General features: G+C 48.2%; 3 protein-coding genes, 1 long non-coding RNA gene and 3 pseudogenes across 4 annotated transcripts; 3 read left to right on the top strand and 4 right to left on the bottom strand.

The window, feature by feature from the left end:
• Positions 1–30,436: 30,436 nt before the first annotated feature.
• LOC136520180 (uncharacterized) lies at positions 30,437–31,004 on the top strand. Its single transcript, XM_066513619.1, has one exon. It carries the CDS (start codon positions 30,539–30,541, stop codon positions 30,869–30,871), a length of 333 nt encoding a protein of 110 aa, XP_066369716.1. The 5' UTR covers positions 30,437–30,538; the 3' UTR covers positions 30,872–31,004.
• Positions 31,005–33,440: 2,436 nt separating this feature from the next.
• Positions 33,441–34,923, bottom strand: LOC136523350 (UDP-glucosyltransferase 29-like; annotated as a pseudogene).
• A 6,191-nt stretch (positions 34,924–41,114) lies between these two features.
• LOC136520391 (uncharacterized) lies at positions 41,115–47,194 on the top strand. The gene is made up of 2 exons (XM_066513893.1): positions 41,115–41,537; positions 47,129–47,194. The coding sequence occupies exon 1, from the start codon at positions 41,167–41,169 to the stop codon at positions 41,500–41,502; it is 336 nt and encodes a 111-aa protein (XP_066369990.1). The 5' UTR covers positions 41,115–41,166; the 3' UTR covers positions 41,503–41,537; positions 47,129–47,194.
• On the bottom strand, positions 42,995–44,803 carry LOC136523348 (uncharacterized; annotated as a pseudogene).
• Positions 47,195–60,670: 13,476 nt separating the features above from the next.
• LOC136521509 (uncharacterized) lies at positions 60,671–61,706 on the bottom strand. The gene is made up of 3 exons (XR_010775567.1): positions 61,580–61,706; positions 60,835–60,906; positions 60,671–60,743 (listed from the first exon to the last, which is right to left on the bottom strand). It is a non-coding gene; the product is annotated as an uncharacterized lncRNA (long non-coding RNA).
• Positions 61,707–62,683: 977 nt separating this feature from the next.
• On the top strand, positions 62,684–63,203 carry LOC136520197 (uncharacterized). The gene has a single exon (XM_066513647.1). It carries the CDS (start codon positions 62,786–62,788, stop codon positions 63,116–63,118), a length of 333 nt encoding a protein of 110 aa, XP_066369744.1. The 5' UTR covers positions 62,684–62,785; the 3' UTR covers positions 63,119–63,203.
• A 2,240-nt stretch (positions 63,204–65,443) lies between these two features.
• On the bottom strand, positions 65,444–67,441 carry LOC136523347 (UDP-glucosyltransferase 29-like; annotated as a pseudogene).
• Positions 67,442–71,904: the final 4,463 nt, after the last annotated feature.

Raw genomic sequence — 71,904 nt, 5'->3', positions numbered from 1 at the left:
ATTTCGCTTGTTTCTCTTGGTGGTTGCCACCACCTAGATGGTTGGAGCAACGGTGGAGGATCGACATGAGTTGGTGATTGTTCGTGGCCACCTTCGGTGATTGTGAGGGGAGTTGTACCTTCCCCGGCGGAGAGCCGAAAGGTAACTCTAGTAAATTGCTCGTGTCATTGAGTTACCTTACTTGTGGATCAGTTCTTGCGATGTCCTATCATGTGGACAAGGTTTGTGAAACACCTCTTAGTCGCTGAACCACCAAGTGTTGGTCGACACAACAGGGACGTAGCGTGTTGGCAAGCACGTGAACCTTGGGAGAAAATCAATTGTCTCTTGTCTTTGGCATTCTCCTGGTGATTGGCTATATATTCATCTTGTGATTGGTTCATCCCCTACACGGCAGTATAATCACCCTACTCACTTATTTACATTCTTGCAAACTAGTTGATACAAGCTCTTTAGTGTTATTAGAATTGAGAGCTTGCTTTATTATTTACATTCATCTAGTTGAGCTCTTTAGAGTAGCAAGGTTGAGAGCTCTTAGTGAGTAGTTACATAGCAAGTTTGGGTGCCTAAGTAATCATTGCAACTAGAATTGTTGGATAGGTGGCTTGCAACCCTTGTAGAGCTAGAGCAAGTTTGCAATACGCTATTTGTCATACTAATCAAATTGCTCTAGTTGATTTGTAGATTTTTTAAATAGGCTATTCACCCCCCTCTAGCCATATTAGGACCTTTCAGCACTGGCATGAAGCAGGTCGAGAGGTGCTTGGGGGTGTGTAGCTTGGGTGGTAGGTTCGACAGCGCTAGGAGGTGGAGCTCCATGAAGCAGATCCGCGAAGTCTGGTGCCGCGCGATCGCCGACAGGTTCACGAGCGTGGAGACGAGGTGCACGGTCACGTCGATGTTATCGCCGGCGGCATGGTGGTCCACGGATGTGAGGTGCCTAGCCAGCTCGAGGTACGGGGTGATTTGGTTGTCCACGAGCCATGGGAACATGACCACGCTCAGCTGCTCGCACTCCACCTATGCCATGGCGGTCGATGGATGGATGCAGCCGTGTGATCGCCGAGTGTCGACGAAATATGGTCGGCAGTCTACCTAGGGTTATGCCCAAGGTAGTAGATTGTTGGCAGACAGATGCGTAAGCTACAAACAAGATGGTGATGCAAGACAGACACGAGGTTTTATCCAGGTTCGGCCGCCGTGAAGGTGTAATACCTACGTCCTGCGTCTGATTGTATTGCTGTATGTCAATGAGAGATATTTTTTAGAGGGGTCCCCTGCCCGCCTTATATAGTCCAGGGGATAGGGTTACAGATCTGGAAACTAATCCTAGCCAGTTACAATTGCCATAGGTGGCCGGATAAGGATTCATATTCTAACCGACCAAAATCTTGATTGACCTCCAAATCTGCCTTGATTCCTTGCGTGGGATTCCGAACAGATTGCCCGGGCCACGCGTCATCTTCTAGTGGGCCAGACCCCCTGATCCGGGCCGGTCCATGCCTAGCCGTAAGGGTATAGGGGTTAATACCCCCACAGCTAGTCCCCGAGCACTATGTATTATGCTGCGACACGCCGTTCAATCTCCTTCAACTAATGCGATCCGTCTTCATGTCATCTCCAACTGGTTGAAACATTGACCAATTGAATGTGCCAGCATTATGGTCAGAACAGAGAGCAGTAGACCACGATTATAGCCGAAGATTCCAGTTGTTCGAAGAATGCATGGTGCTCTAAAGAAAAAAGAAAAAGATTTCTTTCCTTATCAAGTGTGCCCACTTGTATTTCTGAAAAGAAATGTAAGTGACCCTTGGACAATAGTAGTTCTGGCAAACAGTCAGAACGTAGGGGTCGATAAAATAAGCACATTCACCGCAAGGTGAAGTGTGCCCACTTAGTCCCCGAGTCTGGTAGTAGGTGACATAGGCACGTGGTGCTAGGGTCCAAAAAAGAATTCCCACTGAAGTTGAGAATCCAATCGTCGTACAAGCAATACGAGATGCACTAGCAGGTGCATCGTACCGATGTAGTTTTCGAGCTTGCTAGAAGGTGAGGTATCAGTCTTGTAGCAAGGTCTAAATAAATGCCTCTTGACTGTATGCGAATACAAATCACATGTAGCCAAGGAGAGCGGTCTCCGAGCAATGTTCGGAGAGTGGTCGGGGCAGTCCCCGAGCATGAGAGTGATCGGAACAGTCCCTGAGCACGATAGTGGACTGGACAGTCCTCGGGCACGATGGTGGTCTGGACAGTCCCCGAGCACGATGGTGGTCTAGACAGTCCCTAAGCACGATGGTGGTCTGGACAGTCCCCAAGCATGAGAAGTGCGTCGAAAAACCATATGCTAGTTGTACCATATATATTTTTTTACTTGCTCTGTCAAGTCCAATCTGACATGTCTGGTCAAAAAAGTAGACGGGTATAGCACATCATACTGCCTTCTTGTCTTTTCAAGCAAACTATTGTGTAGCACCTGTAAGTAGGTGCATCAGCGTGGGCCCTCTCACACTGGTAACAAAGAGGCGCATACACTGGCAATGAAGAGGCGCATATATTGGCATAGATCTTGAGGTTGTGAAAACAACCGTCTGCGGCGCATGCGCACGTCTCCCAAGAATCTTAGGCAGACGAAATGGCGTAACTCTTGGGTTAAATATAGTGTAGGATAGGTAAGTTACTTTTTACTGAACCCCATTGCCATTCATAGCCGCGGCCATCTTCTTCCTCTCGCCAACCCTAAGACCTCCGAAATCACCACCAATCAATCCTCTGCCCTTTCATCGTTCATCAGCAAGGCCAGATTCATGGTGAAAAGTGACACGTAGAAGAAAGCAGGGGTCATGCCGAAGGAGTGGTGGAAATCGAGAAGCAACGAGCAGACCATTGAAGACCTCGTTGCCATGGGAGTACTCCACAACAAGGAGCTCGTAGGATGGCGTGCGCCGGAGGGCGAGGGGTACCCCGATCCATAACCAGGTGAGATCATGGTGTTCGAAGACTTCGTTAAGCGAGGATTTGGGGTTTCGGTACATCCTTTTCTTTAGGGGCTCTGCCTTTACTACGAGATTGGGATTTGCAATCTGCATCCCAACTCAATCCTCCTTGTCGCCACTTTCATTCATCTTTGCAAAGCATATGGCGGCTTCTAGCCCCATTTCGATTTTTTCTGCCATCTTTTCTGTCTACGGAAGAAAGGAAGCGGCGGCTCAAAGATAGCCGGAGGTGTGTACCTCAACCTCCGTGATGGGATGAAGGCCTAGTACCTGCACTGCCCATGGAACACATCACTTGATGACTGGTACAAGAAATGGTTCTACATCCACGAAGAGCCGAACATGATCACACTATGCGACGTGGGGTTCATTCCGGAGAAGAGGACAAGCTAGTCGGAGAAGCCCGAGCACCTGGAATAGATTCCAGAAATATTTGGGATGATCCCGTGGAAGAAACTGGATGGTCCGAGCGTGGTCGGGAGCTTCATCAGCCGACAGATCTAGCCCTGCCAGAGGAGGGTACATCCTGGCTACGAGTACTAAGGTAGTGCGGACCCGACGAGGATGAGGCAGGGGGCGCTTGACAAAAACGAAGTCAGAGCCAGAATTGGAGAGCTATTTAACTTAGCTGATCCAAATTATGTCAGATTAAGCGACATCGAGCACGCTTTCAAGCTCGCCCGACCTCCCCCAAAGGTAACTCATCTTGCCTTGTACCCGTAGTCTTATATTGTGGTAGAAACTTACTATGTTCACTCCCATTTGTTTCTCAGATTAATGGTCAGGATAGAGCGACAGTGTTTGTGTCGCCACCCCTAGAGTAGATTGGCCGCAAGTTGCTGACCCAACCACCCAGACCAGCGTCGAGGTCGAGGACATCGACTGGGCCATGCTCGAAGTTGGAGAGGAGGCAGCGGCCAAAGCTGCTGGTAAGCGGCCGGCGGCCAGCAAGCGTCGTCATGCGATCTTTACTTTGTTGGACGATGACACAGAGGAGGGAGAGGATGTAGACATCTTTCGACTCGTCCCTCAAAAGAGGAGGAGGCAACTAGAGTCGATGGAGCAAGGTGGCTCCTCTATGCCGATGGGACCTACATTGCTGACCACTGCAGTGCGAAGGACAAGAGGCGGAGGGGTCAAGCACCAAGGCCCAGCGACAGTGCTGGATGTAGAGGGAGACAAGGTGTCACCCGCACAGCACGTGGAGCAAGCACGGCTGAAGAGACACGCGTTCGCCACATCATTCCATGCTTCCAACATGTAAGTATTTGTAACCTTGATATAAGCTAGCAATTTGTATTGAATATGGTTGCCTTCTGAACTTATCTCGGATGTACTAGTTCGACGTTCACCGAAAGTCCAGACCAGCTGGCCGGAAGTTTCATGGCTCCACCAATAAGTTCAGAACAGACTGCCCAGCAACCGGTCACCGAGGAAGCCATAGCAAAAGATCCGTCGTTACCTCAGCAAGGGAGCAATCAGACAACAATCCTCGAGTAGGTGGTCGTTGGACTAACTGAGCCGGGCATGAGTGCTCTGAGCACTCGACCTGCTAAGGGCAATACTTCAGCGTCGAGGGTGACGGAGCAGACCGAGGAGCAACAACCAAAGGTGAGGGAACAACCCACATTCACCGATGCTGAAGCCCATGGGAAGGCTTTGGTGATCGCAGAAGCTGCTGACGCCGGACCAGCACCGAGACCCGAAGATGAGCCCAAAGAGGAGGAAGTGGAGGAGGTCCTGGGCCGTCCACAAGACAAGCGACAACATGTGTATGTGTCGCGTTGGTGGAATGACCAATGGGTTGTTCATGAGGAAATCCCAGAGGTCGAAGAGACCAAGAAAGTTGAACGGGTGATGAAACGGTTGGTGACGGAGGTCTAGGTATGCTTTGCTTGACCACCTGATCTTGTTGTCTAGTCAAGCTTTCCTACTTAGCCATCTATACACAGGACTTAATGAAGACCGCAAGGTACCACAAGAAATGCTTTGACCAGATCAAGGGGATCACTACAAGCAACAAAGAGCTGATGGCGGAGGTGGAACGCCTGTGCCACCGACTTGAAGCCGCCAACCATGAAAAGATGGAGCAAGAGTCCCAGAACCAGAACCTGGTCATCCAGCTCAGTAATAAAGAGCAGGAAAGAGCAAGTAAGTAGCCACTTTATCACAATGAATGCTGACAAGTGTTGTTGCATTGTTGGTAGTAACAGTTGTAGTGCAGGCTTAGAAGCCGAAGTGGTCCATCTCTGAGAGGAGAACAGTCATGCGGTCGTGGAGTGTGATCGCCTAAAAGAGGACAACAGAAAACTAACGCATGACCAATCGTAGCTCCAGGACCACATGACCAAGATGATAGAGGAACTGAAAAGTAAGTTTTCCAAAACCCCTTTGCTCACTTTTGTTGTCCGCCTTATCTTGTTGTGGTATGACGTATTAATAGCTTGTGCAGTTTGTAGTTTTAAAAGTCAATGCCAAGAAGCATCTGGAGGCCGTGATAAAAGATCGTGACGGCTAGAAGGTGTAGTGCCAAGAGATCACCAAGGCTCAGGAGACCTAGAAAAACTGGTGCCAGGAGGTGGCAATGGGCATTTTGCCGGTCCTTAACCTCATCGATCCAGCGCTTACAGAGGATGTGCCAAGGACGCCACAGCTAGGACTGATCGATAGATGCCAAAAGGCATGGGGATGGTTCTAGGAGTTTGTGAAGGAGGCGGGTGAGTACACAGGCACACATGTGCTAAGCATGGTATGTGCTCACTACCTCTTGATCGATCTCAAGCGCCTGGAGGCTGGATACCCGAAGGAGGTAGATCTAGACAAGGCTGAGGAGCTATGGATGACCCAACTGGACTTGTCGGCGAAAATAATTAGCGACATTAACCTATGTGGAGGCGGGACAACAACTGTATAGGGAACACCATCAACAAGTCAGCTAGAAGCACCATCATTTTTAAGCCAACCGGGTAAGCCTGCGGTCTCGACCAGCCAGGCCTCGGCGGGGCCATCTTCTTCAGCTCAATCAATGCTAGAGTCCCTGAGACCCTTGCACGATGTTAGGCCCAGCGAGCAGCAGGTGTCGTGTGCCCTGACCAGCCAATAGTATAGGCTATAGCTGTAGAAGAAGATGTAGTTGTGTTATTGTAAACTTGGACCTTTTCAGGCAAGCTTGTAATAACGTAACTGTATATCAGCATAAGCTTGTTTGTTTTGTAGAAAACGTATTTAAGCTTGAATCTCGTGTTGGTGTAACTAAGTGAGAACATGTTAGCGTTCTGTTTAGTTGTACCAGTTTAGTCGACACATCATCCCGAAAGGTTTGTATGGCCCTAGCTTGTCTTGTGGTCAGAGTGTGAGGAGCGTAGCTTGTGCACACGTAGACACACACAAGTCAAACCAGAGGGGACCTGCCGATCACCCGTAGCGTAGAGAGCAGATCTCATGCACGTGTTGGGAGGAACCGGAGATAGGGCCTGCTCCGAAAACCTGAGAAGGAATGGTGGTCGGTTTTAACTTGTTGAGTTAGAATAACAATAAACTTCGAAGTGACACATTAGAGTGGTCGAAGAAATCATAATAGCTTTATTGAATTAAATCGAAAGTACAAGAGGAGTACATATCTTAGTAGTTAAGCATAGAAACGCCTAAGCTTGTCGATATGCCATGAATTGGGTACATTTGTACCATCTAGGTGAGCTAACCTGTAAGACGTTGGTCGTGTAACCTCCTTGATCATGAAGGGCCCTTCCCATGGAGTTGCGAGTTTGTGGACACCAGCCTGATTCATCTTCCACTTCAGGACCAGGTCCCCAACCACGAAGAACTGCTCCTTGATGTTCTTGTTGTAGTACTTCATTGGCCTTATCTTCATCGAAGTTCTCTACCCATGCTGATTTGAAGGCTATATCTGCTGGGAGCACTGCCTCAGCGCCATAAACTATAAAGTATGGTGATATGCCAGTATTGCGACTAGGCTAGGTTCTGAGACCCCGGACCATGGCTGGTAACTCTTTAAGCCATCTTCTGGGAGCTTTGTCATTTTCTTTGTACATCCTCTTCTTAAGTGCATCCAAGATTATACCATTTTCCTGCTCGACCTGTCCATTAGCTCTAGGGTGCGCCACCGAGACGTATTTTACTACTATGCTCCTTTCATCGCAGAAGTCCCAAAAAGCATTCCTGGTGAACTGAGTACCCAGATCAGTGATGATGCTGCTGGGTATGCCGAAGCGGTGGATGACCTGGTCGATGAACGTGACAGCCTTTTCTGAAGATGCCTAGACCAGGGGCATGTACTTTATCCACTTGGAAAATTTGTCAATCAGCACAAAGACGCATGTAAATTTCCCACGGGCCGGTTTGAAAGGCCCGATCATATCCAGTCCCCAGCATGCAAAGGGCCAAGAGGCTGGTATTGTCTGGATCTCATGTGCTGATACATGGATTCTCTTGGTGAAGAACTGACAACCTTCACAATGGCGGACTAGCTTCTCTGCATCAGCTACGGCTGACGGCCAATAGAACCCTACTCGGAAAGCCTTACCAACCAGTGTTCTCAAGGCCGCATGGTTGCCATAGGAGCTAGAGTAGATTTGGTCTAGGAGATGTTCGCCATCCTCCTGGGTTATACACTTCATCAGGATTTCCTCCTTCGCGTTCTTGCGCCACAATTTGCCATCGACGAGCAGATACTGCTTACTGCGACGCATTAGGCATTTGTTTTCTGTCTGACTAGTGTAACCACTACCATCTGTTAGGTACTTGATGAAAGGTACTCTCCAGTCAGGCTCCTTAGTGGTCGGAGGTGGCTCGGTGGTATTTGACGCCAAAACCGTAGCCACCAATAGCTGGTCTGGAAGCTTGTCGACCACGGGATCTTCCTCTTCGATGGAAGGCGTGAGCAGGTCTTGAACAAATACGCCATGTGGGACTTTGGCTCGGGATGATCCTAACTTTGACAGCGCATTTGCTGCTTGATTTTTGTCCTGGACCACATGTGTGTACTCGATGCCATAGAACTTGCCTTCTAGCTTTCTGATCGATTTGCAGTATGCATCCATTTTTTCGCTGGTTGTATCCCAGTCCTTGTTGAGTTGGTTGATGACTAGAGTCGAGTCTCCGTAGACATAGAGATGTTTGACACCGAGCTCGACCGCAATGCGTAGACCATGTTGGCATGCTTCGTACTCGGCGGCGTTATTAGATGCCGGGAAATAAATCCTGAGGACGTATCGGAGCTGCTTCTTGGATGGTGACACAAAGAGGACTCCTGCTCCTGCACCGTCGATGTTGAGAGAGCCGTTGAAGTACATCTTCCAATACTCGTCGGGTCCCTGAGAGGTAGGTGTGCTTAAGTCTGTCCACTCGATGATGAAATCGATAAGTGCCTAAGACTTGATTGTAGTACGTCTTACAAATTCCAAGGAGAAAGGGCATAGCTCCATTGCCCATTTAACGATGCGCCCATTCGCATCCTTGTTGCGAACGATGTCTCCCAGAGGGTACTCGGTCATGACCACCACATGATACCGTCGAAGTAATGTTTCAACTTTTGGGATGTTATCAGTATGGCGTAGATCAGTTTCTGAATCTGTGGGTACCTGGTCTTGGATTCATTGAGTACCTCACTGATGAAATAGATTGGTCGCTGTACCTTATAGACGTGGTCGGGCTTGTCGTGCTCGATCACCATGGCAGTGGAGGCCACTCGATTAGTTGCCGCAATGTAAAGCAGGAGGGTTTCGTCTTCTCTGGGAGCAGTGAGGACCGGAGGTGATTGTCGGGTACCTTAGAATGGGGTACCCCAAGCAAAACATCAAATGGGTCGCTAGAGTCCCATCTAAAAAAATAAAATAAAAGCTAGAAGGTAAGTCATGGGGCCCTCACCCGCCGCGACCGAGCCCACTGGGTCCTCCCCCTCCTCGCCTCGAGCCTCGAGCAGGAGGTCTCGGCATCCTGACGCAAACTCCGCTTCGTGCGAGGCTCCCCAGGGAAGGCCTCGGTAGGGTACGTCGTCTCCGTCTCGCCCGAGGCTCTTCACGGAAGGCCTCGGCAGGAGGCGCGTTCTCCATATCGCGCGAGGCCTCTCGCCCGAGGCCTCAGCAAGGAGCCTGATCTCTATCTCGCACGAGGCCTCTCGCCCAAGGCCGGCTCGTCCGCGGTCCATCGCCCCCCGCCTCGGTCGACCCTCCCGACAGCGTGTCATGTCTCATTAATGCTTCAACCACTCCCGCAATCTTAGCCGGACGGTGGCTCAACATCATAGGATGGCCGACACGACCCGAGGTCGCATCAGCGCCATACTGGCCGGGACAGGGCACGGCGGGGATTACCGGCCACTGTGTCCTACCGCTGTGTCCACGATCAACGCCATACCAACTGGGATAGGATACGACGAGGATTACCGACCACTGTGTCCCAACGCTGTACCCATGACCAGCCGCCCGCTCGAGGCCTCAGCACTATACACCAGGGCCTCGGCGATCTTGGGGTTCGTGCCTGCCGAGACCCCCCCCACTGCAGTGCAAGCCTCGGCACCGACCAAGTCTCGGCCTCGCGCACAGTCTGTCCATAGTGGCTTGCACGTTCGCCGCTACGTCCACTCTGAGGCATTCCCGGGGCTCCCACGACGCACAGGATATGATGGGACGACCACACCGCCCCAGTACTCCAAGGATGGACCACTCCGATGACCACGCTACCATAGGGACAGGCCACAGGGTTCGGACATGCTGCCCCTGTTGGCATGACGCCGCATAGTAATACATGTACTGTCCTTGTCCTCCCTTCAACTATAAAAGGAGAAGACTTGGGCCACTTAGAGGGGAGGAGACCTGGTAACACACACACACACGCGCACATCCCAGCCGCTTGGGAGCAACATCTCAGACGGCCCACATGACACCTTACCGAGACCCGGGACTAGTTCCCTCTCTCCCTTAGCTTGTAACCCCCTACTACGAGCACTTCGGTGCAAGGAATACAAGTTCGATCTCTCAGACTGGATGTAGGGCACCGATTGCCCGAACCAGTATAAATCTTGTGTCTCTTTGCATCACCATCCGGAATCGGGAGCACGCAGAACAAATTCACTAGTCGGTTGAGGACCCCCCGATCAGAAACACCGACAGTTGGTGCGCCAGGTAGGGGCACGTCTGTGTGTCAGTTTCGTCATCCCAGCAGGTGCTGAATGGCAGACCCCGTACGATCATTGTGTCTTGGCACCATGGTTTGGTTCGGGAGCCTAGAGTTCATGTCTCTAGGGCATGAGTACAACATGGTACTCCTCACTCCTCGAGCCCCACCGTCCGACAATGAAGTTACGCACCGGCAGCCCAGGCGTAGGCGGCGCCCGGGCGGCCGCTCTCGCCGTGCTCGCCAGACACGACGCGAGCAAGGCCACCCCGACGCTACATGAACCCGGGGCGGCACGCCACTCCCCGCCGATATCCTACGACCAGCTATTGGTATGGGGTCCCTGGCTGGGGACCTGTCTGGCCTGAGCTTGGACAAAGGAAAATCGCCGGTGGCTCGCGGCGATGCCCAGTCGTCAAGCTCCGCTCCACCACTCCCTGAAGAACCGACCCCGGCGGAGCAGAACCCGGCGATGGCACCATCCCCATACCCCTTTGGGTTGAGAAATGCCGCCGCTTCTTATGCCTACGCTTATGCTGCCGCTCACAAGGATCCCTTAGAGCGCTGCCAGCGCTTCAGTCTCGACCTAAGAACCCACGCCGACTCCTTAGATGAGGACGAGGCATGGCCTGGAGTGGAATTCTCCGGGCTCCATGACCCTGAGGCTTTGCGCCAGTTCTTGGCCGCAAGCGACTACTGCCTCGGCTACTCCGACTCCGACAGCGAAGGCACTTATGACCCCACTCGCGAGTGTTTTCACATCGGGCTCGGGATGCCGAGGGCCGGCGAAGAGGATGAGGGGGCGGGTAGCCGTTCCCTGCTTCATCTAGGCGCAGCCGCCGCTACGCCCCCACGCAACGTCCCGCCAGTCGTACGAAATGAGAACATCGCTCTTACACGACCTCAGCGCCTAGACCTAGAGCAGCTCCATGAGCTCTAGGCCAAGGTCGAGCAAGACCAACTCCTTCTGCAGCAGCTTCGAGACTCTCTCAAACAAGAACAGCAAGGCCGCGGCGAAGGCGGGGGAGCCCGACGGAGGGCCCGCGATGTGCATCACCGCATCCATGACGACAAAGGGAGCGAGCTACCCCCAGTCTTCAATCGCGCTAGCCAGAACATCGCAGCTGTGGCAATGCTGGTCCGCGCACTTCTCGAGCCTTCTACCACGGAGGGACGGCGAGTCCGCGGTGAGCTCCGGGATCTCCTAGAGACCGTCGTGGTTTAGCAGGCCAAGAGTTCCACCTCCCGACGGCACGGGCACATCGAACCTGCCCACGGTACTTCCTCGGCAGGACAGGGAAGCCCCGGCTCATCCCGAGCCCGATCGAGCGCCAATAGCCCATAGGGTCCCCGTGCTCCTGGACCGCCTCGGCAACCGACGCGAGGTGCAGGGAGACCATGAGGTGGTCAGTAGGCGACGATGCCATGACAATGAGGGGCCCGCTTGGGGCTACCACCCACACCGAGGTGGTCGCTACGACAGCGGGGAAGACCACAGTCCTTCCCCTGGACCGCTAGGCCCTCGGGTCTTCAGCAGGGCCATCCGCGCTGCTCTTTTCCCCGCCCGGTTTCGGCAACCAGCCAATCTCACAAAGTACAGCGGTGAGACCAACTCTGAACTCTGGCTTACCGATTACCGCCTAGCCTGCCAGCTAGGTGGCGCGGACGATGACTAGCTCATCATCCACAACCTCCCTTTGCTCTTGTCGGACTCAGCACGAGCCTGGCTCGAGCATCTTCCTCCCTCACAAATCCACGACTAGCGCGACTTGGTTAGGATCTTCGTCGGGAACTTCTAGGGCACATACATGCACCCTGGAAACTCCTGGGATCTCAAGAGCTATCGCCAGAAGCCAGATGAGTCTCTCCGAGTCTTCATCCGGCGCTTCTCCAAACAATGCACCGAGTTGCCCAGCGTCGGCGACTCAGAGATCATCCAGGCTTTCCTCTCTGGCACCACTTGTCGGGACTTGGTCCGAGAGTTAGGTCGCAACGTGCCGCGCTCTGCCGCCGCACTCCTCGACATCGCCCCCAGCTTCGCCTCGGGTGAAGAGGCTATCGGAGCCATCTTCCCCGACACCGACACCAAGGGTAAGCGGAGGGAAGAGGCCCCCGAGGCCTCAGCCTCCCACCTCCCTAAGAAAAAGAAAAAGGGGCGCCTAGGGAAGCAGGAGGTCCTGGAGGCTAATCTGGTCATGGCCACAGAGCACAAGAATCCTCGAGGCTTCAAAGGCCCTAGGCCCTTCGACGACATGCTCAAGAAACCCTGCCCTTACCACCAGAGCCCGGTCAAGCACGCTCTCGAGGATTGCACCATGCTGCGGCACTACTACGCCAGGCTCGGGCTCCTCGATGACGACACCAAGCAGAAGGGTGCCAGTGGCCGGGATGAAGACAAGGACGACGGGTTCCCCGAGGTACGCAACGCCTTCATGATCTTCGGTGGGCCCTCGGCATGCCTTATGGCGCGGCAGCACAAGAGGGAATGCCGAGAAGTCTTCTCGATCAAGGTGGCCACCCCCCAGTACCTTGACTGGTCTCGAGAGGTGATCACCTTCGATCGAGATGACCACCCTGACCATGTTCCGAATCTCGGGCAGTACCCACTAGTTGTCGACCCGATCATCGACAACACCCGACTCTCCAAGGTGTTGATGGACGGAGGTAGCGGCCTCAACATCCTCTACGTCAATACCCTGGAGCTCTTGGAGATCGACCGGTCGAGGCTCCAAGGCGACGTCGCCCCCTTCCACGGCATCATGCCGGGGAAGCGCACGCGACCCATCGGGCGCATCGACCTCCCCGTCTGCTTCGGCACCCCCTCCAACTACCGCAAGGAAGTCCTCACCTTCGAGGTCGTCGGGTTCGGGGGAGCCTACCACGCCATTCTGGGGCAGCCGTGCTATGCCAAGTTCATGGCTGTGCCCAATTATACCTACCTCAAGCTCAAGATGCTAGGCCCTAGCGGTGTCATCACGATCGAGTCCACGTATGAACACACATACGACTACGACGTCGAGTGCATCGAGTACGACGAGGCTCTTGCGAAGGCCGAGACCCTCATCGCCCACCTCGACCAACTCAGTGGCGAGGTGCCTGACTCCAAGCGACGCGCGGGGGCGTTCGAGCCCGCGGAAACCATCAAACTCATCCTAGTCGACCCCGCCTGCCCTGACGACCGAGCACTGAGGATCAGCGCCACCCTCGACATCAAATAGGAAGCCGTGCTCGTCGACTTTCTCTGTGCGAACGCCGACATATTCGCATGGAGTCCCTCGGACATGCCGGGCATACCAAGGGAGGTCGCCAAGCACGCCCTAGACATTCGGGCCGGATCTAGACTGGCGAGGCAACGCCTGTGCCGCTTCGACGAGGAAAAGCATAGGGCCATCAGAGAGGAGGTGCAGAAACTCTTGGCGGCCGGGTTCATCAAGGAAGTGTCCCACCCAGAGTGGTTGGCTAACCCCGTGTTGGTCAAGAAGAAAAATGGGAAATGGAGAATATGTGTAGACTACACCGGTTTGAACAAAGCCTGTCCAAAGGTCCCCTTCCCATTACCTCGAATCGATCAAATCGTCGACTCCACCGCAGGGTGCGAGACCCTGTCTTTCCTCGATGCGTATTCTGGTTACCATCAGATTAAGATGAAAGAGTCCGACCAGCTTGCGACTTCTTTCATCACACCATTCGGCTTGTACTGCTACGTCACGATGCCCTTCGGCCTTAGAAACGCAGGTGCCACGTACCAATGATGCATGACCCAGGTCTTTGGCAACAACATTGGGTGGACCGTCGAGGCCTACGTAGACGACATCATGGTCAAGACCAGGAAGGCCAAGGGTCTCGTCGATGACCTAAGGATAACCTTCAAATGCCTTAGGGAGAAGGGCATCAAGCTCAATCCCGAGAAGTGTGTGTTCGGGGTCCCCCAAGGCATGCTCTTGGGATTCATAGTCTCGGAACGCGGCATTGAAGCCAACCCAAAGAAGGTCTTGGCCATAACCAGCATGGGACCAATCAGAGACCTCAGGGGAGTGCAAAGGGTCATGGGATGCCTTGCGGCCCTGAGCCGCTTCATCTCACGCCTCGGCGAAAAAGGCTTGCCTCTGTACCGACTCTTGAGAAAGTCCGAGCATTTTTCTTGGACCCTCGAGGCCGAGAAAGCCCTCGATAGACACAAGAGGCTGCTCACCAATCCTCCCGTTCTGATACCCCTGGCCATGGACGAGGCCCTCTTACTCTACGTCGCCGCAATGACCTAAGTGGTCAGCGCCGCCGTAGTGGTAGAGAGGCAGGAAGAAGGGCATACTCTGCCCACCCAACGACCTATTTATTTCATCAGCGAGGTGCTCTCCGAGACCAAAGCACGCTACCCCCACATCCAGAAACTGGTCTACGCCGTGGTCCTGGCCCGGCGCAAACTGCGCCACTACTTCGAGTCGCACCCAGTGACCGTGGTATCATCCTTCCCCCTAGGCGAGATAGTTCATAACCGGGAGGCCTCGGGCAGGATAGCCAAGTGGGCTGTCGAGCTTATGGGGGAAACCTTGACCTTTGCGCCTCGAAAAGCGATCAAGTCTCAGGTCTTGGCCGATTTCGTGGCTGAATGGACAGATACCCAACTGCCACCTGCTCAAATTCAGATGGAGGACCCTGTACTTCGATGGATCCCTGATGAAGACTGGGGCAGGCGCGGGTCTGCTCTTCATTTCGCCCCTCGGAGTACACATGCGCTACATGGTGCGGCTCCACTTCACCGCCTCCAACAATGTGGCCGAATACGAGGCCCTCATCAATGGCTTACAAGTCGCCATTGAGCTTGGGGCACGGCGCCTCGACGTCCGAGGTGACTCGCGGCTCGTCATAGATCAAGTGATGAAGGAGTCAAACTGCCTCGACCCTAAAATGGAGGCTTACTACAAGATGGTACGACGCCTAGAAGACAAGTTCGATGGTCTCAAACTAAATCACATCGCGCGAAAGTACAAAGAGGCCGCCGACGAGCTAGCAAAGATGGCCTCAGCATGGGCCCCGGTCCCCCCGAACGTCTTCGCCAGAGACCTCCACAAACCTTCCATCGGCTGCGCCTCGATAGCAGAGGAGGGCCCACCTAAGGAACCCATGGCAAAGCCCGACGCCCCCTCTGCTGCCGAGACCTCCTCGACCGAGCCCGAGCTCATGGAAGTCAGTGTCGAGCCTCCGCAGACTGATCCAGGTGCGGATTGGCGAGTCCCGTTCCTTGATTGGCTTGATTGGGGAGAGCTTCCTGACGACAGAACCGAAGCACGACGGCTTGCACACCGAGCCAAGACCTACGCCCTCTGCAATGGCGAATTGTACAGGCAAAGCCCCTTAGGTGTCCTTCAACGATGCATCAGCTCTAAAGCGGGCCAAGCCCTGCTTTGGGACTTACACTCAGGCGCCTGCGGGCACCATGCGGCACCTCGGACGCTCGTAGGGAACGCTTTCCACCAAGGGTTCTACTGGCCGACGGCGGTCGCCGACGCTACCAAGCTAGTACGCTCCTACGAAGGATGCCAGTACTACGCCCGGCAGACACACCTCCCGGCCCTGGCCCTGCAAACCATCCCCATCACATGGCCGTTCGCCGTGTGGGGGCTCAACATGGTCGGGCCTCTGCAAAAGGCCCCCGGGGGCTACACCCATCTACTGGTATCAATCGACAAGTTCTCCAAATGGATCGAGGCCCGTCCGATCAATCGAATCAAATCCGAGCAGGCAGTGCTATTCTTCACTGACATTATCCACAGGTCTGGGGTCCCCAACACCATCATCACTGACACACAGGACGCAGTTCACCGGCAAAAAGTTCCTGACATTTTGCGACGACCACCACATCTGTGTGGCCTGGTTGGCCGTAGGACACCCAAGGACCAATGGCCAAGTAGAGCGTGCCAATGGCATGATCCTACAAGGCCTCAAGCCAAGGATTCACAACCGGTTGAAAAAGTTTGGCAAGAAATGGCTCGCCGAACTCCCATCGGTCATCTAGAGCCTAAGGAACACTCCAAGCCGAGCCATGGGATTCACGCCTTTCTTCCTAGTCTATGGGGCCGAGGCCATCCTCCCCACCGACCTAGAATATGGTTCCCCGAGGCTGCAAGCCTATAACGAACAAAGCAACCGCACCACCCGGGAGGACGCCCTCGATCAGCTGGAGGAAGCCCGAGACGTCGCGCTACTACACTCGGCCAAGTATCAGTAGAGCCTACGGCGCTATCAGGCCTGACGTGTCCGAGGCTGAGACCTGAAAGTAGGCGACCTGGTGTTGAGGCTAGCATAGAGCAACAAGGGTCGCCACAAGCTGACCTCACCATGGGAAGGACCGTACATCATCGCCCAAGTACTGAAGCCCAGGACCTACAAGCTGGCCAACGAGAAGGGCGAAATCTTCACCAACGCTTGGAACATAGAACAGCTACGTCGCTTTTATCCCTAAATTTCCAAGCATTGTATATGTCGTTTCTCGAAATACAATTAAAAGGCATCCTTTAGTTGGTCTTATTTTTTGAGAAACCCCCCGAGCCCACCGTAGGTCTCGGCAGGACAATAAAACGACAAGGGAGACTCGGCTCTGCCTAAGCAGAACCAAGCCTCCCTCGGGGGCTAGATGGGGGACTCCCCTTAGGTCCCATGCACCATTCTTTAAGTTGCTTTTCGCAAAAATTCCTATGCCAAGACTCTAGCAGGCTCTGATGAATCATTTGTGAAGACTCCTCGGACCAAGGTCTGCTTCCTAAGCAAGAGGCCAGTAGAGTCGTGAGACGGCCTATGCCCCCGGGCTATGGCACTCCCTCACTACCTCTCACTCAAGGAATGGCTTAGGCCCCAAAGGGGTGTTTCACAAATGAAATCTGATCAGAAGCAACAGAGGGCAAAGGCTCGGAAACATGAGAAAAACAACTAAGAAACACAAATACTTCAGAAATAAAGGCCTCGACAGCCACAAACATTATGATACAAAAATAACCCCTATTCTATCTTTACATAGCCCCCGGGGCCCAGATCAAGGTTTAGGGCCTTCAGCACCGGCAGATGGCAGGGGGGGCACCACCTCCTCTTCGAAGAGCGTTGCCAGCGCCGCGCCAGGGCCTTCCGCCGCCTCCATCAGCTTCGTGACTACCGCGTTGGCCTCCTCGTCATCGTCAGGCAGAACGTAGCCATCACTGACGTCATCGTCGGCCACGCTCATGGAAGGAGACGAAGCTCACGACGTAGCCGTCGCGGGGCCTTGGCTCTAGCTCGTCATACGGAGCAATCCACTTCGGCCTACTAGGGTTTGTCACCGAGCAGAGGAGTCCACCGTCGACAAGCGACTGGAGCATCTCCTAGGTGACGTCCGATGGATCCCAAGGGTCCGCCTCGACAACGACGACGTTGCCGGCCATGGGTATGATGGAGGAATCGGGCGCGGCGGTGAGTTTTTCTCTCTCCCTCCTATGCTCTCGCTTTTTCCTCGCTTTCTCCCTAGGCTCGCTCTTCTCTCCTCCTCTTCCCGGCACCCGCTGCTCTGGTGATGGCTCGACGAAGATGGTGCTAATGCAGGCAAGGTAAGACGAGGAGGGGCGAGATTCCTTGGGTATTTATGCAGGGAGGAGACGAAACAAACGGGTGATGAAATCGGGGAGGTTTTTCCCCGTCCGGCGCGGTTAACCACGAGCCGATTTCGGCGGCCCACGCGCCCACGTCTCCCGCATTAAATGCAAGGACAGTTACGTCCCGTCCATCACGTCGCGCTCGGCCACTACGGCAACAGGTGTCGTTTCGCCTCCCCATGAAACTGCCTCAAAAGGCGCGCCACCCGCGGCCGAGCCAATAGGGAAGATATTTCCCGCGGCCTGTTCCTTTCATAGGAAGGAACCGGGCTCTGAGCCTATTACGATCCAGGGGTTCGAAGGCTGGACCCCCAAGGGGTTTCGACAGCTGCCCTAGGATAACAGAGTCAGGGGCGACTGTGGGCGAGCCTATACAGGGCTGAGACCCAAGCGAGCGAAATGCTTGGGACGCCCAAAGTCGTGTCCGAGACCAGCAAGAAAGTATCCGAATGGGATCCCACCATAGGGAGGCACCGAGCCACCGAGGCCCAACGAACGGCCTCGGCACCCACTAGAGAAATCCTCTGGTACTCTTGGAGTGTGTCTCTGGACCGCTAGTCGTCCCCTAACGAATGGGGTTCGGGCCTCCACTCGGACTACCCGATAACAGCTCACCGGAAGTGCCACCGCTCGTGCCCATCGAGGGTAGCGAGGCACATTCCACCCCTCCTTCTGAGCGAAAAGGATGCACGAGGGTCGCATAAAAAGTCAGGGGAACCCCTGACGGCCTTCTCGCCCTATGCAGAGGCTAGGGGGCTCCTCCTGCAAATATGCCGAGACCCCACGACCCGGGCTCGTGCCCAAAGGGGCCTTGGCAAACAAACCCTCACGCGCGAGGGGCGTATAAAAAGTCAGAACTCCCGACGGCCCTCTCACGCAGAGGCTAGGGGCTCTTCCTACAACCTCGCCGAGACCAGAATAGGCTCGGCAAACTAACCCTCTGTCCGAACGAAAAGGACATGTGAAGATCAGATGAAAGGGCCAGAACACCCAAGACAAAGACAAACAGTCCAAAATCGCGCTAGAGGTTTCGCCACAAACACAATAAAAGGGCACCGAGCCCGTTACGGTCCAGGGGTTCGAAGGCTAGGCCTCCAAAAGGTTTTGACAGCCGCCCCAGGGCAACAGAGTCAGGGACGACATCGGGGCGAGCCTACGAATGGCCCAGACCCGAGCGAATGGTCGCTCGGGGCGCCCTAAGTCGTGTCCGAGACCGGCGGGGAAGTATCCGAATGGGATCCCACTGTAGGGAGGCACCGAGCCACCGAGGCCCGCGAACGGCCTCGGCACCCACTAGAGAAACCCCCTGGTACTCTTGGAGTGCGTCTCTAGACCACTAGCCGTCCCCCAGCGAACGGGGCTCGGGCCTCCACTCGGACTACCCGCTAACAGCTCACCGGAAGTATCCACGCTCGTGCCCATCGAGGGTAGCCTGGCACATTCCACCCCTCCTTCCGAGCGAAAGGAAGCGTGAGGATCATACCCAAAGTCAGGGGACCCCTGACGAACCTCTCGCTCCATGCGGAGGCTAGAGGGCTTCTTCCTGCAGCCTCGCTGAGACCCCCGCAACCCGAACTTGCGCTTGGGGGCTCGGCAAATGCAATAAGAACTACTCGTTCAGACGCGAAAATAAAGAAAGCCCCTGGAGGAGTAACTCCACTCCTCCGGGGGCTCAGGGGCTACACCCGGCGGGTGCGCTCGCGCGCACCCACCGGAACCTAAAAAAACAAACCCCAATTCCTACGGGGCAGGTATGAACCAAGCCTCGGCAAAACCTCAGGGGGAGTGCATGCACTCCCCCCGAGGCTCAGGGGCTACTGTCGGGTACCTTAGAATGGGGTACCCCAAGCAAAACATCAAATGGGTCGCTAGAGTCCCATCTAAAAAAATAAAATAAAAGCTAGAAGGTAAGTCGTGGGCCCCTCACCCACCGCGACTGAGCCCACTGGGTCCTCCCCCTCCTCGCCTCGAGCCTCGAGCAGGAGGTCTCGGCATCCAGACACAAACTCCGCTTCGTACGAGGCTCCCCAGGGAAGGCCTCGACAGGGAACGCCGTCTCTGTCTCGCCCGAGGCTCTTCACGGAAGGCCTCGGTAGGAGGCGCGTTCTCCGTATCGCGTGAGGCCTCTCGCCCGAGGCCTCAGCAAGGAGCCTGATCTCCGTCTCATGCGAGGCCTCTCGCCCGAGGCCAGCTTGTCCGCGGTCCGTCGCCCCCCGCCTCGGCCGACCCTCCCGACAGCGTGTCATGTCTCATTAATGCTTCAACCACTCCCGCAATCTTAGTCGGACAGTGGCTCAACGCCATAGGACGGCCGACGCGACCCGAGGTCGCATCAGCGCCATACTGGCCGGGACAGGGCACGGCAGGGATTACCGGCCACTATGTCCTACCGATGTGTCCATGATCAACGCCATACCAACTGGGACAGGATACGATGGGGATTACCGACCACTGTGTCCCAACGCTGTACCCATGACCAGCCGCCCGCTCGAGGCCTCGGCACTGTACACTAGGGCCTCAGCGATCTTGGGGTTCGTGCCTGCCGAGACCCCCCCACCGCAGTGCAAGCCTCGGCACCGACCAAGTCTCGGCCTCACGCATAGTCTATCCACAGTGGCTTGCACGTTCGCCGCTACGTCCACTCCGAGGCATTCCCGGGGCTCCCACGACGCACAGGATATGATGGGACGACCACGCCGCCCCAGTACTCCAAGGACGGACCACTCCGATGACCACGCCGCCATAGGGATAGGCCACAGGGTTCGGACATGCCGCCCCTGTTGGCATGACACCGCATAGTAATACATGTACTGTCCTTGTCCTCCCTTCAACTATAAAAGGAGAAGACTTGGGCCACTTAGAGGGGAGGAGACCTGGTAACACACACACACGCGCACATCCCAGCCTTTTGAGAGCAACGTCTCAGATGGCCCACACGACACCTTGCCGAGACCCGGGACTAGTTCCCTCTCTCCCTTAGCTTGTAACCCCCTACTACGAGCACTTCGGTGCAAGGAATACAAGTTCGATCTCTTAGACTGGACGTAGGGCACCGATTGCCCGAACCAGTATAAATCTTGTGTCTCTTTGCATCACCATCCGAAATCGGGAGCACGCAGAACAAATTCATTAGTCGGTTGAGGACCCCCTGGTCAGAAACATCGACAGTGATGTAAGGAATTGTTTTAGCTGTGTGAAGGCAGCGTCTGCTTCCTCTGACCACTCAAACTTCTCGTTTGCTTTGAGCAGCTTAAAAAACGGTAGTCCTTTTTCGCCTAATCTTGATATAAAATGACTGAGGGCAGCCATGCATCTGGTAAGCTTCTGAACATCCTTCACCTTTTTGGGCGGCTTCATATCCAAGATGGCTTTGACTTTCTCTGGGTTAGGGCGTATGCCGTCGTGACTGACGACGTTGCCAAGCAGTATACCAGAAGGAACACCAAAGATGCACTTCTTTGGGTTTAATTTCCATTGGAATGTGTTAAGGGCTGCAAAGGTGCGTTCTAGGTCATCAACAAGGGTATATGCTTCCTTGGTTTTGACAACTACATCATCAACATAAGCCTCAACGAGGTCGTCTTTTATCTCGTCTTTGAGGCAGGCCTGTATGACGCGTTGGTAGGTAGCCCCGGTGTTCTTGAGCCTAAACGACATGGTCGTGTAATAGCAGGCGCCGAAGGGCGTGATGAAGGATGTCTTAATCTGGTCGTCCTTTTTGAGAGCGATCTGGTGATAACCAGAGTAGCAATCGAGAAAGGAAAGCAGCTCGCAACTGGCAGTTGAATCTATGACCTCGTCTATGCGAGGTAAGCCGAAGGGGTCTTTAGGGCAGTGTTTGTTGAGATCAGTGTAATCAATGCACATTCTCCATTCATTATTCTTTTTGCGTACAAGAACTAGGTTGCCTAACCACTCTGGATGATACACTTCTTTGATAAATCCGGCTACCAAAAGCCATATAACTTCTACCCTAATAGCCTCCTTTTTGTCGCGAGCGAACCGTCGTAGCTTCTGCTTGATAGGTTTGGCCTTGCCGTCGACATTTAAGGAGTGCTCGATCAAGTTCTGAGGTACATCGGGCATGTCAGCGGGTTTCCATGCGAACACACTCACGTTGCTCCTCAAGAACCTGACGAGCGCGTCTTCCTATTTAGGATCCAGATTAGCCCCAATAAGGGCTGTTTTGCTGGGATCACCGTCGACCAGCTGGATCGCTTTGTGCTCTTTGGACTTGATGTTCTTGCGTGGGGCCTCGAGCTCTAGGATCTCTAGGCAATCGGCTAGGGTCTTCTTGGCGTCGAACGTGGTCTCGGCCATGCGAATAGAGAGGTCGTGAGCCTCTGCTATTTTGAAGCTGTCATCCTCGCAGGTGTAAGCTGCGTACACGTTGCCCCTGAGAGTTAGGACCCCCTTCTCAGTAGGCATCTTGAGCACCAAATACCTATAGTGAGGTATGGCCATGAACTTGGTGAGCGCTGGTCGACCAAGGATAGCATGGTAGGTGCCTTCGAAGTCGATGACCACAAAGTTGACGTAGTCGGTGCGGAAGTGGTCTGGGGTACCAAATTGCACAGGTAGCATGATCTGCCCGAGAGGTGTAGAGCTCTGTCCGGGGAGAACGCCCTAGAACTGTGCTTCGTATGGCTTGAGATCAGCCTAGGTTATCTTCAGGGCTGGCAAACTATTCTTGAACAGTATATCGATGGAACTGCCTCGTATGGCTTGAGATCACCGAGCTAGATGGCTATGGTGATTCGTGCGTTGGAGGTGTGGTGCGATGATCGGAAGCACGTGGAGCGTGGCTTATATGCAGGAATGGGGTGTGGGTGCGGGACTAAACGATGCAGGGAGGCGACATGGCGGCTTCGCGACGTGGCCGGGTCATCCCTGACCGGTGCCCACGTAGCTGGCGTGCGTGTCACGCTCTGCCATCACTGATGGGGACGTTGCATGTCTGATGGGTTTCCTGTTCAAATTATGTCCACGTCAGCTACTAACCCTCCTCGTATCTATTTTGGATCTGGATGAGATCACTTAAATACATTAGGTAGCCAAACATGCGATTTCATAGTTTGGAGACCCTAACGAGAACCGCCAAATACTTTAAGGACCAGCCATGCAATTTACTCTCCCTCTCTCTCTCTCTCTCTCTCTCTCTCTATATATATATATATATATATATATATATATATATATATATATATATATATATATATATATATATATATATATTCTTCATTCAGGCACCCGTCCATGTCGTCTAGGTCGGGCGACACGGACGGAGCTTCCTCCCCGCACCGCCACCCCTTCCCCCGGTCCCCCTCTCCCTCCCCGATGCCAGAGCACGACGCCGGCTGCCCACACTGGCACAAGGAAGGCGGCGGCGGAGTCTTCTTCTCCAACTCAGGGCACAGCAACAGTTCAGGGCGTCGCCGAGGCGACGGCAATGACACTCCTCGTATGATATCACAAAATTCGTTCACAAATAACTGCAATTGACTCAACTATAGAGCAGTTAGTCAGTCTGATTGTCTGAGAATGTTTCTACAAGAAAACTAATGTTAGCTATCCTTGAACAGAAATAAGGACCTTGTAATCCAAAGAGTGAATACTCTACATTCTTCACAAATGTCCCCACAAGACAAAGACAAGTGGAAGAAGGAAGACTAACCTGCATCAGAACCAACACTTCCATTGGGTCATTGTCTTCACAAAGAGTCCTCGGAATGAAACCATAATTGTGAGGGTATACAACTGATGAGTACATGACTCGATTAACCTACCAAATTATAGCACATGTCAGAAAGAAAGAAAAATAAATTAAACTATTACATTTCATCAGCGCAGGACTCAGTCATCCTGTACTAGCAAATTTCTAAAATGTGTCGGGACAAATCACAACTAACAATTTTTTTTCTATAGGAAGATAAATATCTAGAAATCTAGCAGATCTATGATAAGCACTGAAGATAAATATCTAAAATCTCTAACAGCCTCCTACCAAGAATTAGTTAAATTATTATTGAGGGATGTAGCCTGAAATCTCTGAAACATGGTAGTAAACTATATGTAAAGCATAGGTTAGCTTTGTATACGGCTACATCCCTCAGTAATAATTTAACTAATTTGTTTTTTCGTGAATAGAACATGTTAATAGAAACAGAGCACTGCGACTATTATGGACAAGAACAATAAATGCCACTAATCCATTAGTGCATACGCCTGAGGAGATACTATATGTTCAAAGCATCTATAGCAGTTTATTCACATGCCTGGGAGCATGCAGCAGCAGCAGCAGAGCGCGGCCAAGCTGTAGATCGGACGCACTAAGAGAGAAGATTTTAGGATTTTGAGTAAATCAACACAAACAAAAAACAATGCATACAGGAGGGTAGAAGTTTACTGGAATTCTGTCAAGGTACTTCTCTCTGATCCGGTTAGCTGCAGACTACCTCTTCTCTGTAACAAAAGGTCTGACAGATCAAGGGTTCAGTTATGTAACATGTTAACAGATTTTAAGATGTGTTAGAACAAATCACAAGAGATATTTTTTTCTATGAAGGACAAGGACAAATGGTGTGTGTTGGCACAAATCACAATTAACAAAGTTCAAGATGTGTTAGCACAAATCATAAGAGATAATTTTTTTCTATGAAAGAGCAAGGACAAATAAGAGGTGTGTGTTGGTACAAATCATAATTAACAAAGTTTAAGATGTGTTAGCACAAATCATAAGAGGATATTTTTTTTTATGAAAGGACAAGGACAAATAAGAGGTGTGTGTTGGCACAAATCACAATTAACAAAGTTCAAGATGTGTTAGCACAAATCATAAGAGACAATTTTTTCTATGAAAGGACAAGGACAAATAATAGATGTGTGCTAGCACAAATCACAATCAACAGAATTCAAGATGTGTTAGCACAAATCACAAGTGACAATTTTTTTCTATGAAAGGACAAGGACAAATAAGACGTGTGTGCTAGCACAAATCACAATTAACAAAGTTCAATATATGTTAGCACAAATCACAACGAATAATTTTTTTCTATGAAAAGACAAGGACAAAAATAAGGTGTGAGCTGGCACAAATCTATGAAAAGACAAGGCCAATTTTGAAGTTCCATCATACATGTTAGGCTTAAAATCTATTATCTCAAAGATCTGGTAAAGAATCAAATACTAGTCCCTTGACAAGTAAACTTACCCAGAATAGAGAAGAATATCATGAAACCAGCTGATATATGCACTACCCTTCAGCTACCCTTCAACATTTTCACTGCAGTTAAGGAAACAATTGTCGTATCAAGCCGAAAGATCTATTCCTTAAAGAGAAGAGTTGTATTAAAATAGAAATTATATGCACTCCATAAAAATGTAGTGTCTGATGCTTACACTGAAGCAGAAGACCCATTTCCAGTCCCAAATAGCCCATATTGAAGAATATCGATGCCCTAAAGCAAGAACAATTGCATGCTCTAAGTTAACTAAAATAGTGATAAAGTTATTTATAAAGACCAGATATTGCACATGTTACACACCATAATTGCAGTAGTTGAAGTGTGCAATTTACTACTAATAAATGTGCAATCAACAAAATGGTGCTTCTACATAAAGGAATTGAATAAAATCACGGTTCAGTAGAATTCTAATGCAGTTTGCAATAGAAATTCATCATTCTCCATGGCTACATGCAGGTCAAAAAATTGCCTAGCTCAAAAAACTAATGCTGGACTACTGAAGCAACCTCATATTCACAATTAAGTTCATACCAGTTCACAGTTTAGACAAGTTAAACTTAAGTTCACAAAAAAATACACTCAAATAAGAGGTGTGTGCTGGCACAAATAACAAAGAACAGATTCCAACATGTTCTAGCACAGATTACTATGTTGCTATCCAAAACCTAACTAGACTAGTAGTAGACTAGATTTATACATTTGCATGCATGCTGGTTTCACATGAATTGGTGCAAATTAAAGTCCAACTAGAAGAAAAGCACGACATAGTAAGAAAAAGAAGATCTAGCTATCACACTCCCATCTAAACTTTTGTTTTCCCATGAGTCCTCATCCCCTGTCCTCAATCAACCACAAATACAACTAGAATGCCATTGGTGCAAAAAGAAGATCTAGCTATCATAGTTAGCTTGTCCATCTTTACATAGTTTCCACCAATGCTCTTCTTCCTGGACAGCAAGCAAATTCATAGGAATCCGAGCACAGGTATCAAGGCAAGAGCCAAGGTTAACATCGAGCCGATCACAATGCCATTCAGAAAGTGTGATGTCTTGTTGTCATTGATTGGAGAAAAATCTACTTCAACCAGAAACAAATAACTCCACCAGTCAGTCACACACATTGCACCTGCACCAAAATTGTGAAAAAGAGTTCAACACTATAACACGAATAGAAATGAAAGACTTGCCAGCTGAAGAGAGCGGATCAGAGTGCGGCAGCATAGCAGGAAAGCCGAGGGTTCCACGGCAACCCTTCTGGGTGGATAGGACACAAAGTTCCAGATTTTCAACGAACCTGCATCACGTGAGCAAATACACAACAACAATAAATACAGCTATCCAACATCATAACTAGGAACAAGCAGGTAAAGAAGGGACAAAGGTGCTTACGAGCTGTTTTTGAAGGTCCCGAGGGCACCGACATTTGGGATCTCTCCGTAGAAGAAATTAGTAGACAGGTTCCTAGGAGATGCATGGTAAGTATGTGCTCTCTCTCAGTTTTTTTTACTTTTAAATCATCAGCCCTATGTATTTATGCGTTTCCAACAAGGGCACAAGAAAAACTTACAGAAAGCTAAGGTGAGTGAGGCTTCCAATCAAGCCCAGTATTGTGCTTCTCAACAGATTACTTGACAGGTCCCTGCAATTTGAACACATCAGATAGAAATAATAATAATAATAACATTGTTAAATCACAATTGGACAATGAGTGATGCTAATGTGAAGGACCATACAAGATTGTGAGGTGCACGAGCTCGCCAATCTCTGAAGGGATACCTCCTTGTAGGCAGTGGCGGAGCTCGTCAATTTTGACGCCTAGGGCCACTATCGTTGACGAGCTCCGTCACTAACTATCAAAGCATATATATATATATATATATATATATATATATATATATATATATATATATATATATATATATATATATATATATATATATATATATATATATATATATATATATATATATATATATATATATGTATATATATATATATAGGGAGAGGCTATTCAGTAGCCGGCTACAAAATAAGTTATTCTGTAGCCACCTCCATTTACTATAATTTTATATACTAATTTACCATAATATAAATACATATTTACGATAGTTGGGTTACTATAACACATGGGGATATTTACCATAACGTTATATTAAACCACTTAGTAAGGAGTTACTATAATCTCGTAAAATAACATAGTAATTATTGTAACTCAAAGTGGCTACAGAATAAGTTATTCTGTAGCCAGCTACAGGATAGTAGTTCTATATATATATATATATATATATATATATATATATATATATATATAGGGAGAGGCTATTCAGTAGCCGGCTACAAAATAAGTTATTCTGTAGCCACCTTCATTTACTATAATTTTATATACTAATTTACCATAATGTCAATACATATTTACGATAGTTGGGTTACTATAACACATGAAAATATTTACCATAACGTTATATTAAACCACTTAGTAAGGAGTTACTATAATCTCGTAAATTAACATAGTAATTATCATAACTCAAAGTGGCTACAGAATAAGTTATTCTGTAGCCAGCTACAGGATAGTAGTTCTATATATATATATATATATATATATATATACCGCCCGCACCAAGTTAAAATACTATCCGCACCGGGATTAATACCAATAAATAACAAAACAAAGCTTGTAGATGCATAAGTTTAAATGATATATCGATTTCATTTTTAAATCCATGATATAATTGATGGAACATGATAGTGGTTAAAAAATACCTAGCTAATTATGGTCCTTGATGTTTGCAAAGACTTTAAAAATATCCTGAGACTTTAATTCCTGAAAATGATATGAAATGTCATCATCCTTGTTTGAAAAGACATCTCGCTCAATATAACAAACCATCCTATGATTTAACCATTCACCTCCCATCTTATTGCTCAACTCATTCTTCACAAATTTCATAACTGAGAAGTAAATGGCGTAGGACCCGGAGTAAAAAAAGGAATTTTATTGTCCTGCTCCTCTTCATTGAGTACTATAAAAATTGGAAGAGTTCAACTTTAATTTAGAAATCAGACCCTTAGAAGTGAGAATGGATAAATGGAGAAAGAGAAACTGGTATTTCCAGGAGGCAGGAGCTGGGTGGCAAACCAGCAGTCACGGAGCAGAGGCTGAAGTAGTGCTGCCGCCCGCCACAGCGTGCTGCGTGCAGGCCGCCGGACGCCGGGCGATGGGCGCGGCGCAGTGCGCTAGCTGGCGGAGAAGCGGAGCAGCGGAGGCGCGGAGTCGCCTAGGGTTGGCCGCGACATGGCGACAACGAGAAGAAGCAGGAGAGACGGAGAGGGAGTGGCGAACTCGTGATTGGGCGCGGTACAGCGCGGCGCTCGCTAGGCTGGCTGCTGGCGCTGCCTCCTTGGCTCCTTCCCCTCTCTCTGCTGGGCCAGGAGTCCACCAAATTTGGCCCAACACCTAGGGCCAGGCCGAAAAACTACTGGTGCTCTAAAGATTTTTTTTGAGCTGCGGCTCTAAAGATTTTTTTTGAGCTGCGCCTAGGGCTATGGCCCTAGTGGCCAAGGCCCATATCCGCCCCTGCTTGTAGGTAGTTGGCTCTCAGGTAACTGAACATACACACATAGTAAAATAAAATAAGAAGCAAACATTTGAATACTCTGTCGAGTTAGCTGAACAAATCGACGAGACTGGACTAGTCAAATACTACTAGTAATCAAATATTGCAGGGATGAGGCTATGCAAGCTGTTCTGCTACAGACCTCTGAAAAGGAAAAAGGCCCATCCGTCAACACTCAACAGGCAAGCTGCAGCTGCTCGGTGCCTGTCCTGCTCCCGGTGAGCAGATCTCCGTCCGTGTCCCCGTGCAGTCCTGCAAGGCCAAGTCCTGTTTCTAGCTTGGCCGATGAGATAGACACTACTGCTACCTAGCACCGAGCGCAGCAGCAGAGCAGCGTAGTCGGTCTTAATCCCGCTCGCAACAGCGCCCTATGGCTCGTCGGCTGCCGCGGCCACGAAGGAGCGACGGCACCCACGACCCGCTTGCATGTTCGCTCCCCACATCATCCGCCGTAGGCTGCAGCAGCACACGCTCTGCTCCCCACGCCGGCACGCCTGAGCCCCGAGTCGAGTCCCCTACCTCATCGATCCCCGCCACCTGCCTACATCCCAAAATCTCCCACCCAAATCTGCATCCCGCTGCCTGTCATCAAAATACACAGATCCACGAAATCCACTCCACGTGATGAAATGGGATCCAGCACACACAAGAGCAAAGGAGCCACAAACAAGGGAAAAAAAAACAGCGGCCAGAGCACGACGGGGATCCTGTAAAATACCTTGGCTAGCACTCCGCGACGGGGAAGCACGAGTTCGCCGGAGCAATCGCCGCAGCGCCGACGAAATCGCCTTGGGAGCGCGTCGCGGGGTAGAGCGTCGAGGGGAAGAAGAGGAAGAGGAAATGCGCTCAAAAATAGATAGCAATTTTCAACGGACAACGGTACAGACAAAGTGGGCCCTTCAAATCAAACAAAGAAATGGCGTGGTGGCAAAGAGACACACGATGCCCATCCAACGGACACAAAATCCATGTGCCAAGACAAGATAAAACACACACACGTGTCCTTTAGCATTTTTGTTTTCTATTGGACTTTATCAATATGGATTTGAATGTTAATCAATTACCACCTCTATCGTCTTGCTTGGCTTGAGGAGTTGGCGCTGTCTCCTTCGGATCAGACAACCATCTAGCGCCTAGTAAACAAGTGAAACTTCTACCTTACAGCAAGTACCTCATGTCAGATACAGCCTATAAACAAGCGAAAGTTGTACCTTATATACAGGAAATACCTGGGTCCTGTTTGTTTCGCTGAAATTTAGATTACACTGATGCTTATACTGAAATGTTGTGAGAAGAAAACATTGTTGATTTGTTGAAAAGTACTGCTGATGTAGTGCAGCAGAACAGGCCCAAAATAAATAAAAAAATTGTACCGTCCATGGGCTATGAATCAGATTGAAGCCCCATAAAAAAATGCGAGACACAGAATGTACAGCACTTGAGCACAGAAAAAATGCCAACAGGCTGAATAAAGCATCACCTAGTGCATACTCATCTTTAATTTCTCGGATGTACAGCACTTCAGCACAGCTGCACAGTCGTCATTATTAAGTTTGCAACACACTTTTGACACCATAAAAAAAACGAATCCGAATATAGTACAGTAGTACCACTTTGACCAAACTGATGGAAGATGTAAGCGTGTAGTATATACGTATAGCGAAGCAAACCAATCTGGACGGCTCGCGGCTGTGATGACTTCGTCGGAGTCAATGCGAGTCCGAAACGGGCACGTCCGCGTCCCCACGGTTGGCGGCGCCGGCGGAACACGCCGCCTCTATAAATATATATAGATGAATAATAACGCGGCAGCAGTTGTATGCATCTCAACTTTCCCCGGCCGTCTCGTACGTACGTGCTAGACAGCAACCGCTTCGTCCCGTCGGCGGTCCGTCGCGTGGGCAGTGGGCAACTGGGCAGAGGAGAGAGGACGACGGCATGGACAGGATCCTGGCCATGTCCCTCGTCGGCGCGGGGCCAGGCAACGTCTTCGGCCCGGGCATGAGCGCCGGCGCGCTGGAGAGCTTCGGCCGCGACGGGGGGCGCGCCAAGGCGGAGGGCAGCAGCAGGGGTGCAGGTGCAGCGGCGGGCGGCACGAGATCGGCGTCGGCGGGGAATGGCGGGAAGTCCGCCGCCGATCAGAGGACGGCCGAGAAGGAGGCGAGCGGTGTCGGTGGCCAGGAGGGGCGCGGCGCCGGCGTGAACGAGACGCGGTACTGCTCGGCGGTGGACGGGAGGTTCTGCTTCGACGCCGTCGTCGCTCCGTACTGACATGCACGCCGCCCCGCGCCTGATGCAAATTCTTGGCGAGTTCATGTTTGGGCGTTTGGGCGCGGTGTTATTAGGATTTGGCACGTGTTTGTGAGTTGCGGTGAAGGCCCTGTTCGGCTTATCCAGAAATCGGTTTGTTCGGCCATTTTTTTCAGCCGGAACAGTGTTTTTCTCTCAATAATTAAGTCAAAACAGTATTTTTCAGTCAGTTTCAGCCAAGATTCAACAAGCCGAACGGGGCCGAAGTTGTGAAAATTTAGGGCAAGGTAATTTTTTTAGTACCATAAAAAGCAAATTGCAACAAGCGTTGAGAGAGAGACTGTAAATTCTAGCGGTGAAAAGTTAGGAGATGTACCATCGGACATTGCTATCTTTTCTTTGGTACATCTTTTCTTTCCTCTATTACAATGCGAGGCAATGTTCCGTGTCCAATAAGGACGGCCGCGGTTGCCTTGTAAAGATGTCCGCAGTAGTACTAGTACAATATGGACAAAGTACAACATCCAGTTTGGGAAAAGAAAAGGTCCCTTTTGCCTTCATTACAGTTTACATTTTCTTCTTCAAACTTTTAAAATTGGATAAACTATCTCTCTCAACTCTCAAATTCGTTTAACCCCTACTCCGGTAAGAAGTGGTTCTTAGGTGGTTTTGTCATTTATAATTAAAAAAAATCTTGTATGCACTTAAGGTTTCTATACCAAAAAATTTCACTAAGCGTATAAAAGTTTGAACAAAATCCTAGAAATAAATTAGGGCACGAGAACACAGAAGCAATGTTTATAATGAAAATATATCTAGACATTTCTAGAAATTAGATTTCACTCTAGGAAAATAGAAAAATAAGCATAAGACTATGGAAACTTTTCAAAGTGTTTTCATAAATGTATAAATGTGGCCACATAAAAAATACGATGCCGTTGTTTATGTTGTGAAATTTTTGTGTATATCTTTTACATTTTTCTAGAGCTAAATCTCATTGTTGAAGCTTCTAGATATATTTTAACGAGCTTTTAAGTATTTTATTTAGTTTTATTTATCGTATCTGAATCTATATCTAGGAATTTTTTCCAGATTTTGTAAATTCTTATTAGATTAGAGTTTTTCTTCACGGTTCAAAAATCTTGGCAAGTATATATTGGCAAATTTTCATAAAACAACAAAACCATCTTAAAACAAATTTAAACCGTGATAGATAGGCAACTCAAAGGAGTTTTAAGAGTTTGAGAGAGACAAATTTGCGTGGATTTAGAGTTTACGACGACGGTTGACCGCGCTGCAGAACCGATTGCAGGCCCGGCCCATGAAACAGGGCAGCTGCTTGCGCAACGGTGGCTCGTGACGTCGATGGTCTTCTGCGAGGCGCCTATGGACTTCGCCTACGGCGGCGCTCCGGCAGACACTCTGGCGAAGCTCGCGGCGGACGCCCGGGCCGGCAGCGACGTGACGCCGAGGCCGGTTCCGGCCGAGGAGGAAGCCGCAGCGGCCAAGACGCGCGATGGCTCCGCGCGGGGGCGGCAGCCCGAGTGCGCGCCGGCTCTCGACGGGCTCAACTGCTTCGAGACCGTCGTCATGCCGAGCCATTGATCGTCGAACCGTCCTCGATTTGGAAAACCGCCTAATCGATCCCTAATTAGTTTCTTCTGTAGTAATAAGATGTCGTAGGGTCTCGTGAGCTACCTTCAATGATTGTAAGTAGGTTTTTTTTTTGTGTCGCTGATATATAGAAAAGTTCTAAGTTTACGTACGTGGAGTCAACTGAAAATTCCAACGCATGCTGTCATGTTCGTCGGAACGCTGTTTGCCAGAATGTCTCTGCGTTCGCGCTTTATCTTGCCGGTTGCAGGCATTGGAAGTTTACACGCGGATGCCCTGGCCGTCGTCCAATTTATCCCTCTAATACGTACACGCTACGCAGTGGGACCTGACGGTGACGAATCTTCCTCTCCGCTTCATCCGTTGCTCCGAGTCCTACGAGGCTACGAGTATTCAGGAGTGTCTCTCTCTCTCTCTCTCTCTCTCTCTCTCTCTCTCTCTCTCTCTCTGTGTGTATATATATATATATATATATATATATATATATATATATATATATATATATATATATATATATATATATATATATATATATATATATATATAGAGAACTACTATCCTGTAGCCACTTTGAGTTACGATAATTACTATGTTATTTTACGAGATTATAGTAACTCCTTACTAAGTGGTTTAATATAACGTTATGGTAAATATCCCCATGTGTTATAGTAACCCAACTATCATAAATATGTATTTATATTATGGTAAATTAGTATATAAAATTATAGTAAATGGAGGTGGCTACAGAATAACTTATTTTGTAGCCGGCTACTGAATAGCCTCTCCCTATATATATATATATATATATATATTGCACGGTCGGTCCTTAAAGCATTGAGTGGTTTTCATCTGGGTCACCAAACTATGAAATCGTACGTTTGGCTGTCTAATGTATTTAAGTGATTTCATCCAGATTCAAAATAGATACGAGGTGGGTTAGAAGCTGACGTGGTCGTAGACCATAGTGGCAATCAAATCACAATCCGCCCAGACCTCCTCCTCTTTGACTTCCTCTACCCGTGGGTGTCGCCCCGGCCACTCGCTGCTGTCCCTTGCCGCAGAGCCGTGCCATGCGCTGGACGAGCGTGTCGACCTGCGCGCCGTCCGCGTCGTTCCGCGCCACCACCTCCCGCAGCTCCACGGCGCAGCGCCTGAGCGCACGGCTCTCCTCCCCGCGCATGGCCCCACGCACCGCGCGCGCCACGTCCTCGGCCCGGAACTCCCCGAACCGCTCCTGCGGCACGTGCACGGCGGCGCCCAACTCCGTCGCCAGGTTGGTGCCCAGCGGCTGGTCGATGTGCAGCGGGAGCGCCACGATCGGCACGCCCGCCGCCATGGACTCCAGCATGAAGCTCCAACCGCAGTGTGACAGGAACGCGCCGCAGGCTGGGTGCGCCAGGACGCAGCTCTACGGCGCCCACCCTTCCACCACCGGTCCGTGCCCAGGCGCCGGGGCGAACCCGCGGGGCAGCGCACGCGCCGCGTCGTCGCCGTCCTCGAGGCCCTTGGGGAACCGCACAACCCACAAGAACCGCTCGCCACTGAGCTCCAGACCGTGCGCCATCCGCGCCAGCTGCTGGTCCGACATGAAGTACTCGCTGCAGACGGAGACGAGCACCACAGATGAGGGGGGCTGGGCGTTGAGCCACCGCGTGACGCGGTCGGACTCGGACGACGTGCCGGTGCCGGCACCGCTGGCCTCGGAGTCGTCCACGAGCAGCGGGCCGACGAGGACGATCTCCTTGCCGTCCAGGAGCTCGGAGAGGTAGCCCATGTAGGGTCGCTCGATGTCGGCGCACGTCTTGATGGCCACGAAGCACGAGGAGTGCGCGAGGCTGAGCAGCAGGCGGTCGCGCTCGAGGACCAGGGCGTCGGGGTGGTCGCGGACAACGAACATGGACGTGTACTTGCCCTCCTCCTCGGCACTGCTGAGCCCGACGCCTTGGAACGGGAACGTGTGGCCGGCGCGGGCGCTGCCGAGGCAGTGGATGAAGAAGGAGGTGGCGGCGGCGCTGCAGGTGCTGAGGTGCACCACGGGCATGCCGTGGGCCGCGGCCTCGAGCGGCGCCCACGGGTAGAGGAAGTCGAAGAGGAGGAGGTCCGGGCGGAGCTCGTCGAGCAGCGCGCCGAAGCGCGGCGCGGCGAGATCACACGCGCGCTTGAGCGCCGGCATGAGGCGGGTCGAGAGGTGCTTGGTGGTGTGCAGCTTGGGTGGTAGGTCCGGCGGCGCTGGGAGGTGGAGCTCCACGAAGCGGATCCACGAAGTCTGGTGCCGCGCGATCGTCGACAGGTTCACGAGCGTGGAGACGAGGTGCATGGTCACGTTGATGTTATCGCCAGTGGCACGGCGGTCCGCGGATGTGAGGCGCCTAGCCAGCTCGAGGTATGGGGTGATGTGGCCTGTGCGCGAGCCATGGGAACATGACCACGCTCAGCTGCTCACGCTCCACCTGCGCCATGGCGGTCGATGGATGGATGCAGCCGTGTGATCGCCGAGCTAGGATGGCTATGGTGATTCGTGCGTTGGAGGTGTGGTGCGATGATCGGAAGCACGTGGAGCATGGCTTATATGTAGGAACGGGGTGTGGGTGCGGGACTAAACGATGCAGGGAGGCGGCATGGCGGCTTCACGACGTGGCCGGGTCATCCCTAACCGGTGCCCACGTAGCTGGCGCGCGTGTCACGCTCTGCCATCACCGATGGGGACGTTGCATGTCTGATGGGTTTCCTATTCAAATCATGTCCACGTCAGCTACTAACCTCTCTCGTATCTATTTTGGATCTGGATGAGATCACTTAAATACATTAGGTAGCCAAACATGCGATTTCATAGTTTGAGGACCCTAACGAGAACCGCCAAATACTTTAAGGACCGGCCGTGCAATTTACTCTCTCTCTCTCTCTCTCTCTCTCTCTCTCTCTCTCTCTCTCTCTCTATACCCGTCCGCGTCGTCTAGGTCAGGCGACACGGACGGAGCTTCCTCCCCACACCGCCACCCCTTCCCCCGGTCCCCCTCTCCCTCCCCGATGCCAGAGCACGGCGCCGACTGCCCACACGGGCACAAGGAAGGCGGCGGCGGGGCCTTCTTCTCCAACTCAAGGCGCAGCAGCAGTTTGGGGCGTCGCCGAGGCGGCGGCAATGACACTCCTCGTATGATATCACAAAATTCGTTCACAAATAACTGCAATTGACTCAACTATAGAGCAGCTAGTCAGTCTAACTGTCTGAGAATGTTTCTACAAGAGAACTAATGTTAGCTATCCTTGAACAGAAACAAGGACCTTGTAATCCAAAGAGTGAATACTCTACATTCTTCACAAATGTCCCCACAAGACAAAGACAAGTGGAAGAAGGAAGACTAACCTGCATTAGAACCAACACTTCCATTGGGTCATTGTCTTCACAAAGAGTCCTCGGAATGAAACCATAATTGTGAGGGTATACAACTGATGAGTACAGGACTCGATCAACCTACCAAATTATAGCACATGTCAGAAAGAAAGAAAAATAAATTAAACTATTACATTTCATCAGTGCAGGACTCAGTCATCCAGTACTAGCAAATTTCTAAAATGTGTCGGGACAAATCACAACTAACAATTTTTTTTCTATAGGAAGATAAATATCTAGAAATCTAGCAGATCTATGACAAGCACTGAAGATAAATGTCTGAAATCTCTAACAGCCTCCTACCAAGAATTAGTTAAATTATTATTAAGGGATGTAGCCTGAAATATCTGAAACATGGTAGTAAACTATATGTAAAGCGCATGTTAGCTTTGCATACGGCTACATCCCTCATTAATAATTTAACTAATTTGTTTTTTCGTGAATAGAACAGATTAATAGAAACAGAGCATTGCGACTATTATGGATAAGAACAATAAACGCCACTAATCCATTAGTGCATAGGCCTAAGGAGATACTATATGTTCAGAGCATCTATAGCAATTTATTCACATGCCCGGGAGCATGCAGATGCAGCAGCAGAGCACGGCCAAGCTGCAGATCGGACGCACTGAGAGAGAAGATTTTAGGATTTTGAGTAAATCAACACAAACAAACAACAATGCATACAGGAGGGTAGAAGTTTACTGGAATTCTGTCAAGGTACTTCTCTATGATCCGGTTAGTTGCAGACTACCTCTTCTCTGTAACAAAAGGTGTGACAGATCAAGGGTTCAGTTGTGTAACATGTTAACAGATTTCAAGATGTGTTAGCACAAATCATAAGAGACAATTTTTTTCTATGAAGGACAAGGACAAATGGTGTGTGTTGGCACAAATCACAATTAACAAAGTTCAAGATGTGTTAGCACAAATCACAAGAGACAATTTTTTTTCTATGAAAGGGCAAGGACAAATAAGAGGTGTGTGTTGACACAAATCATAATTAACAAAGTTTAAGATATGTTAGCACAAATCATAAGAGGATATTTTTTTATGAAAGGACAATGACAAATAAGAGGTATGTGTTGGCACAAATCACAATTAACAAAGTTCAAGATGTGTTAGCACAAATCATAAGAGACAATTTTTTCTATGAAAGGACGAGGACAAATAATAGATGTGTGCTAGCACAAATCACAATCAACAGAATTCAAGATGTGTTAACACAAATCACAAGTGATAATTTTTTTCTATGAAAGGACAAGGACAAATAAGACGTGTGTGCTAGCACAAATCACAATTAACAAAGTTCAATATATGTTAGCACAAATCACAACGAATATTTTTTTCTATGAAAAGACAAGGACAAAAATTAGGTGTGAGCTAGCACAAATCTATGAAAAGACAAGGCCAATTTTGAAGTTCCATCATACATGTTAGGCTTAAAATCTATTATCTCAAAGATCTGGTAAAGAATCAAATACTAGTCCCATGACAAGTAAACTTACCCAGAATAGAGAAGAATATCATGAAACCAGCTGATATATGCACTACCCTTCAGCATTTTCACTGCAGTTAAGGAAACAATTGTCGTATCAAGCCGAAAGATCTATTCCTTAAAGAGAAGAGTTGTATTCAAATAGAAATTATATGCACTCCATAAAAATGTAGTGTCTGATGCTTACACTAAAACAGAAGACCCATTTCCAGTCCCAAATAGCCCATACAGAAGAATATCGATGCCCTAAAGCAAGAACAATTGCATGCTCTAAGTTAACTAAAATAGTGACAAAGTTATTTATAAAGACCAGATATTGCACATGTTACACACTATAATTGCAGTAGTTGAAGTGTGCAATTTACTACTAATAAATGTGCAATCAACAAAATGGTGCTTCTACATAAAGGAATAGAATAAAATCACGGTTCAGTAGAATTCTAATGCAGTTTGCAGTAGAAATTCATCATTCTCCATGGCTACATGCAAGTCAAAAAATTGCCTAGCTCAAAAAACTTATGCTGGACTACTGAAGCAACCTCATATTCACAATTAAGTTCATACCAGTTCACAGTTTAGACAAGTTAAACTTAAGTTCACAAAAAATACACTTAAATAAGAGATGTGTGTTGGCACAAATAACAAAGAACAGATTCCAACATGTTCTAGCACAGATTACTATGTTGCTATCCAAAACCTAACTAGACTAGTAGTAGACTAGATTTATACATTTGCATGCATGCTGGTTTCACATGAATTGGTGCAAATTAAAGTCCAACTAGAAGAAAAGCACGACATAGTAAGAAAAAGAAGATCTAGCTATCACACTCCCATCTAAACTTTTGTTTTCCCATGAGTCCTCATCCCCTGTCCTCAATCAACCACAAATACAACTAGAATGCAATTGGTGCAAAAAGAAGATCTAGCTATCACAGTTAGCTTGTCCATCTTTACATAGTTTCCACCAATGCTCTTCTTCCTAGACAGCAAGCAAATTCATAGGAATCCGAGCACAGGTATCAAGGCAAGAGCCAAGGTTGACATCGAGCCGATCACAATGCCATTCAGAAAGTGTGATGTCTTGTTGTTATTGATTGGAGAAAAATCTACTTCAACCAGAAACAAATAACTCCACCAGTCAGTCACACACATTGCACCTGCACCAAAATTGTGAAAAAGAGTTCAACACTATAACACGAATAGAAATGAAAGACTTGCCAGCTGAAGAGAGCGGATCAGAGTGCGGCAGCATAGCAGGAAAGCCGAGGGTTCCACGGCAACCCTTCTGGATGGATAGGACACAAAGTTCCAAATTTTCAACGAACCTGCATCACGTGAGCAAATACACAACAACAATAAATACAGCTATCCAACATCATAACTAGGAACAAGCAGGTAAAGAAGGGACAAAGGTGCTTACGAGCTGTTTTTGAAGGTCCCGAGGGCACCGACATTTGGAATCTCTCCGTAGAAGAAATTAGTAGACAGGTTCCTAGGAGATGCATGGTAAGTATGTGCTCTCTCTCAGTTTTTTTTTACTTTTAAATCATCAGCCCTATGTATTTATGCGTTTCCAACAAGGGCACAAGAAAAACTTACAGAAAGCTAAGGTGAGTGAGGCTTCCAATCAAGCCCGGTATTGTGCTTCTCAACAGATTACTTGACAGGTCCCTGCAATTTGAACACATCTGATAGAAATAATAATAATAACATTGTTAAATCACAATTGGACAATGAGTGATGCTAATGTGAAGGACCATACAAGATTGTGAGGTGCACGAGCTCGCCAATCTCTGAAGGGATACCTCCTTGTAGGTAGTTGGCTCTCAGGTAACTGAACATACACACATAGTAAAATAAAATAAGAAGAAGCAAACATTTGAATACTCTGCCGAGTTAGCTGAACAAATCGACGAGACTGGACTAGTCAAATACTAGTAGTAATCAAATACTGCAGGGATGAGGCTATGCAAGTTGTTCTGCTACAGGCCTCTGAAAAGTAAAAAGGCCCATCCGTCAACACTCAACAGGCAAGCTGCAGCTGCTCGGTGCCTGTCCTGCTCCCGGTGAGCAGATCTCCGTCCGTGTCCCCGTGCAGTCCTGCAAGGCCAAGTCATGTTTCTAGCTTGGCCGGTGAGATAGACACTACTGCTACCTAACGCCGAGCGCAGCAGCAGAGCAGCGCAGTCGGTCTTAATCCCGCTCGCAACAGCGCCCTATGGCTCGTCGGCTGCCGCGGCCACGAAGGAGCGACGGCACCCAGGACCCGCTTGCATGTTCGCTCACCACATCATCCGCCGCAGGCTGCAGCAGCACACGCTCTGCTCCCCACGCCGGCACGCCTGAGCCCCGAGTCGAGTCCCCTACCTCATCGATCCACGCCACCCGCCTATATCCCAAAATCTCCCACCCAAATCTCCATCCCTCTACCGTCATCAAAATACACAGATCCACGAAATCTACTCCACATGACGAAATGGGATCCAGCACACACAAGAGCAAAGGAGCAACAAACAAGGGAAAAAACAACGGCCAAAGCACGACGGGGATCCTGTAAAATACCTTCGTCAGCACTGCGCGACGGGGAAGCACGAGTTCGCCGGAGCAATCGCCGCAGCGCCGACGAAATCGCCTTGGGAGCACGTCGCGGGGTAGAGCGTCGAGGGGAAAGAAGAGGAAAAGGAAATACGCTCAAAAATGGATAGCAATTTTCAACGGACAACGGTACAGACAAAGTGGACCCTCTAAATCAGAGAAAGAAATGGCGTGGTGGCAAGGAGACATGATGCCCATCCAACGGACACAAAATCCGTGTGCCAAGACAAGATGAAACACACACGTGTCCTTTAGCATTTCTGTTTTCTATTGAACTTTATCAATATGGATTTGAATGTTAATCAATTACCACCTCTATCGTCTTGCTTGGCTTGAGGAGTTGGCGCTGTCTCCTTCGGATCAGACAACCATCGAGCGCCTAGTAAACAAACGAAACTTCTACCTTACAGCAAGTACCTCATGTCAGATACAGCCTATAAACAAGCGAAAGTTGTGCCTTATACAGGAAATACCTTGGCCCTGTTCGTTTCGCTGAAATTTGGATTACACTGATGTTTATGCTGAAATGTTGTGAGAGAAAAACATTGTTGATTCGCTAAAAAGTACTGCTGATGTAGTGCAGCAGAACAGGCCCAAAATAAATAAAAAAATTGTACCGTCCATGGGCTATGAATCAGATTGAAGCCCCATCAAAAAAAAATGCGAGACACAGAATGTACAGCACTTCAGCACAGAAAAAATGCGAACAGGCTGAATAAAGCATCACCTAGTGCATACTCATCTTTAATTTCTCGGATGTACAGCACAGCTGCACGCCTGCACAGTCGTCTCTTCTCTAATGCCAATCATTTCAGGTATTGTCATTATTAAGTTTGCAACACACTTTTGACACCATAAAAAAAACGAATCCGAATATAGTACAGTAGTACCACTTTGACCAAACTGATGGAAGATGTAAGCGTGTAGTATATACGTATAGCGAAGCAAACCAATCTGGACGGCTCGCGGCTGTGATGACTTCGTCGGAGTCAATGCGAGTCCGAAACGGGCACGTCCACGTCCCCACGGTTGGCGGCGCCGGCGGAACACGCCGCCTCTATAAATATATATAGATGAATAATAACGCGGCAGCAGTTGTATGCATCTCAACTTTCCCCGGCCGTCTCGTACGTACGTGCTAGACAGCAACCGCTTCGTCCCGTCGGCGGTCCATCGCGTGGGCAGTGGGCAACTGGGCAGAGGAGAGAGGACGACGGCATGGACAAGATCCTGGGCATGTCCCTCGTCGGCGCGGGGCCAGGCAACGTCTTCGGCCCGGGCATGAGCGCCGGCGCGCTGGAGAGCTTCGGCCGCGACGGGGGGCGCGCCAAGGCGGAGGGCAGCAGCAGGGGTGCAGGTGCAGCGGCGGGCGGCACGAGATCGGCGTCGGCGGGGACGACGGCGGGGAAGTCCGCCGCCGATCAGAGGACGGCCGAGAAGGAGGCGAGCGGTGTCGGTGGCCAGGAGGGGCGCGGCGCCGGCGTGAACGAGACGCGGTACTGCTCGGCGGTGGACGGGAGGTTCTGCTTCGACGCCGTCGTCGCTCCGTACTGACATGCACGCCGCCCCGCGCGTGATGCAAATTCTTGGTGAGTTCATGTTCGCGCGTTTGGGCGCGGTGTTATTAGGATTTGGCACGTGTTTGTGAGTTGCGGTGAAGTTGTGAAAATTTAGGGCGAGGTAATTTTTTTTTAGTACCATAAAAAGCAAATTGCAACAAACGTTGAGAGAGAGACTGTAAATTCTAGCGGTGAAAAGTTAGGAGACGTACCATTGGACATTGCTATCTTTTCTTTGGTATATCTTTTCTTTCCTCTATTACAATGCGAGGCAATGTTCCATGTCCAATAAGGACGGAAGATGTCCGCAGTAGTACTAGTACAATATCCAACTTTTGCCTTCATTACAGTTTACATTTTCTTCTTCAAACTTTTAAAACTGGATAAACTATCTCTCTCAACTCTCAAATTCGTTTAACCCCTACTCCGGTTAGAAGTGGTTCTCAGGTGGTTTGTCATTTATAATTTAAAAAAAATTCTTGTATGCACTTAAGGTTTCTATACCAAAATTTTTCACTAAGCGTATAAAAGTTTGAACAAAATCCTAGAAATAAATTAGGGCACGAGAACACAAAAGCAATGTTTATAATGAAAATATATCTAGATATTTCTAGAAATTAGATTTCACTCTAGGAAAATAGAAAAATAAGCATGAGACTATGGAAATTTTTCAAAGTGTTTTCATAAATGTATAAATGCGGCCACATAAAAAATACGATGTAGTTGTTTATGTTGTGAAATTTTTGTGTATATCTTTTACATTTTTCTAGAGCTAAATCTCATTGTTGAAGCTGCTAGATATATTTTAACGAGCTTTTAAGTATTTTATTTAGTTTTATTTATCGTATCTGAATCTATATCTAGGATTTTTTTTGTAGATTTTATAAATTTTTATTAGATTAGGTAGCGTGTCCGTGCGTTGCTACGGGATAGCTAACATTTTGTACTAAAAACACGCGGATCGCACGATAAGATAACAATTTTGTAAAAATTAAATACCAACGTTAAGGTGACATTTAATCCAAAATGCAAAGTTTATGAATTTAACACTAGTCACGGAGAGCGCGACGTCGCAGGCTCACAGGCTCTACTGTATTGATCTTTCCGTGATGCGGCTAAGATAATGTTTTATATCGGCAGGAAGAAATCTCCGATATTCATTTCTTTCGTGCGCTAATAAATCCACGAATAAGTTCCGCCGTATGTCCATACCATCCTGTACATAGGTTCGAGTATATATGTAAATATAGGTAAATGCTCGTGCATTGCAACAGGAAAAAAACAATGTTATGATAACATATGTATGAACATGTGTTGTACTATTACCTATAAGTATGATGTACGAAACACCAATATTACATAAGTCTTCATGTTGTATAGACCATTATAAAGTTCAAGAAATCATTAGTATTTTACCTTCTAACTTGACTATAAACCATCAGTTTAAGGGCCCTAGCATGCATGAAAAAAGACAAAGGTAATATCTTTTAGAACAAGATAATTAGATTTGGACAGGTAACTATAAACGTATCAGACAACCATCTAGACCAATTCCCAACCTACAGAAGTATATATCATATGTTAACAATCAATAGTGCAAGGAAGGTGTCATGCATAGTCCCTATTCTAGGTTGTTTGTTTGTTCATCATGCAATTGCGAGCATTTCATAATTTAAGCACATACAGAGTTCTTAAGCTGTGTGCCTCATCCAAAGCTTAAGTCGCCAGCTAGAATCGGCAGAACTCTTGAGTCCACAATTGGGTCAGATATAGTATCCGTGGGTATCTCATTCTCTGATTCACGAAGGATTGCATTAAACATAGCAATATCTAAATGAGCTACGCAATGCTCCATCACCTGATAGAAACATAAAAAATTTTATGACTTCACATAAAAGATACCATTATCAAAGAAACAAAAATCAGCACATGAAAGCATACCAATTTTGCCAACACTGGTAAACATCCACACTCATGTCCACCAGCACGAAGAGGACAACTTATGCTAAATGCATCATCAAATGCAGTTTTCCAGAGATCAATAGAAAAACTCATATGTTGCTGATCACCCAGAAAGCCCTAACAACCTCCCAATCTTTGGAGTTGACAAATCTTCTACAGGGATTTGCATGTGGGGTGTCATTGCATGTGAAATGAAAATCCTTCAGAAAACTAAAAAATGAATTAGTTTACAGTAGGTTTTACTCATCACTGTTTTACAGGAGCCATACTCAGCTTTTTAGAAAGTGTCAAGACAGTAATAGGGTTAAACTTTATATGCCACCACATCTTCTCCAATGCATCTACAATGTGCAAGTTTCGCGCCAATCATCTAGCGGCTTCATGATATTGGGTATACTTGCCATTGTAGTTACTTTTCCATCGTGTTGTAGCGAAACTCCTCTCAGGCTTCTTTGCACCATTTGTGCTAAAAACCTTAAATGGACTTGAGTGCCGTGAAGTACCAAATGTTTGTGCAACGATCTCTCAGGACAAATGTATTTGATAGCCAAAATGTTAGCCTACATCAAAATTAGGTTCTTACTTCTTAAATTTTGATCAGAAAGAATTGATGCTAACAACAATAAGGGAACCAAGCGGTAGAGCGTAGTCATAATTTACCTTGAAACATCATTGCCACGAGATTTTGAAACAAGCAGAAGCCCAGAAACTAAAATTTTTGCAACTCAAGGTTTCCTATCTGAGGACCAAAATTTTGATGCATGAATGTAAATCCTAGATAAATGGGGAGCTAGCGTATGAAACTTATGTGATGAACAACCATGCTCTAGCACCACAAAGTAGAGAGAAACCTCAAGAGAAGCCTCATTATTTTCATATGAAACTTAGTTGCCATTATCAGCTAGGTTTTCTTCAGTATTAGCAATTCCATAGTCAGTGCCCCAAATCTGATCACATTTCGGAGTTTCATCCAAATATCGATCTCCTTTGCTTCTTCAGTGGTTTTACCTTCAATCTCTCTGTCCTCAGTAGCATTACCATTAGTTACTTTGCTCTGAATAGGTTTATCATTAGTGACTTGACATTCAACGGTCTTATCATCCTTTATTCCATCCTCAATACCTTCAATCTCTCTGTCCTCAGTGGCATTACTATTAGTTACTTTGCTCTGAATAGGTTTATCATTAGTGACTTGACATTCAACGGTCTTATCATCCTTTATTCCATCCTCAATGTCCTCATCATTCTTTGCTATGTCTCAACAGCTTTGTCACCGGTGGCTCTGCCTTCAACAGTGCTATCATCCTTGATTTTGCCCTCAACTGCTTTATCATCTGTGGGTTATTAGTAAAAAAAGAAAAAATCCATCTCAAAGAAAAAAAGGAACAAAACTTACACCATTTAAACATGAAAAGATCAGATATATTAAAGCAATGGATATTATTATGATTATTATTTTACATCTACAGGCAACAAATCACGAATGAATCATTGATGTCTAATGGAATGCATAAATAACCAGCGCCATAGTCATAAATTAAGTCTGTTGAGCTAAAGAAAACAGGAAGACAAAATCAACCATTTTCGTTGCTTATCTGAACAATCCAACAGTTGCTGCTGCTTTCACTTCACCAACAGAAGATAAATATCAAGTCACTGCTAGTTTCTTCTAAACGATCATGCCTGCTTGTTCACAGAGGTGGAACATCATCACAAGATTATGTAAATTCGATTAGCATTCTATCTCTTTCTAGCAAGAAGCCAATTATGGCTACCAGCTCAAGATTATGATTTAGTAGTACATACTACCACCTTATTAATTCTAGAGCTGAGAGAAATGATGAGGTAAGATATTTCACTATCTTAAATAGTCCCTGTTTATATTATTACCAACAACAATCTTAGTATTTTTTTTATGAAACTATTCGAAGGTACAAAATTACACGTGACAATCGAGTCATGCAAAGATTAGATAGAAAATATCAACGGTGTATGAACCCCATCATCTTCTTCCTCATCGTCGCCCCCAGCATCATCCTGCTCAATGGCTCGTCATGGTACAGCGGCAGATTAAGCACCATACAAAAATAGGAAAAAGATTATCAAGGTTGACTGAATTTTGACACTGGTCTATACACTCACAATCACCGATTTCAACGAGCGCCATCAGCCTGTCAGCAACGTCGAGCTCCTCGATGTCCTACAGGGGGCACGTGAAGGTCTCAAGATCACGTACTCGCTACCGGTAGCATCATGTATGCCCATTCCTGTAAAAAGCAGGAGAAATCAGCAGCGATCAGCGAAGTGCCTGGCCTGGGCGCAATCGACCCCGCGAGATTGGCCTCTTGCCAGCTCCTAGACGACGCGGGCGAGGGCGAGATTTTCCTTTTGCTGGATGAGGCCAGTGAACGGCCACCTCCCGTCAGCTGGCGGTGCGACCGCCACCGCAGGGATCGATCGCCACCGCAACGTGGTAGATAATCATGTTCGGTTGTTTTGCATGAAAGAAAATCATAACCTCTTGGTGAGAATAATTTCTTATTTGATTTGATTTGATTGATTGATAGTAGTTTTCTTTTACATGCAAGAAAGTTATATCACAATAGGCATGATAGTCGCGCGAGGGAGCACTTCCTTTTGCATGGAAGGAAACAACCATGATTGTCACCGCACGCGGGTCTCATGCAAAGGAAAATCAACAATTGTCGTGATTGTCGCACGGAGGAGGGATTGATCGCATGGGGTGGCAGATGGACGAAACAAGGCAATTGTCGCACCAAAACGATCTCTACACTTTGTTATTTTTAGTTGTAGGAGATAGGAGATTAGAGTTTTCCTTCACGGTTCAAAAATCTTGGCAAGTATATATTGGCAAATTTTAATAAAACAACAAAACCATCTTAAAACAAATTTAAACCGTGATAGATAGCCAGGCCGCAGATCCACCGGGCTCTTTCCGCGTCCCCGCGCGCGCGTGCCTCTGGGACTCCGACTCCGACTCCGTCTCCGTCTCCGTCCCGGGCCGTGCCTGCCGCTGACCCCTACTATAAGACCTCGCACAGGGGCCGCGTACGTGCCAATACGAAAGCACCAGGCAGAGACCGAGCTCAGACGACGCGACCAGACCAACGACCGAGATCAGAGCATCGACAGCGAGGTCGGCGGCGATGGACAGGCTCGTGACGTCGATGGTCTTCTGCGAGGCGCCTGTGGACTTCGCCTACGGCGGCGCTCCGGCAAACACTCTGGCGAAGCCCGCGGCGGACGCCCAGGCCGGCAGCGACGTGTCGCCGAGGCCGGTTCCGGCCGAGGAGGAAGCCGCAGCGGCCGAGACGCGCGATGGCTCCGCGCGGGGGCGGCAGCCCGAGTGCGCGCCGGCTCTCGACGGGCTCAACTGCTTCGAGACCATCGTCATGCCGAGCCATTGATCGTCGAACCGTCCTCGATTTGGAAAACCGCCTAATCGATCCCTAATTAGTTTCTTCTGTAGTAATAAGATGTCGTAGGGTCTCGTGAGCTACCTTCAATAATTGTAAGTAGGGTTTTTTTTTTTGGTGTGTCGCTGATATATAGAAAAGTTCTAAGTTTACGTTCGTGGAGTCAACTGAAAATTCCAACGCATGCTGTCATGTTCGTCGGAACGCTGTTGCCGGTTGCAGGCATTGGAAGTTTACACGCGGATGCCCTGGCCGTCGTCCAATTTATCCCTCGTTGAAGATATGAAGATCTACTAATACGTACACGCTACGCAGTGGGACGAATCTTCCTCTCCGCTTCATCCGTTGCTCCGAGTCCTACGAGGCTACGAGTATTCAGGAGCGTGTGTGTGCATATATATATATATATATATATATATATATATATATTGCACGGCCGGTCCTTAAAGTATTAAATAGTTTTCATCTGGGTCACCAAACTATGAAATTGTATGTTTGGCTGCATAATGTATTTAAGTGATTTCATCCGGGTCCAAAATAGACACGAGAAGGGTTAGAAGCTAACGTGGTCGTAGATGATAGTGGCAATCAAATCACAATCCGCCCGGACCTCCTCCTCTTCGACTTCCTCTACCCGTGGGCGCCGCCCGGCCACTTGCTGTTGTCCCTTGCCGCAGAGCTGTGCCATGCGCTGGACGAGCGCGTCGACCTGCGCGTCGTCCACGTCGTTCCGCGCCACCACCTCCCGCAGCTCCGCAGCGCGGCGCCTGAGCACGCGGCTCTCCTCCCCGCGCATGACCCCACGCACCGCGCGCACCACGTCCTCGGCCCGGAACTCCCCGAACTGCTCCTGCGGCACGCGCACGGCGCCGCCCAGCTCCGCGGCCAGGTTGGCGCCCAGCGGCTGGTCGATGTGCAGCGGGAGCGACACGATCGGCACGCCCGCCGCCATGGACTCCAGCACGGAGCTCCAACCGCTTGAGCGCCGGCATGAGGCAGGCCGGGAGGTGCTTGGTGGTGTGCAGCTTGGGCGGCAGGTCCGGCGGCGCCGGGAGGTGGAGCTCCACGAAGCGGATCCGCGAAATCTGGTGCCGCGCGATCGCTGATAGGGTCACGAGCGTGGAGACGAGGTGCACAGTCACGTCGATGTTATCGCCGGCGGCATGGCGGTCCGCGGATGTGAGGCGCTTGGCCAGCTCGAGGTACGGGGTGATGTGGCTGTGCGCGAGCCATGGGAACATGACCACGCTCAGCTGCTCGCGCTCCACCTGCGCCATGGCGGTCGATGGATGGATGCAGCCATGTGATCGCCGAGCTGGATGGCTATGGTGATTCGTGCGTTGGAGGTGTGGTGCGATGATCAGAAGCATGTGGAGAGTGGCTTATATGCAGGAACGGGGTGTGGGTGCGGGACGAAACGATGCAGGGAGGCGGCATGGTGGCTTCACGACGTGGCCGGGTCGTCTCTGACCGGTGCCCACGTAGCTGGCGCGCGTGTCACGCTCTGCCATCACCGATGGGGACGTTGCACGTCTCACAGGTTTTCTGTTCAAATCATGTCCACGTCAGCTACTAACCCTCCTCGTATCTATTTTGGATCTGGATGAGATCACTTAAATACATTAGGTAGCCAAACATGCGATTTCATAGTTTGGGGACCCAAACGAGAACCGCCAAATACTTTAAGGACCGGCCGTGCAATTTACTCTCTCTCTCTCTCTCTCTCTCTCTCTCTCTCTCTCTCTATATATATATATATATATATATATATATATATATATATATATATATATATATATATATATATATATATATATTCTTCATTCAGGCACCCATTCGCGTCGTCCAGGTCGGGCGACACGGACAGAGCTTCCTCCCCGCACCGCCACCCCTTCCCCCGGTCCCCCTCTCCCTCCCCGATGCTAGAGCACGGCGTCGGCTGCCCACGTGGGCACAAGGAAGGCGGCGGCGGGGCCTTCTTCTCCAACTCAGGGCGCAGCAGCAGTTCGGGGCATCGCCGAGGCGGCGGCAATGACGGCCGGTGGCGGCTTTCCTGTCCCGGCGGCCGGATCAGGCGGTCCTAGCAACGGAGGCGGCCAAATCCGGCGGTGCTCCAGAGCGTCGTTGAAAGCTCTAGTTTGTTTTTGGTTAATTGATGAAACCCTAAGTGCTAACCTAGTTTATCAAAGTGATTATGAGATATGTAGCACTACTCCAAGTGACGAAGCAATGGCGAAGATCATGATGATGGTGATGGCATGGTGATGATCAAATGCTTGAACTTGGAAAAGAAGAAAGAGAAAAACAAAAGGCTCAAGGCAAAGGTATAAATAGTAGGAGACATTTTGTTTTGGTGATCAAAACACTTAGCGAGTGTGATCACATTTAGATTAGATAGCCGTACTATTAAGAGGGTTGAAACTTGTATTGAAATACGATTATCAAAGTGCCACTAGCTGCTCTAACTCATTGCATATGCATCTAGGATCTAGTGGAATGCTAACACCCTTGAAAGTATTTGTGAAAATATGCTAACACATGTGCATAAGGTGATACACTTGGTGGTTGACATATTTGAGCAAGGGTTAGAAACTTCATCGACGGAGTGTCCGCCCGTAGAGTGCGGACAGTCCGACGTTGCCACTGGCGCCCTGTACAGAAAAGACAGAGGTTTATAGAGTGACCGGACGCTGGTGGAGCAGTGATCGGACGCTAGGTTCAGAGTCCAGTCAGTAGCAACAGTGAGCACGCGTCTCGGTCTTGTGACCGGACGCTGGCTGGGTCAGTCCGGTCAGTGCGGACGTATGCTGACATGAGGTGCACAGAGGAAACATTGAGTGACCGGACGCCGGGTGAGTCCGGTCGTGCAGGACCGGACGCGTCCGGTCGTGGATTTCTGCAAATGGATGCTTACTAGAAACGATCGAACGTTGGGGGTCCAGCGTCCGGTCACTTCGCAGCAGCGCGTCCGGTCATCACTTGACCGTTGAGATCGGGCGATCGGCGTTTGAAGCCGATGACACGTGGCGAGCATCGGGCAACCGGACGCTAGGGTCATGCATCCGGTCGAACTGACCGGAGCGTCTGGTCACCTCGTGTTGTGCCCAGTGAAGGGGTACAACGGCTCTATTTCGTGGGGGCTTATATTTAAGCCCCATGGCTGGCTCAAGCTCACTCTCTTGGCCATTTGCATTGACATAGCAACCTTGTGAGCTTAGCCAAAGCCCTCCCACTCATCTCCATCATTGTTTCATCATTATTGTGAGATTGGGAGAGAATCCAAGTGCATTGCTTGAGTGATTGCATCTAGTGACACTTGGCATTTGTGTTTCGCTGCGGGATTCACTTGTTACTCTCGATGATTGCCGCCACCTAGACGGCTTGGAGCAGTGAGGATCGTTGAGCGGAGGTTGGTGATTGTCTCTGGCTCCGATCGTGGTGATTGTGAGGGGTCTTGTGCCTTCCCCGGTGGAGAGCCGAAAGGTAACTCTAGTGGATTGCTCGTGTCATTGAGTTACCTCACTTGTGGGTAGGTTCTAGCAGTGTCCAATTGTGTGGACGAGGTTCGTGCAACACCTCTTAGCCGCCGAACCACCAAGTGTTGGTCGACACAACGGGGACTAGCGTGCCGGCAAGCACATGAACCTCGGAAGAAAAATTGGTTGTCTCTTGCCCTTTGGTATTCTCCTAGTGATTGATTTAGTATTCATCTTGTGATTGGTTCTCTCCTCTACATGGCGGTATAATCACCCTACCCACTCATTTATACTCATTTATATTTTTGCAAACTAGTTGTGGCAAGCTCTTTAGGGTAATTAGAATTGAGAGCTTGATTTTTTATTTTAAGTTCATCTAGTGGAGCTCTTTAGAGTAGCAAGATTGAGAGCTCTTAGTGAGTAGTAACATTGCAAGTTGTGTGCCTAGTAATCATTGCAACTAGAATTGTTGGATAGGTGGCTTGCAACCCTTGTAGAGCTAGAGCAAGTTTGCATTTCGCTATTTGTCATACTAATCAAATTGCTCTAGTTGATTTGTAGATTTTTAAATAGGCTATTCACCCCCCCCCCCTCTAGCCATATTAGGACCTTTCAAGTGGTATCAGAGCCGTGGTCACCGTTTGATTGAAGGCTTAAAAACCTCGGTGTCAAATTATGGCTCAAGTTGTGTTCAATCATGTGGGGGGCAAACCACCGTTCTTTGATGGCACATGCTATGATTATTGGAAGAGAAAGATGAGGATGTATCTTGGTTTAATCAATGATCAAGTATGGGAGGTGACCGAGAATGACTATGCTATCATTGATCCTGATGACCCCACCAACCAAGACAAGACCAACAAGCAATGCAATACAATGGCTCTCAACACCATATACAATGCCATTGATTCCAAGGTGTTTGAGCAAATCAAGGATTGTAAAAGAGCAAATAAGGTGTGGAGGAGATTGGAGGAAACATATGAGGGCACACCGGCGGTGAAGAGGTGCTAAGTTGTACATTCTCAAGGATAAGTTGACAAGCTTCAAGATGAAGGAAGATGAGAGCATTCCAGAAATGTTCCATCGGATGCAAGTGATTGTAAATGACTTGAAGGCCTTGGGAGAGAAGATCAAGGATGATGATGTCTCTCATCGGTTCTTGATGTGCTTACCTCCAAGATTTGAGATGTTGAGATTGCTTATCATAAGAGGAGGATTGAAGGAGATTACCCCTAACTAAGTACTAGGTGATGTCATGACCTAAGAGACATACCGTGTGGAAAGGGAGGAGGATGACAAGGATGACAAGAAGGAAGAAGAAGAAAAAAGAAGAGTATAGCATTCAAGGCTAGCTCATCATCATCCAAGAACAAGGGCAAGTCCAAGAAAGAATCAAGTGATGATGATGATCTTAGTGATATTGATGATGAAGCTATGGCCCTCTTTGTACGCAAGATGGGAAAATTTATGAAGAAGAAGGGCTATGGTGCAAGAAAGAGAAGAGATCATACCAAAAGCAAAGAATATGTGAGAAGATGCTACAATTGCAAGAGTCCCGATCATGTTGTAGCAAATTTTCCCTATAATAGTGACAATGATGAGGATGAGAAGAAGAAGCACAAGAAGGATAAGAAAGAAAAGAAGGAGAAGAGAATGACCTTCCAAAAGAAGAAGAAGAAGGGTGGAGGCTATGTAGTCACTTGGGATAGTGATGGCTTTTTGGATAGTGATGACTCTAGTGATGATGGCAAGAAATCTATCAAGAAAGCACTAGCAAGCATCGCTATCAACAACAAGTCCTCCATCTTCGACACCCCTTCGACATGCCACATGGCAAAACCTACCAAGGTAAAATATGATGTGAGTGATGAGGAGGAGTACTCCAAGGAGGAGCTCATGGACATGTGTGAGCAAGTGCATACTTGCTTTGAGATGAAGAGAAAGGAGTGCAAGGAATTGAACAAGAAAATCAAATTTCTTGAACAATCCCTTGATGAGCTCAATGTCACTCATGAGAGGCTAATGGAAGCCCATGAGAAGATTGATAAAGCTCACTCTAAGCTTGAGAAAGCTCACTCCTCTCTAATCGAGCATGTCAAAGAGGAAGCCAAGAAGGAGCAAGTGATTGTATCATGTGATGTGGGACTAATATGTGATCTTATTGATGAATCTTTTTATAAGCCTATTATAGTTGCTCCCACTAACACTTCTTGTAGCACTACTACTTCTACTTCACCTTTGAGTGATGGTCTCACTTGTGATGCCTCATTAATGGTGGAAAATGAGACCCTCAAGAAGGAGGCGAATGATCTCACTCGTGTCATAGGTAATGCCTATGGTGGAGATGCCCGCTTGCTAAAGTGCTTGGGTAGCCAAAGGTTTTCTCTCAACAAAGAGGAATTAGGCTATACCCCCAAGAAAGACAAGGCGGTCTTTGTCACTCCTAAAGTTAACTTTGTGAAGGGAAATGGTTGATTTTGCAATAGATGCAAGTAAGTTGGGCATGTAGAGCAATATTGCAAGATTAATAAGAACAAGCTACCTATTGTATCCTCAATTAAATTTGATTCTTGTTACCTGCTTGTTAAGGGTGCCAAAGGTGTGAAGGCTAAGTTCATTGGTACACCAATTGTGGGCCCAAAGAATAAGGCCATTTGGATACAAAAGACATTGGTAACTAACCTTCAAGGACCCAAGCAAGTTTGGGTACCTAAAAAGAATTTATCTTCTTTTGTAGGTCAATTATAAAGCCAGAGGAAGGCATTGGGTGCTTGATAGTGGGTGCACTCAACACATGACCGGTGATCCAAGAATGTTCAATTCAATCAATGAAAACAAGAGCAATGGGATTGATAGTATCACATTTGGTGACAATGGCAAAGGCAAGGTCAAAGGGCTTGGTAAGATTGCAATATCCAATGACTTGAGCATTTTCAATGTGCTACTAGTAGAGAGCTTGAACTTTAACCTTTTGTCGGTAGCTCAATTGTGTGATCTTAGTTTCAAGTGAATATTTGGTGTGGATGATATAGAGATTATAAGTGTAGATGGCTCTAACTTGATATTCAAAGGATTTAGATATGAAAATCTATACTTGGTTGATTTCAATGCTAGAGAAACTCAATTGACAACATGTTTGATCACTAAGTCAAGTATGGGTTGGTTATGGCATAGAAGGCTTGGTCATGTTGGAATAAAACAATTGAACAAGTTGATTAAGCATGACTTAGTTAGAGGCTTGAAAGATATTACATTTGAGAAGGATAAGCTATGTAGTGCATGTCAAGCTGGAAAACAAGTTGGTAACACACATCCTAAGAAGAGCATGATGAGCACATCTAAGACATTTGAGTTGATGCACATGGACTTGTTTGGACCAACTACATACACAAGCATTGGTGGAAACAAATATGGATTTGTGATTATGGATGATTTCACTAGATATACATGGGTATTCTTTCTTATTGATAAGAGTGATGTGTTTGCAACATTCAAATCATTTGTCAAGGGCATTCACAATGAGTTTGAAACAACCATCAAGAAAGCTAGAAGTGACAATGGTAGTGAATTCAAAAACACTAGAATTGATGACTAGTGTGATGAATTTGGAATTAGACATCAATTCTTGGCCAAGTACACTTCTCAATTAAATGGCTTAGTTGAAAGGAAGAATAGAACTTTAATTGACATGGCAAGATCAATGTTGAGTGAGTACAATATGAGTCATTCATTTTGGGCTAAAGCAATCAACATGGCTTGCTATTATAGCAACCGACTCTATTGTCACCCTATGATGGAGAAGACACCTTATGAGCTCTTGAATGGAAGAAAGCCCAACATAGCATACTTTTGGGTTTTTTGTTGTAAATGCTACATATTGAAGAAAGGTACTAGATTGAGCAAGTTTGAAAAGAAATATGATGAAGGTTTCTTGCTTGGTTACTCCACTACTAGCAAGGCTTATAGAGTTTGGAATTTGGCTAGTGGTACTCATGAGAAGGTTCATGATGTGGAGTTTGATGAAACAAATGATTCTCAAGAGAAAAATGAGAATCTAGATGATGTAAGAGGCACTCAATTGGTCAATGCAATTAAGAACATGGACATTGGTGATATAAGGCCTAGAGAGGTGATTGATGTTGAAGATGACAAGAATCAAGTGCTCTCTAACTCAAATGTGCAAGCTAGTGGTTCTCATGATCAAGTTCAAGCAAGAACTAGTGATGACAAAGTGCAAGATCAACAACAAATGGCTAGTTCATCATGTTAACCAAGTGATCTATCAAATGCAAGCAATCAAGTGCAAGTGCATCAACCAACCAATGTTGCAAGAGATCATCCATTGGACACTATCATTGGTGATATTTCAAGAGGTGTGCAAACTAGATCAAGATTGGCTTCATTTTATGAGCATTTCTCATTTGTGTCATCCATTAAACCTAAAAAGATAGATGAAGCTTTAAAGGATCTTGATTGGGTCAATGCTATGCATGAAGAGCTAAACAACTTCCCAAGAAACTAAGTATGGAAGTTAGTTGAGAGGCCTAAGGATCATAATGTGATTGGAACCAAGTGGATCTTTCAGAACAAGCAAGATCAAGATGGAATAGTAATAAGGAACAAAGTAAGATTAGTGGCTCAAGGTTACACTCAAGTTGAAGGTCTTGACTTTGGAGAAACATATGCCCCGGTTGCAAGATTGGAAGCAATTAGGATCTTATAAGCCTATGCTTGTGCCCACAACATCAAGTTGTACCAAATGGATGTGAAGAGTTTATTTCTCAATGGGTACATCAATGAGCTTGTGTATGTTGAGCAACCTCCCGGTTTTGAAGATGAAAAGAAACCCAACCATGTTTACAAGTTGAGAAAGGCTTTGTATGGATTGAAACAAGCACCAAGACCATGGTATGAGAGATTGAGGGGTTTTCTACTCTCTAAGGGATTCAAGATGGAAAAGGTTGACACCACTCTCTTTACCAAGAAGCTTGGAAATGACTTGTTTGTAATGCAAATCTATATTGATGATATCATATTTGGATCAATAAATCAAGATTTTTGTGAAGAGTTTGACAAGATGATGGCAAGTGAGTTTGAGATGTCCATGATTGAAGAGCTTAGTTACTTCCTTGGTCTTCAAATCAAGCAAATGAAGAATGGCACATTTGTGAGTCAAGGCAAGTATATCAAGGACATGCTAAAGAAGTTTGGAATGTATGATGCTAAAGCTATTAGTACACCAATAGGGACAAGTGGAAGCTTGGATAGTGATGCTAGTGGCAACATGGTGGATCAAAAGATGTATCGGTCTATTATTGAAAGCCTATTCTATGTGACCGCATCAAGGCCGGATGTGATGTTTAGTGTCTGCATATGTGCTAGATTCCAAGCCTCACCAAGAGAAAGTCATTCGAAAGCAACAAAGAGAATATTAAGGTACTTGAAGCATACACAAAATATTGGATTGTGGTATCCCAAAGGAGCAAGATTTGAGTTGATTGGATATTCGGACTCCGATTATGCGGGATGCAAAGTTGAGAGAAAGAACACATCGGGCAAATGTCAACTATTGGGAAGATCACTTGTGTCTTGACCATCAAAGAAGCAAAATAGTGTAGCACTCTCAACCGCCGAAGCGGAGTATATTTTAGCCGGTAGTTGTTGTGCTCAATTACTTTGGATGAAGGCTACTTTGAGTGATTTTGGAATTAAATTCAAGCAAGTGCCATTGCTATGTGACAATGAGAGTGCCATAAAGCTCACCAACAACCCGGTTCAACATTCAAGAACAAAGCATATTGATATTCGTCATCATTTCATAAGAGATCATCAACAAAAAAAAGGGACATTTGCATTGAGAGTGTGGGCACCGAAGATCAACTTGCCGATATATTCACCAAGTCACTTGATGAGAAGAGGTTTTGCAAGTTAAGGAATGAATTGAACATACTTGATTTCTCAAATATGTGTTGATGCACCCCCCATTATATGACATGCCTCTCCTTCGAGCAAAGCAAGGTAAAGTTGATTGACATGTCATCCATCCATTGCTAAGGACTTGTTTAGTGCATCTAGTCATTCCTATCATGTCCTAGGCTCATTCATTAAAATCAAATGAATTTGATGCTTGTATGGTACCACTATTGCTTGTATGTTTGAAATGATCTAGTGGTATTAAAAGGGGTTAAAATAAATAGTAGGAGCCATTTTGTTTCGGTGATCAAGACACTTAGCGAGTGTGATCACATTTAGGTTAGATAGCCGTACTATTAAGAGGGGTGAAACTCATATTGAAATATGATTATCAAAGTACCACTAGATGCTCTAACTCATTGCATATGCATCTAGGATCTAGTAGAATGCTAATACCCTTGAAAGTATTTGTGAAAATATGCTAACATATGTGCACAAGGTGATACACTTGGTGGTTGGCACATTTGAGCAAGGGTTAGAAACTTCACCGGCGCCCTATACAGAAAAGACAGGGGTTCACAGAGTGACCGGACGCTGGTGGAGCAGTGACCGGACGCTAGGCTCAGAGTCCGGTCAGTAGCAGCAGTGACCACGCGTCTCGGTCTTGTAATCGGACGCTGGTTGGGTGGGTCCGGTCAGTGCTGACGTACGCTGACGTGAGGCGCACAGAGGAAACGTTGAGTGAATGGCCTCTTGCTAGCTCCTGGATGACGCGGGCGAGGGTGAGATTGTCCTCTCGCTGGATAAGGCCAGTGAACGGCCACCTCCCATCAGCTGGCGACGCGACCGCCACCGCAGGGATCGACCGCCACCGCAACGTGGTAGATAATCATGTTCGTTTGTTTTGCATGAAGGAAAATCATAACCTCTTCATGAGAATAATTTCTTATTTGATTTGATTTGATTGATTGATAGTAGTTTTCTTTTGCATTCAAGAAAGTTATATCACAACAGGCGTGATGGTCGCGTGAGGGAGCACTTCCTTTTGCATGGAAGGAAACAACCATGATTGTCACCGCACGCGGGTCTCATGCAAAGGAAAATCAACAACTGCATGCAAGGAAAATCAACAACTATCGTGATTGTCGCACGGAGGTGGGATCGATCGCATGGGGTGGCAGACGGACGAACCAAGGTAATTGAACAGAAACAAGGACCTTGTAATCCAAAGAGTGAATACTCTACATTCTTCACAAATGTCCCCACAAGATAGAGACAAGTGGAAGAAGGAAGATTAACCTGCATCAGAACCAACACTTCCATTGGGTCATTATCTTCACAAAGAGTCCTCGGAATGAAACCATAATTGTGAGGGTATACAACTGATGAGTATAGGACTCAGATCAACCTACCAAATTATAGCACATGTCAGAAAGAAAGAAAAATAAATTAAACTATTACATTTCATTAGTGCATGACTCAATCATCCTGTACTAGCAAATTTCTAAAATTTGTCGGGACAAATCACAACTAACAATTTTTTTTCTATAGGAAGATAAATATCTAGAAATCTAGCAGATCTATGACAAGCACTGAAGATAAATGTCTGAAATCTCTAACAGCCTCCTACCAAGAATTAGTTAAATTATTATTGAGGGATGTAGCCTGAAATCTCTGAAACATGGTAGTAAACTATATGTAAAGCGCAGGTTAGCTTTGCATGCGGCTACATCCCTCAAAAATAATTTAACTAATTTGTTTTTTCATGAATAGAACAGATTAATAGAAACAGAGCACTGCGACTATTATGGACAAGAACAATAAACGTCACTAATCCATTAGTGGATAGACCTAAGGAGATACTATATGTTCAGAGCATATATAGCAGTCTATTCACATGCCCGGGAGCATGCAGCAGCAGCAGCAGAGCACGGCCAAGCTGCAGATCGGACGCACTAACAGAGAAGATTTTAGGATTTTGAGTAAATCAACACAAACAAAAAACAATGCATACATGAGGGTAGAAGTTTACTGGAATTCTATCAAGGTACTTCTCTCTGATCCGGTTAGCTGCAGACTACCTCTTCTCTGTAACAAAAGGTCTGACAGATCAAGGGTTCAGTTGTATAACATGTTAACAGATTTAAGATGTGTTAGCACAAATCACAAGAGACACATTTTTTTCTATGAAGGACAAGGACAAATGGTGCATGTTGGCATAAATCACAATTAACAAAGTTCAAGATGTATTAGCATAAATCACAAGAGATAATTTTTTCTATGAAAGGGCAAGGACAAATAAGAGGTGTGTGTTGGCACAAATCATAATTAACAAAGTTTAAGATGTGTTAGCACAAATCATAAGAGGATAATTTTTTCATGAAAGGACAAGGACAAATAAGAGGTGTGTGTTGGCACAAATCACAATTAACAAAGTTCAAAATGTGCTAGCACAAATTATAAGAGACAATTTTTTCTATGAAAGGACAAGGACAAATAACAGATGTGTGCTAGCACAAAACACAATCAACAGAATTCAAGATGTGTTAGCACAAATCACAAGTGATAATTTTTTTTTGTATGAAAGGACAAGGACAAATAAGACGTGTGTGCTAGCACAAATCATAATTAATAAAGTTCAACATATGTTAGCACGAATCACAACGAACAATTTTTTTCTATGAAAAGACAAGGACAAAAATAAGGTGTGAGCTGGCACAAATCTATGAAAAGACAAGGCCAATTTTGAAGTTCCATCATACATGTTAGGCTTAAAATCTATTATCTCAAAGATCTAGTAAAGAATCAAATACTAGTCCCATGACAAGTAAACTTACCCAGAATAGAGAAGAATATCATGAAACCAGCTAATATATGCACTACCCTTCAGCTACCCTTCAGCATTTTCACTGCAGTTAAGGAAACAATTGTCGTATCAAGCCAAAAGATCTATTCCTTAAAGAGAAGAGTTGTATTAAAATATAAATTATATGCACTCCATAAAAATGTAGTGTCTGATGCTTACACTAAAACAGAAGACCCATTTCCAGTCCCAAATAGCCCATACAGAAGAATATCGATGCCCTAAAGCAAGAACAATTGCATGCTCTAAGTTAACTAAAATAGTGACAAAGTTATTTATAAAGACCAGATATTGCACATGTTACACACCATAATTGCAGTAGTTGAAGTATGCAATTTACTACTAATAAATGTGCAATCAACAAAATGGTGCTTCTATATAAAGGAATAGAATAAAATCACGGTTCAGTAGAATTCTAATGCAGTTTGCAGTAGAAATTCATCATTCTCCATGGCTACATGCAGGTCAAAAAAATTGCCTAGCTCAAAAAACTTATGCTGGACTACTGAAGCAACCTCATATTCACGATTAAGTTCATACCAGTTCACAGTTTAGACAAGTTAAACTTAAGTTCACAGAAAAATACACTCAAATAAGAGGTGTGTGTTGGCACAAATAACAAAGAACAGATTCCAACATGTTCTAGCACAGATTACTATGTTGCTATCCAAAACCTAACTATGTTGCAAATTAAAGTCCAACTAGAAGAAAAGCACGACATAGTAAAAAAAAAGAAGATCTAGCTATCACACTCCCATCTAAACTTTTGTTTTCCCATGAGTCCTCATCCCCTGTCCTCAATCAACCACAGAATGCCATTGGTGCAAAAAGAAGATCTAGCTATCAGAGTTAGCTTGTCCACCTTTACATAGTTTCCACCAATGCTCTTCTTCCTGGACAGCAAGCAAATTCATAGGAATCCGAGCATAGGTATCCAGGCAAGAGCCAAGGTTGACATCGAGCCGATCACAATGCCATTCAGAAAGTGTGATGTCTTGTTGTTATTGATTGGAGAAAAATCTACTTCAACCAGAAACAAATAACTCCACCAGTCAGTCACACACATTGCACCTGCACCAAAATTGTGAAAAAAGAGTTCAACACTATAACACGAATAGAAATGAAAGACTTGCCAGCTGAAGAGAGCGGATCGGAGTGCGGCAGCATAGCAGGAAAGCCGAGGGTTCCACGGCAACCCTTCTGGATGGATAGGACACAAAGTTCTAGATTTTCAACAAACCTGCATCACATGAGCAAATACACAACAACAATAAATACAGCTATCCAACATCAGAACTAGGAACAAGCAGGTAAAGAAGGGACAAAGGTGCTTACGAGCTGTTTTTGAAGGTCCCGAGGGCACCGACATTTGGGATCTCTCCGTAGAAGAAATTAGTAGACATGTTCCTAGGAGATGCATGGTAAGTATATGCTCTCTCTCAGTTTTTTTTACTTTTAAATCATCAGCACTATGTATTTATGTGTTTCCAACAAGGGCACAAGAAAAACTTACAGAAAGCTAAGGTGAGTGAGGCTTCCAATCAAGCCCGGTATTGTGCTTCTCAACAGATTACTTGATAGGTCCCTGCAATTTGAACACATCAGATAGAAATAATAATAATAACATTGTTAAATCACAATTGGACAATGGGTGATGCTAATGTGAAGGACCATACAAGATTGTGAGGTGCACGAGCTCGCCAATCTCTGAAGGGATACCTCCTTGTAGGTAGTTGGCTCTCAGGTAACTGAACATACACACAGTAAAATAAAATAAGAAGAAGCAAACATTTGAATACTCTGCCGAGTTAGCTGAACAAATCGACGAGACTGGACTAGTCAAATACTAGTAGTAATCAAATACTGCAGGGATGAGGCTATGCAAGCTGTTCTGCTACAGACCTCTGAAAAGGAAAAAGGCCCATCCGTCAACAACTCAACACTCAACAGGCAAGCTGCAGCTGCTCGGTGCCTGTCCTGCTCCCGGTGAGCAGATCTCCGTCCGTGTCCCCGTGCAGTCCTGCAAGGCCAAGTCCTGTTTCTAGCTTGGCCGGTGAGATAGACACTACTGCTACCTATGGCTCGTCGGCTGCCGCGGCCGCGAAGGAGCGACGGCACCCAGGACCCGCTTTCATGTTCGCTCCCCACATCATCCGCCGCAGGCTGCAGCAGCACACGCTCTGCTCCCCACGCCGGCACGCCTGAGCCCCGAGTCGAGTCCCCTACCTCATCGATCCACGCCACCCGCCTATATCCCAAAATCTCCCACCCAAATCTCCATCCCTCTACCGTCATCAAAATACACAGATCCACGAAATCTACTCCACGTGACGAAATGGGATTCAGCACACACAAGAGCAAAGGAGCAACAAACAAGGGAAAAATCAGCGGCCAGAGCACGACGGGGATCCTGTAAAATACCTTCGCCAGCACTCCGCGACGGGGAAGCACGAGTTCACCGGAGCAATCGCCGTAGTGCCGACGAAATCGCCTTGGGAGCGCGTCGCGGGGTAGAGCGTCGAGGGGAAGAAGAGGAAGAGGAAATGCGCTCAAAAATAGATAGCAATTTTCAACGGACAACGGTACAGACAAAGTGGGCCCTTCAAATCAAACAAAGAAATGGCGTGGTGGCAAGGAGACACACGATGCCCAAATCCATGTGCCAAGACAAGATAAAACACACACGTGTCCTTTAGCATTTTTGTTTTCTAGTGGACTTTATCAATATGGATTTGAATGTTAATCAATTACCACCTCTATCGTCTTGCTTGGCTTGAGGAGTTGGCGCTGTCTCCTTCGGATCACACAACCATCGAGCGCCTAGTAAACAAGTGAAACTTCTACCTTACAGCAAGTACCTCATGTCAGATACAGCCTATAAACAAGCGAAAGTTGTACCTTATATACAGGAAATACCTGGGTCCTGTTTGTTTCGCTGAAATTTGGATTACACTGATGCTTATGCTGAAATGTTGTGAGAAGAAAACATTGTTGATTCGTTGAAAAGTACTGCTGATGTAGTGCAGCAGAACAGGCCCAAAATAAATAAAAAAATTGTACCGTCCATGGGCTATGAATCAGATTGAAGCCCCATAAAAAAAAATGCGAGACACAGAATGTACAGCACTTGAGCACAGAAAAAATGCCAACAGGCTGAATAAAGCATCACCTAGTGCATACTCATCTTTAATTTCTCGGATGTACAGCACTTCAGCACAGCTGCACAGTCGTCATTATTAAGTTTGCAACACACTTTTGACACCATAAAAAAAACGAATCCGAATATAGTACAGTAGTACCACTTTGACCAAACTGATGGAAGATGTAAGCGTGTAGTATATACGTATAGCGAAGCAAACCAATCTGGACGGCTCGCGGCTGTGATGACTTCGTCGGAGTCAATGCGAGTCCGAAACGGGCACGTCCGCGTCCCCACGGTTGGCGGCGCCGGCGGAACACGCCGCCTCTATAAATATATATAGATGAATAATAACGCGGCAGCAGTTGTATGCATCTCAACTTTCCCCGGCCGTCTCGTACGTACGTGCTAGACAGCAACCGCTTCGTCCCGTCGGCGGTCCGTCGCGTGGGCAGTGGGCAACTGGGCAGAGGAGAGAGGACGACGGCATGGACAGGATCCTGGCCATGTCCCTCGTCGGCGCGGGGCCAGGCAACGTCTTCGGCCCGGGCATGAGCGCCGGCGCGCTGGAGAGCTTCGGCCGCGACGGGGGGCGCGCCAAGGCGGAGGGCAGCAGCAGGGGTGCAGGTGCAGCGGCGGGCGGCACGAGATCGGCGTCGGCGGGGAATGGCGGGAAGTCCGCCGCCGATCAGAGGACGGCCGAGAAGGAGGCGAGCGGTGTCGGTGGCCAGGAGGGGCGCGCCGCCGGCGTGAACGAGACGCGGTACTGCTCGGCGGTGGACGGGAGGTTCTGCTTCGACGCCGTCGTCGCTCCGTACTGACATGCACGCCGCCCCGCGCCTGATGCAAATTCTTGGCGAGTTCATGTTTGGGCGTTTGTGCGCGGTGTTATTAGGATTTGGCACGTGTTTGTGAGTTGCGGTGAAGGCCCTGTTCGGCTTATCCAGAAATCGGTTTATTCGGTCATTTTTTTCAGCCGGAACAGTGTTTTTCTCTCAATAATTAAGTCAAAACAGTATTTTTCAGTCAGTTTCAGCCAAGATTCAGCAAGCCGAACGGGGCCGAAGTTGTGAAAATTTAGGGCAAGGTAATTTTTTTTAGTACCATAAAAAGCAAATTGCAACAAGCGTTGAGAGAGAGACTGTAAATTCTAGCGGTGAAAAGTTAGGAGATGTACCATCGGACATTGCTATCTTTTCTTTGGTACATCTTTTCTTTCCTCTATTACAATGCGAGGCAATGTTCCGTGTCCAATAAGGACAGCCGCGGTTGCCTTGTAAAGATGTCCGCAGTAGTACTAGTACAATATGGACAAAGTACAACATCCAGTTTGGGAAAAGAAAAGGTCCCTTTTGCCTTCATTACAGTTTACATTTTCTTCTTCAAACTTTTAAAATTGGATAAACTATCTCTCTCAACTCTCAAATTCGTTTAACCCCTACTCCGGTAAGAAGTGGTTCTTAGGTGGTTTTGTCATTTATAATTAAAAAAATCTTGTATGCACTTAAGGTTTCTATACCAAAAAATTTCACTAAGCGTATAAAAGTTTGAACAAAATCCTAGAAATAAATTAGGGCACGAGAACACAGAAGCAATGTTTATAATGAAAATATATCTAGACATTTCTAGAAATTAGATTTCACTCTAGGAAAATAGAAAAATAAGCATAAGACTATGGAAACTTTTCAAAGTGTTTTCATAAATGTATAAATGTGGCCACATAAAAAATACGATGCCGTTGTTTATGTTGTGAAATTTTTGTGTATATCTTTTACATTTTTCTAGAGCTAAATCTCATTGTTGAAGCTTCTAGATATATTTTAACGAGCTTTTAAGTATTTTATTTAGTTTTATTTATCGTATCTGAATCTATATCTAGGAATTTTTTCCAGATTTTGTAAATTCTTATTAGATTAGAGTTTTTCTTCACGGTTCAAAAATCTTGGCAAGTATATATTGGCAAATTTTCATAAAACAACAAAACCATCTTAAAACAAATTTAAACCGTGATAGATAGGCAACTCAAAGGAGTTTTAAGAGTTTGAGAGAGACAAATTTGCGTGGATTTAGAGTTTACGACGACGGTTGACCGCGCTGCAGAACCGATTGCAGGCCCGGCCCATGAAACAGGGCAGCTGCTTGCGCAACGGTGGGGCAGTGGGCCTCCAGTATGGAAAATGTGGCGCGGACGCGCGCGGTTCGTTGATAACAACACGTCGCATACTGTCACGTCACGTCAAGCATCTCGCGGCACCGCTTCCGCGTGCGTGACGCTGACACATGAGCCAGGCCGCAGATCCACCGGGCTCTTTCCGCGTCCCCGCGCGCGCGTGCCTCAGGGACTCCGACTCCGACTCCGTCCCCGGCCGTGCCTGCCGCTGACCCCTACTATAAGACCTCGCACAGGGGCCGCGTACGTGCCAATACGAAAGCACCAGGCAGAGACCGAGCTCAGACGACGCGACCAGACCAACGACCGAGATCAGAGCAGCGACAGCGAGGTCGGCGGCGATGGACAGGCTCGTGACGTCGATGGTCTTCTGCGAGGCGCCTATGGACTTCGCCTACGGCGGCGCTCCGGCAGACACTCTGGCGAAGCTCGCGGCGGACGCCCGGGCCGGCAGCGACGTGTCGCCGAGGCCGGTTCCGGCCGAGGAGGAAGCCGCAGCGGCCGAGACGCGCGATGGCTCCGCGCGGGGGCGGCAGCCCGAGTGCGCGCCGGCTCTCGACGGGCTCAACTGCTTCGAGACCGTAGTCATGCCGAGCCATTCATCGTCGAACCGTCCTCGATTTGGAAAACCGCCTAATCGATCCCTAATTAGTTTCTTCTGTAGTAATAAGATGTCGTAGGGTCTCGTGAGCTACCTTCAATAATTGTAAGTAGTTTTTTTTTTGTGTGTCGCTGATATATAGAAAAGTTCTAAGTTTACATACGTGGAGTCAACTGAAAATTCCAACGCATGCTGTCATGTTTCGGGGTGTTCGGCTGTACTACTTTCAGCTTGTTTCAGCTTATTCTTTCTCACAGAACACTATTAAATATTCGAAACCATCCAAAATTCACTGTGCAGTGAACCATCCGAACACACTGAGCCAGAATGTCTGTGCGTTCGCGCTTTATCTTGCCGGTTGCGGGCATTGGAAGTTTACACGCGGATGCCCTGGCCGTCGTCCAATTTATCCCTTGTTGAAGATATGAAGATCTAGTGAAACTGGTCGGAAATTTAGCTGAAACTGGCTGAAAAGCACTATTCTGGCTGAATTGTTGTGAGAGAAAAACACTGTTCCGACTAAAAAAAAGAAGCCGAACAAGTCGAATGTGTGGTAAGCCGAACAGGACCAATACGTACACGCTACGCAGTAGGACCTGGCGGAGACGAATCTTCCTCTCCGCTTCATCCGTTGCTCCGAGTCCTACGAGGCTACGTGTATTTAGGAGAGAGAGAGAGGGTGTATATATATATATATGAGTAAATTGCATGGCTAGTCCTTAAAATATTGAGTTGTTTTCATCTGGGTCACCAAACTATGAAATCGTACGTTTGGTTGTCTAATGTATTTAAGTGATTTCATCCAAGTCCAAAAATAGATACGAGGAGGGTTAGAACTGACGTGGTCGTAGACGATAGTGGCAATCAAATCACAATCCGCCCGGACCTCCTCTTCGACTTCCTCTACCCATGGGCGCCGCCCGGCCACTCGCTGTTGTCCCTTGCCACAGAGCCGTGCCATGCGTTGGACGAGCGCATCGACCTATGCGCCGTCCGCGTCATTCCACGCCACCACCTCCCGCAGCTCTGTGGCGCGGCACATGAGCACGCGGCTCTCCTCCCCGTGCATGGCCCCGCGCACCACGTGCGCCACGTCCTCGGCCCGGAACTCCCCGAACCGCTCCTGCGGCACGCGCACGGCGGCGCCCAGCTCTGCGGCCAGGTTGGCGCCCAGCGGCTGGTCGATGTGCAGCGGGAGCGCCACGATCGGCACGCCCGTCGCCAGGGACTCCAGCACGGAGCTCCAAACGCAGTGTGACAGGAACGCGCCGCAGGCCGGGTGCGCCAGGATGCGGCTCTGCAGCGCCCACCCTTCCACCACCAGACCGTGCCCAGGCGCCGAGGTGAACCCGTGGGGCAGCGCACGTGCCGCGTGGTCGCCATCCTCGAGGCCCTTGGGGAACCGCACCACCCACAAGAACCGCTCGCCACTGAGCTCCAGGCCGCGCGCCAGCTGCTGCTCCGACATGAAGTACTCGCTGCCGACGGAGACGAGCACCACGGAGGCAGGGGGCTGGGCGTCAAGCCACCACGTGACACGGTTGGACTCGGACGATGTGCCGGCGCCGGTGCCGCCGGCCTCGGAGTCGTTCACGAGCAGCGGGCTGACAGGGACGATCTCCTTGCCGTCTAGGAGCTCAGAGAGGTAGCCCATGTAGGGTTGCTCGATGTCGGCGCACGTCTTGATGACAACGAAGCACGAGGAGCGCGTGAGGCTGAGCAGCAGGCGGTCGCGCTCGGGGACCAGGGCGTCGGGGTGGTCGCGGACAACGAACATGGACGTGTACTTGGCCTCCTCCTCGGCGCTGCCGAGCCCGATGCCTTGGAACGGGAACGCGCGGCCGGCGCTGTCGAGGCAGTGGACGAAGAAGGAGGTGGTGGCGGCGCTGCAGGTGCTGAGGTGCACCACGGGCATGCCACGGGCCGCGGCCTCGAGCGGCGCCCACATGTAGAGGACCACCAAATACTTTAAGGACCGGCCGTGCAATGACGGTCGGTGGCGGCTTTCTTGTCCCGGCGGTCGGATCAAGCGGTCCTAGCAACGAAGGCGGCCAGATCCGGCGGTGCTCCGGAGCCTGCCCTTCTCCACCCACGATGCGTGGCCCGAGCATCGTCGGATGGTGGCAGCGGTGGGCCGGGGCGGGTCCCCTTCCCCAACGATCGGATCTGGCAGTCCCGGGGCCGGATCAGCGCGGTGTCGTGCCTTGGGACGACGATCGCTGGGTGGCGTGGCGAGATGGCTTGCAGCGGCTGTGGCTTGCTGGTGCAAGGCACGACGGCAAGGCTCCGGTGGCCCTGAGATGGCTGCGGCGTGCGGCGCCGATGATGGTGACAGAGGCCAGCATCGGCTTCGGGGACGGCGGCCAACGTCATCTTCAGTGACGACGGTTGGCTCTGACATCGGCGATGGCCGCCGGCAGTGGGAGCGGGGTTGGCTACACTAGTGGGGCGGAGGCTGGTGCAGCAAGTACTGGCATTGGCCACTGCGGCGCATGGGGTCGAGGAGCCATGGCGTGTCCATTGGACTGATGGCGGCGCTGCCTTCGGGCACCGTATTCTTCCTTGAAGCGTCCATGGATCGGCCCTCTTCTCTTTGCGTGGCGTGCTCTTTATGAGTGTAAAACCTTAAGACGTTTCTGGTCAGGCGATGGCGATGCCAATGGCATCGCATCTCTCCTTGGAGGCGTCGCATTGGAATCTTGTGCCTGTCAGTCTACGACGGCCGCCAACGTCGTGGCGAGAAAGGTGGTGGAATAGCTGAGGATTCAAGTTTTTGGTGTCCACTGCTGTGGAAGGTGGTCGGGAGGAGGGCGTTGGACCAGCGATTAGTGGGTTTAGCATTTGTTTGGCAATTTGGTGAGTTGCGACCACGAAGTTGGCGATGATATCGGCATATGGCGTGGGAGGCGCCTACGGAGTTGGCGAGGAGGCTGACGTGGGAGGTGATGGCCATCGGATTTGCGTTGCCGAGGTGACCTGTGTGGTGTGGCGACGGGCAGTCCCTCTCAGTTGCAACTGTTTCAGCGCAAGGAGGCTCGTGACCGACAGCTGAAAGACGTGTGTGGCACTTCGACCTTCGATGAGACAGCTAGGTGTGCGCGTCGATCTCAGAGGGTGGGGTCGACTTGGTCTGCTCCTGAGGCAGGTCCTCTCGCATCAGTTTGGCAGTTTGCAGTGGCCTGTGGCGGGTAGCCCTGCTTTACAGTGGCTATTCTGGTGTGGGAAAGCGTCTTTAGAGACGACGCAAACGAATCTGATCGTGGAAGGGCTACACGATGTGTAGCGGAATATGGTGGTTAGCCCTACTTTGCAGAGGGCTACTCAGTGTGGGACATCATCGGCAACGACGGTGCAAGCGGTGACGAGGGCATTTTCGTCTTGACGTTCATCGTTCGGGGGGTGGGGGTGCAGTGTAGTGACCAGTTCGTGCTGGTTTGGTGGCAGTGAAGCGTGTGTTATATGTTGAGATATCGATGGCCCAATCATATCGGCCTAAGTTGGTTTTTCTATTTATTTGAATTGGTGTTTCGATGAGTGTTGATGCCTCAGTTCAACCGATCAGAGTTGTATGTGAAAGCATCTAGGCCCCTAGTTGGATTTCGGTGATTAATGTCAATACAAGATTACTATGACTAACGTGTGTTTTGCAGAGGCAATTAAGTTAGGTCATGGTAATGGAGATCGATTAGGCAATCGAAGTTGTCATGCCCCTACGATGGAAATCGTTTCGGTTTTCAAAGGATGGACGATAAGGTTAAGGATAACTAGTTCTAAGTGTCGATTGGAGTTGGAGAGACACTTAGAGTAGTTTAGGACTTTGTTTTTCCTTTGGCCGTACTATGAAGGGGGGTATGAACGGGTAGCTTGACCTAGTTGAGTCTAGTGAGTTAGGTGTGGTGCACACTTGTTTAAACTAGCTCTAGGTAGCTCCAATGAATGCCTAAGATCCTATGGAGCAAACTTCATTCACATATGTTTGAATGTTGGAAGTGAATGGAGGGTCAAACACTGACCGGACGCTGGCTCCGGTGCGACCGGACGCTGGCCGCAGGGTCCGGTCAGTTCATTTGACCGTGAAGAACAAGTCTGGAGTGACCGAACGCTGGAAGGCCGTGTGACCGGACGCTAAGGGCTAGCGTCCGGTCGACTCCAGTAAGGGTCTAGACTTGGGAAAGAGTGACCGGACGTGTCCGGTCAGTGGTGACCGGAGCCTGAGTATCTAGCGTCCGGTCGTTTATAGTAAGCATCCAAGAGCGACCGAACGCGTCCGGTCGGTACTGACCGGACCCTGACAGCGTTCGGTCATCATTTGAAAACTGTTCGCGGGTTGAACTGATCGGAGCGTTCGGTCAAAACGATCGGAGCGTCCGGTCATCCCGCAGAAGCTCATAACGGTTCGTTTTTCAGGCTGCCTTATAAATAGAGGCTCCACTCGTGAGTGGAGTAACTTTTGCTCATTTCAACAGCTGAGAAACACGTTTGTGAGTGCCAAGAAGAGCAAGGTCCTAGTGAGGTGTTTGTGATTTGAGAATCCAAGAGAGTAGCCTCACTAGCAAATCAAGAGTAGCAAAGTGTGCATCCATCTTCTCATTAGGCTTCGCGTGGTCAAGTGAGAGTTCCTGCTTGTTACTCTTAGTGATCGCCATCACCTAGATGGCTTGGTGGTGATCGGGAGTTTGGTGTTCACCCGGCGGAGCTTGTGGGTGACCCAACTCAAGTTGTGAGCGGCTTTGGGTGATTCGCCACGATGGAGTGTCGAAGAATCAACCCGTAGAGAGCACTTGATCCTTGCGCGGATCAAGGGGGAGCTACACCCTTGCGTGGGTGCTCCAACGAGGACTAGTGGGGAGTGGCGACTCTCCGATACCTCGGCAAAACATCGCCGCGTTCCTTTCTCTCTCTATTTACTTTGAGCACTTACTTTGAGTATTTAATTTGAGCAATTCAATACTTGTTTTACATCCATAGAATTGCTTGCTAGAGTAAGTTTGGAACATAGGTTGCGAGGTTGTTGTGCATTAGTTTGATATAAACACTTTTCTAGGCATAAGAGGTTAATTGGGCTATCCGTAGGATTTGATTATTGCAAGAGAATTTAGAATTAGCCCAATTCACCCCCCCTCTTGGGCATCTTGATCCTTTCAATTGGTATCAGAGCCTCGTGCTCACGTTTTTAAGCTTAATCGCTTAGAGCAAGATGTCTCACGGGGATGGACCTCCTCCTATCTTTGAGGGAGATGATTTTCCATATTGGAAAATCCGCATGGAAGCGTACTTAGAAGCTCTAGATGTTGGAATACTTAGAGCCGCCTCTCAAGGGTTCCCAACACCTAGGAATGCCACACAACTTCAAGGCGATGAAGTGAATTATGAAAAATGGAATGCAAAGGCTCGCAATACCATCTTTAGAGGCCTTTGCAAAGATGTGTTCAATCGTGTAAGGAACCACAAAGACGCCCATACACTATGGTCGGACGTTTGTGCGCTCCATGAGGGAACCAAGAGTGAGCGTGAGGAACGCTATCATCTTGTGATTAAAAAGCTAAATTCTTTTGAGATGTTTCCCAAAGAAAGTGCTAATGAGATGTATTCTCGATTAAATGTTCTTGTAGAGGAAGTCAATGGGCTTGGACTTACTCAAATGTCACCATCCGACGTTGTGAGAAAAATCTTGAGTGTCCTCCCCATTGACAAATATGGGCACATTGTGACCGTGCTACATCAAGGTGATCTTTCCACCGCTACACCAACACAAATCTTAGGAAAGATCAATGCTCATGAGATGTACATGCATATCACACCACAAGATGGCTCATCCTCTACAAAGAAGAAAGAGAAGGACTTAGCATTCAAAGCTAGCCAAGACAAGGGCAAAGCAAGACTTGAGTATGAGAGCTCAAGTGATGAAGATGATGAAGAAAGCCTTGCCCTCATGGTGAAGAAGACCACCAAGATGCTAAAAAGGCTAAACAAGAGTGGCATCAAGTTTGACGGCAAGAAGAAGAAGTTCTTCACAAGCTCAAGAAGAAAGCCAATCTCCGAGATGGATTGCTACAATTATGGCGAACTTGGCCACCTAGCTCATCAATGCACAAAGCCCAAGAAAGACAAGTTCAAGAACAAGGGCAAGAAAGATGATTCAAGTGATGAAGATGAAAAGAAAAAGAACAAGCCATACAAGAAGAGAGATGGCAAAAGAGGGACTTCTACAAGAAGAAGAAGAGTGGCAAGGCCTACATTATCGGTGATTGGCTCACGGACATTGATTCATCAAGTGGATCATCCAATGATGATAGTGACGATGAAAAGGTGGCTGCCATTGCTATTGATCTTGCATCTTCACCGCCACCATCGCCATCATCCTCTACACACCTATGTCTTATGGCCAAAGGTGAACGCAAGGTAACTAAGAGTGATGATAGTAGTAATGATGAACATGCTAGTGATGATGATAGTGATAGCGATGATGATGACTCACCTACATATGATGATCTTGTCAAAATACTAAGAAAATATACTAAGATCATTAGAAAGAGTAGAGCTACAAATGAAAAACTTGATGCTAAAAATGACTCACTCTTAGCTAAGTGTGATACATTAGAAAAGGCTAATGATGAGCTCAAAGAAACAAATGATTCTATATCATCCAAACTCAAGGAGCTCAAATCTTCTAAGAAAGAGCTTAAAGATAAAAATGATAAACTTGAGTGGGTGCACAATGAGCTTATCACTAGTCACAATAAGCTAAAAAATTAATATACAACTCTAAAGATCAATTATGATACCCTTATTATTGCACAAGATTTTTTACCAAATGAGCCATATGATGCTACTAA

This window comes from Miscanthus floridulus, chromosome 18 (genome assembly GCF_019320115.1).
Source record: "Miscanthus floridulus cultivar M001 chromosome 18, ASM1932011v1, whole genome shotgun sequence".
Taxonomy (NCBI): Eukaryota; Viridiplantae; Streptophyta; class Magnoliopsida; order Poales; family Poaceae; genus Miscanthus; species Miscanthus floridulus.
Note: the sequence above shows the minus strand (reverse complement) of the source record. Positions and strands in the feature narration are given on the sequence as shown.

Bases quoted from the DNA above. Each gene is read 5' to 3' on its own strand.
- LOC136520180 (XM_066513619.1), top strand. From the start codon at position 30,539: ATGGACAGGATCCTGGCCATGTCCCTCGTCGGCGCGGGGCCAGGCAAC.
- LOC136520391 (XM_066513893.1), top strand. From the start codon at position 41,167: ATGGACAAGATCCTGGGCATGTCCCTCGTCGGCGCGGGGCCAGGCAAC.
- LOC136520197 (XM_066513647.1), top strand. From the start codon at position 62,786: ATGGACAGGATCCTGGCCATGTCCCTCGTCGGCGCGGGGCCAGGCAAC.